At 35.3% G+C, this 72,089-nt stretch overlaps 2 protein-coding genes and 1 pseudogene across 4 annotated transcripts; 2 read left to right on the top strand and 1 right to left on the bottom strand.

Moving 5' to 3' along the window:
• The first annotated feature begins 1,988 nt into the window (after window positions 1-1,988).
• LOC149806240 (uncharacterized) lies at window positions 1,989-3,440 on the top strand (annotated as a pseudogene).
• A 10,047-nt stretch (window positions 3,441-13,487) lies between these two features.
• Window positions 13,488-13,958, top strand: LOC149806241 (uncharacterized). Its single transcript, XM_089935390.1, has one exon. It carries the CDS (start codon window positions 13,488-13,490, stop codon window positions 13,956-13,958), a length of 471 nt encoding a protein of 156 aa, XP_089791516.1.
• A 3,187-nt stretch (window positions 13,959-17,145) lies between these two features.
• LOC149806242 (uncharacterized) lies at window positions 17,146-58,168 on the bottom strand. 3 transcript variants are annotated; one of them, XM_089951188.1, is made up of 6 exons: window positions 57,990-58,107; window positions 53,035-53,185; window positions 47,522-47,744; window positions 44,723-44,785; window positions 35,402-35,584; window positions 17,146-19,488 (listed from the first exon to the last, which is right to left on the bottom strand). In XM_089951188.1, exons 2-6 carry the CDS (start codon window positions 53,164-53,166, stop codon window positions 19,472-19,474), a joined length of 618 nt encoding a protein of 205 aa, XP_089807314.1. In that variant the 5' UTR covers window positions 53,167-53,185; window positions 57,990-58,107; the 3' UTR covers window positions 17,146-19,471. The 3 variants fall into 3 exon arrangements, with proteins under 3 accessions (XP_089807314.1, XP_089807315.1, XP_089807313.1); XM_089951189.1 differs by lacking the exon at window positions 57,990-58,107 and adding an exon at window positions 54,867-54,910; XM_089951187.1 differs by having other exon boundaries at window positions 17,147-19,488; window positions 58,084-58,168.
• Between the last annotated feature and the right edge of the window lie 13,921 nt (window positions 58,169-72,089).

A 72,089-nucleotide genomic window follows, 5' to 3' on the forward strand; every position in this document is an offset into this window, starting at 1 on the left:
AAAGAATGATCATATTTTACGTGATGTTGTTAGGTATTCTTGTAACCATTTATTATTTTACTGATGCATGGACATTTTTTAATGTAAATATTCAATTTTTGATAATTACACACATATCACGACTTTTCTCCTTTGTTCAGGTCAGTTATGATTGAAACTGTTATGGTGAAGTGCCAGTTGATTCTGAAAATTGTAGTAGCCACATGATCCACTCCAGGAAAACGAAAGTTTAATATCTAGTGCTGGATATAACTATTAAGCGTGAGCTGAAAAATGGAACCATCAAATAGTGTTAAATGTGCATGGGAAGAATACACAATGCCATGTAATCGTGCGACAGACAGAAGCAGACTTTTTGCCAATAAGCAAAGCCCTGCAACCGATGTATTTTGTATGAACATGATTAATCTGTCTAAATACCGGGTCCATTCTATCAATATCTTAACAGTATATATGTGTTAAATTAGAATCCGTTTACTTACAATTAATCTTTGCTAAATCCAGAAGCATCGCTTTTATAGTATATGTTACACGAGAATGTTGATCATCTTCCAAGCCTACCTACTTATCTACAGACCTGTATGGATGCTTGGATCAAATGACAACACAACACAATGTGATGAAAGATGGAAGTTTGAAATGAATTAATATATACATTACAAATATATTCATTACAAATACAGTGATTCTTTCACGCTCTAAACATACGTTTCCTTCAGTTACTCTACCCAAACATTCACAAACAGGAAAACAAAAAATGATTCATATATTCAAATATACGACGGTAAGATTCATATAATCTCACGTAATGAAAGTGAGATTCACATAATCTCACGTAATGGAAGTGAGATTCAAATAATCTCATGTTATGAAAGTGAGATTCAAATAATCTCATGAAATGAAAATAAGATTCAAATAATCTCATGCAATCAAATGACCCTATTGCACTCAACTGAAACAACAATCAAATTGAAACAAAACATATGACTGTCATTTTGTACAGCCGTATGATTCATAAGTATTTGTAAAAACTTGCAAATATGTCAGCTGACAAACCACAAAGTTATCCCGAATTCTTGGGTTAGCTCACACTTGTATCGGCCACACACACCCTTCATGGATCCACCATGCGCACAAGTTTACAAATTAGCGGTTTCGTCTTTGTATGGCCTTGATAGCTACATCTTCGTCCATGTCCATAGACACACAGACGGACAGACACACGGCCTGATATACCCGCACACACATACGCACAGAGAGCACACAGTTCTCCTAAATTGGGTTGGCACACTTGTATTGGCCACGCCCATCCTTCATGGATCCACCATGCCCACATACATACGTATAGACATACGTACAGACAGGTACCGACGGGTACAGATAGCTAAAATAAAAACAAACTGGTCATAATAACAGGTACGGAATTAAAATCTATAGATAGATAATACTAAAATAGATACATGCTACTAAATTAAACCCCTAACATCAATTTGTAACATTTCAAAAGTTCACAACGTTTCAAATCCGCGTAGTAGTAAGGGCATCATTTTACGATACGTTAAAAACTGAATATGCTTCACATATCAAATAAAATACAAATATAACACTTACCCCTATGGCTGGAGAACAAAAATGGAGAACGTTCACTTCTTGACAAGATTCAACGACAAGTATGTCAGTTAGAAAACAAACTTGCCTTAAATCTACAGGAGAGTGAGTATTGGAAAGAGTAGACAATCCATGAAGACCGTGCTTTTAGTGGGTCTCGCCGCAAACGATCTACGCCGAGATACATGCTAGTTCAGTTGCTTACCTTAAAAAAAAAAAAAAAAAAACAATTCTACCCACACCCCACCCCCAGGTAACGTTGTACGCAGGTACGACGAAAATGATCAAATCGTTCTAAGGCGAAACGAAGTTTTTTCTTGCCTTATTCTGTGACGCACACATACATACATACATACATACATACATACATACATGCCACTAACAACCAGCTGGAGCTACTCGGAATGGCCAAAACTGGTATATTGATAGCACAATCAAAGTAGTAAAGAAGCCTTTTTATCAATTGCTATCAATACATGGATTTGTCAGATCCGGTGATGATATGAAACAGATACCGCTGTGTTTTTGCATCATGTCGGGAAAGAAGAAGAGACATTATGAAGATCTGTGTGTGTGTGTGTGTGTGTGTGTACTGAGATGAGAGAAGATTTTGAAAATTACTTTTGCAACATAAAGTGGCAAATAATTAACAGTATTTTAGCACAGAAAATAACTTTGCAATGTCTTTTGCCTAAATATATACGTCCAGATCTAAATACGGTTATGAGACAATTAGTAATTAATTAGTGTGTCTTTACCATGCGATTCTATAGCGGCAGGTATTCTTGTATTATTCATACATTATACTGGAAAACTTTGAAAACATACGAGCAAATAAAAGACACTAAATAATTATTATGTCCATGTATAGTTTTACTTTATTCCCACCATTTTCAGGTTTTTCAGTCAATCAAAGACCTATTGCCTGAAATGAATAGTCTTTTGTTGTTGACTTCGAAAGGAGTCTTTGGCAAAGGCTCAGGTCAGCTTTTGGAACACCGCAATTACATGGCTGTGCATTACATTTTGGACAGGCCCTTTGGAGAAAGGTTCAGGTATTGGGATAACAGGTATACAACTTTCAGTCCACTCCTTTGAGCTGCGATGTTAATATTCATTAGACTAGTTCCGATTTCTTTAGACTTTGAATACCTAGTTCAAAACAATTTTCGAAATGTTGAAAATCACTCCTATATCATACATTTTGGGAAGTTCAATATCTTGAGAAGTGAAATCTTAATTTCTTTAAGAAAATGTATAATTCTTTCCACTTCTAACGAGGCAAAAACGTCACCTCCGTTCATCATTAATTTTTTTAACGTTCATCACAAATAATTGTATTTTCTTTTCCAGTTTAGGGGGTCTATCAGAAACACAACAGTATGTATAAACTGCTGCGAAAGGTTTTCGCGCTCCCCTATTACAAGCAGGCGACATAACAAAGTCATTTGCAGAATTACAAAGAAGAGTTGATCCAGAGTCAGTGAGTGTACTGTCAAACCTAAGATATGTGAAAACAACTGGTTTCACAATGACATCTGGACTGTTGACTCCTGGTCAGTTTATGGGAGAAGCATCCGAACCAGTAATGATGTGGATGGGTGGCATAATCGTCTGAACTGGAGAGCGAGAAAAGGAAATTTGCCTTTTTATCTCCTCATAACTTTACTTTATAAGGAAGCCAGAGAAACTGGATCTTTAGTTCGTCTGTTGCAAGAAGGGAAGATAAGACGACATCAAAAGAAACAGACAACAAAAGTTCAGGATCCCTTTTCAAGTTATGTGAAAAGTATGGAAACCACCAAATCAGCACGAAAAACTTGCTTAAATGATGTGCCAGATTGTATGTCCCATGTTAGACATAGTGACAGTAAAGCCGGACTGCTTTCCAAGCTGGACATTTTTTTTTTATATCTTCACATACCTAGTATGTTTTCCATTAATGAGTATAGATATATCCGTCTTAGCACCAAGTGCATGCCATTTGTTTAAATAAACGATTATGCCTTTGAACTCTAGGACTCATTTTAAACAATAATTTCAGAACTGTAAATCAGACAAAACAGAAAACATGAACTCCTTTATTTCAAATGACCATCACCGAAATGTAAAATTACCAAGTTGCAAAAATTGTACTGCAGTAGATAATATCTATATTTGTATTTCATATTCGTATAGTGTAATTAATGTTTTACTTCAATAAATCTTGTGATTAGGATTATGTGTGATTAGGAATTTTAATGTAGCTTTTAACAATTTTTCAGTCATATCGCTACGATGTCTGGAGTGTGGCAGTTTATAGTGATGTGTAGCACTGGGGTATCATGCCGCAGGCATGTAGCATGATGTCCCACCAGTAACACCAGGTCGACCAGTCCTAACACTAACCTTTTAATGCTGAGCGCCAAGTGAGGCAGCTGTTAGCACCATTTTTGTAAGTCTTTGGTATGACTCGGCCGGTGTTTGAACCCACGACCTCCCTCTTCCGTAGTGGACGCTCTAACCACTAGGCCACCGGAGCGGTCAATCAATACATCTTGAAAATTTTAAATCGACTAGGGAACATATTCAGGTAAAAGAAATGCAATCCAAAAGATGCTTATGTGTTTAGCATGCAGACTTATCTTTAGTATTTTTTGCAGGCTTGTATGCTTCTTAGAGGTAAATGAATTTTTAAAAAATAAGAAAATCATAGATAGTTAATGTTTAGAAGTGTACTGTTGCACATCATAATTTGACAGTTCTACTCTGTCATGAGATATAATTTTGATTAGTGATGTGTGTTGATTTAAACATGCAAATACATGCTTAAATATTTCGAAAATAAATATCTGAAACCAGTTTTTATATCTATTTATTGTAAATTACAATTTTACATTCATCGCCCCTCATTCAGCTCGATGAGTGAAAGAAAAGTCACTCGAGCGTGTAAAAGATTGAGACGATGAACACTACATTGGGCATAACTAACATTAAAGTGTACATTTTCAAACTTGAAAATAATGCAATCTGGGGTTAAGTGTTTCCTATAGAGCAAAATTGTATACCTATATTCTGGTCACATTCATTTATTATTTTTTTTCAATTTTCCTTTCTTTTCCTTCAAATAATCGACACGGCATGCTTGTCGCATACTTTTGTGCAAAGAAACACGTGGTAATTGCCATCAATTATGTCCGTGTTTAGCTGATGTGCACAAGTGTTTAATCATTCCAATTTTATAGGTTTCGGGAAAGGAATAAATCTAACTATATACGATCTTGATATTGACTGTTAGAATTACAAAGCCCCCTTTTAACGCCATTTTACCATTATCGATCAAACAACTTTCACCATTATCGATCAATACATCGACAAAATATGACACAGTTTGTAAATATTGACAATAACCAATTTATTATCGCGACAATCAGCTTGTCGGATGAAAATGGCCGACATTAGCGATGTACGGAAGTGTCTAATTTACGCTCGCTGGTTGGGTAAACGAACAGCGTGATTGATATGTGGCGATAGGTCAGTTTCCTATAAAAGGTAAAAAATGGTTTTCATCAGTTTGAGTAAAAGCGTAAATTAAAGTACTGTAGCATAGAAAATAATGATGACTGTAAACGATGGATTAATTTTCTGATCAGTCTTATTACATAAATGAAAAAAAGGAGAAAATATTGTCTGATATAACGGCACGCTGAATGTGAATGTAAATGAAATGAAGGAGAGAGAGAGAGAGAGAGAGAGAGATGGTCTCATGGATATGAAATGAAATCTTAATGGTAAAGTAAAGTAAAATGAGGACAATGGTGTAATGCTGATGAATTTATATAAAAGTCCGATAGTTCTATTGATGTGGGGCGAAATGTCCTGGGCCAAAACGTCCATGTACTAGGTGGGGCGAAATGTCCTTTGAAGTGAGGAGAAATGTTCTGGGCCGAAACGTCCATTTTACAACGACAAATATATAAGAATCCGTGGTGACTCTAACAACGTCATTGAGAAATCTGTTGATCATCGATAATATCTTTGTTGATGAGTAGGAGAGCATTGATCTTAAATGAGTAAATTGAGGAGCATTGCCGTCGCAGTAGCTAATTATAGTGCCAATAATTATTCCACTTAGTGTTGTTGCATTTCTCCGTGACACCAATTTACCTTTCGCCGCTGTGTCCTTGATGACAAAATCTAATTCTGCTGTATGCATAATTAATCTTGTATAACGACGTGATAAACACTGAGTAAACGTACCAATAACTTTTCTGCATATTTCTTTGTCACCTTGATGTAACCAAACTTGTTTTTTGTTGTTTGTACGAAATTATCGCAGAGGTTGCCTTTAACGACGTTAAAATCTTGCTTGGTGTCTAACATATATCGTAATAACACTATTGGAGCCCAACCACGTTGATTTTTTGGGCAACAGTCGTTGAGATTGACATTGGTATCAAGTTTATTAAAAAATCTACCAAACCGAATTGATATAACTAATAAATACTCGCTGAAAACTTGAATCATTCAATCTCCGCAAATCCAGTAAGATCGATACTTGGTAATGGCCTGTTTATTGCAACTCGTGTCATTTCATGTGTTGGGTGCCCGAATCGCTAGAAATAACGATGACACTCGCCAAGTCCAAGAAAAGCCGTTGGATAAGCAGCGGCATTGTCGACATAAATCATACTGAATGTGTTATTTTTGTGTTTCAAAGACCGCCATGACCAAATTCGACACAAGAGTGTGATACATCATTGAGAAATTCTTTTGGAGTTGCACGCCATTTTTTAAAAAAAATTTTATGGGCTATAGGAGCAACATATGAAATAGTAAAACGGTTAACGAGTAAATCATCGTTGTCGCCGTCATATTTTACCTCAATCTGTTTCATAGCACGTTGGAGCGATTCCCTCCTATGAAGAACTGCAGATGGCAAAAGAAACTGATCAAATGATTCGTCGTCGAAGCTGTTTTTGCAAGTGTTTTCGACGCCGCCACTGTAAATATAACCAGACTGATATAGATTCGTTTTTACTTATGTTGTGAATTTTTGTCACAGTGTCCACGCAGGACAATTATGGTCTATAATGGTTATTGGAGCACCTCGGCTACGATAATTACCAGAGTCGTATAAAGTCTCATTGGTTGTTGTTTCTACAATTATTGGAATCTACAGTGTTTTTTTTTTTCTAAAATAACCAGATCATCTATCTTAGCTCCGTTCATAAGACAGTTTTCCCATTGTGATATTTTTTACATTCTTTATTCTGAAAGTCTATTTCCGCGTTTTGAGTTTACAAAATGTTCTCTGACAAGTTGACCTACACAATTTAGTAAGCATGATTTTTTTGGTACAAGAGCAACTATGCTTAGTTCACTTAAACAATAAATTGCGTAGACAACGCCTTTAGCAGGGTAAGCATTCTTGTAGTAGGTGTTGCCTATCCGGAATAATGTTCCTAGTTTGATAGTTTTGTCCAGGATGACTATTGGTGCTGATGTTGATTGCTTTACTGGATCCAGTTTATCACGTATGATCCATTGTAATCCTTCTGGTGTTTGTTGCTCAGCTATAGATTTTATCCTGAAAAAATACTTTTTGTTATCTGTTAGATTTTGTACTATTTTACGAGCAAAATTTTGATTCATTGTTGAATCTATAAATATTCCATCACCATCTATTTTAAACGTCGAGCAAACACAAACAGCACCATCGTTGTAAAACTCATTATTTGCTGTTTTTATTATTTCATGTAACTGTAGCTCAAGTGGTACATATTTGTTTTTTATCATCTTCCATTTGCTCAAAATCAAATCTTGATGTTGACGGCTCAAGCGCAGACAACCTTATAAACTCATCTTCTCTTGCTTCTAGTGATCTGATGTATTTTTTTTAATGAGATTTAAATCTGTTTTCAATTCTGGTAATGTGATTTCGTTCAAAGTGAGATCTTGTTATTGTTGCTGTAGTAATCTAGCTTCATCCCAACGTGGCATGCTATATGATAAGATTCCTTTAAATGAACTTTTTTAAAATTTAAACAATATAAATTATGTATAAATGTCTCAAAGAAAAAACTCTTATAACTGGTTGATGGCTGGATCATTAAAAAAATGTGAAAAGCCCTGCCATGGTGAGTCATGTGAAATTCATGCATGTTGTGTTCAATAAGGAAGTACAAGTCCCCAACCTTGTCTGGTATGTAGAATCCGAGTCAAGGGCAAAACTCAAATATGTGTAGCGTGTGGAGGAAACCATATTACTCATTGAAAAGATATTCCGAAATAACAAATGCTTCAGATGATGTAAAAATGAACAAAACAACAAGATTACATTGACCATTATATTAAAAACAGTAATATTGATCAAATTAGTGAGAAATCTGTTGAAGAAGTTAGTGATTAAGTTAACCATGACAGTGACAAATCCTTTGAACAAGACAGTGATTCAGTTCACCAAGACAGTGACTCAGTTGATCAAGGCAGTGACAAGTTTATTAAAAGAAAACTAAATAAAACAAACTATTTAGCACACAGGTTCCTATATGAGTGTTTCAATGATGTCATCAAGGACGGTCTGGTGATTGATCATATCAATTCTATCAGAACAGACAACCATATTGAAAATCTAGAAGCTGTCACGCAAAGCAAAAATAATAAACATGGAAAAACTGGAAAACATAAAAATCTACCAAGACAAGTTAAATTAATTAACCTAGATACAGGTGATATAATAAAATTTAATTTGATGTACTCAGCAAGAAAGTATTTTGATATTAATTTGAGATCAATTCAAAATGTTGCAGACAGTAAATATAACTCAGCTACATCAAAACGACTTATTCAAAAAATAAAAATATTGTTTATTATTTAGTGCACACATAACAATGCTAATTAAGCTGACAACACAAATTGTTTGTCACTCATATTGATGTCGTATTAACAAAAATATTCATAAAATTTATAACACATAAAAAAACATCATGATGCATCACATATAGTTTATGTTACTCTTTGTTGGCCATTCCAACAGTTCCATTTATCTTTTTAACATTATTTTTTTCACCCATGTCTGGTGCCCCTGAGGTCGGTTGACCCCCTCCTTTTGCTATTTGTTTTTAGGTAAGATTACAGTATGGTGGATCTGTCTTGTATAAATTTAGGTCATTCACAAAACAATTTTTGTTGTCTCTTGTTCATAAAAGCATCCGATTCCACAATGGAGGTTTTATTGATGGATAAAAAAAATTTGTTGGCCACCATTTTTGGGGGGTTGGTCTGCCCCTGGTGCTGCTCTGTATAACAATGGTATGTGTAATACAATTGCAATAAATAAGAATAAATGCTTTTATTAGGTCTTAAGATTTAACTATACTGCTATTCTTGCAGATAATTAAAGGATTCTCAGAAAACTATGAATTCTGTATATACTGCAGAGAACAGAGATTATAGGTGAATGTTAAAAAAGAAAAACCTGACAAACATAATGTTTGAGATCAAGGCAGTCTAGCTGTATCTCTTTCAACACATCACTGGGAATAGTGATTATTTTGTATATTTATGGTAATTTCTCAACACAGTGGTCCATTTTATTAGGCAGAAATGGGAATCGTTGAGCAAGCTAAAAAGAAAACATGACAGTATATACTGTACATTCCTTGAAGATTTATATGAAAATTAGGGCTGTTAAATTGTCTGAGGTAGACTTATTCCTAAGAAAGTGAATGAATAATTTATGGTTATTTATCATTCCTTTCTACTGACTGGCAGAAAGTAGATACACCGTAAATACAAATTTGACATTCTAGTGTTTCTAATGCCTCTAAAAACAGAACTGATCGGATATTTTAAAACAATCACTCATTTTGAGCCATTTATAACACGTATGCCACAGACGTATAGAATAATTTTAATAAAATTCGATACACAGTATATTTATAGGTTTCCAGTTTGAAATGATAATAAATAAAAAATTATGAATAAATTCTTAAATAATACACATATTGCCATTAGTGTCAATTGACATTTTATCCCATTTTGTCAGAATATCACTCGATCCTTCCCTTATCTATCAGCTATACAATTAATAATTTATAATTTTTTACTTAATCTGTAATGTCTAATTTTAGAATGGAGTTGGTAGTAAAGTTCAGTTCTGTTCATTCTGTTATAAGTGCTCTATTGTTCTGTATTTCAACTGCGTAAATGATTTAAGATTGTAAAGGATGCTATATTGTCAAGAGTTCAGTTTTACATGAGAGTGAGAGAAGAGAGACTAATCCATTGTACATTAAAGCTACTTGTGTGCTCATTCTTCTGTATTTTCACTCAGTATATTTGTATGTCAACATTGTATTTTAATACTATTAATTAGACTTGATAGTAAAAGTGCTTGTTCTATTTTCTCAGTATGTATCAGTTCTATAAGGCATGAATTGTATTTTCCACAAACATTTCTCTAAACATTTGCAATTTAACATATCTTAAAACTATAAGAAATGACCGGTTATGTTTGCTGATTCAGTATCGATATACTGTCTTGATGTTTTCTCTGAAACTGTCTTTCAAAGTTTATACCCCACCCCAACCACAAAGTTTATACTTTCATATATCTATTAATTTTGTCCGATGAACAAGAAGTAATTAGTACTGTCTTTAAGCTTCTCCCTGGACACCAGATTATTAGGGAATCAAATAAATTAACCAATAATAATATTTCTGTAGTGATTATTAATTAAGACTACAACAAAGTAGTCATTATAAATTCTCTTTCTCCTTTGTATGCATCAAGTTTATTAACAATCACAAACTTTATATCCTCAAGTGCGGAGGAATCTGGTTATAATACTTCACAAGAAAAAGGTTTCGTTTTGCAGAACTCTGTAAACTATTTGCATGGGTGCCAGCACATCGGGGCACTGGGGTGGGACACACACACACACAGAAAGAACACCCGTTATCAAATGCAAAATCAAAACTACCTGTAGTCAGTATGTTGTGGTTAATTATAGACTGGAGCCACCATCATTTAGTATCCAAAGTAATTTTATATGGAATCAAATGCCTTATTTCACCCATTTTGATCTTTTGAAATGTTTATTTAAAAAAAAAAAAAGGTTTACTGAGCTTTGGTACACTGAAACAATTACATTACTAAACTATTATAATTATGGCTTTATATTCTTGTGGATTCCTGAGTAAAACTTCAATATTTTTCGGGGAAAAAAGATGCATATTTTTTTCTCATGTTGTAAATTTAATCATTATAAATGTAATCTAATTGCACTTATAATGCATAGTCAAGGGTGAAAAATAATATAACTAAAATAAACTTTCATATGCTAACCTTGCGCATCAAGGAAGTGGTATTTAAATTTTGACCCCTTTGACAAGCATGAATGATACAAAACTTGTCCATTGTTAATCACTGTATTCTATTTTTTATGTCAAATTTCAGAGAAAGTCTGTATCTTTTTAGATTGTCATAAATTCTGCCTATAATAAAAGTTCATCCTTCTAAAACGAATTTTGAAAAATATTTTTGGATAACTGTTTTATTTGCAAACTATTTAATTGAAATATATGTAATACAACAACTCACATTTATTAAGAAGGCACCAGTAATCAATTATATTTTGTCATTCACAATGATTACTCAGCAAATGCTTTGCCAAAAATATTTTATAAAAGAAGTTAGGTAGTTTCATGCAGAACTGACCTTCTTGTAACTTATTAATGAGAGTTGATCTACTTATTTTCTCAGTAATGTTATTTCGCATAAACTTGTTAAACATTTTTCAATACTTTTTAGAACCCTTGATTTTATTTAGAACAATAATTTTCCATATATATTATTAAATTTTAGTGATTCCATTTTTCTAAAAAAAATTGTATTGCCCGTAATTTGTTTTGAAAATTCATTTCCACAATCTCCTCTGTATTCAGGGATATCTTAACTCCTAATAATGAGAAATTAGAAACCCAATCAAATCCTAAATTTGTACTTATCTTTATCTGGCAATTCTTTAATGACCCTATTTTTATTACTTTTGTTGACATTCACGTTTAATAATTTGAAACTTGACAGCTTGTCATGGTTATTACACAGAGAAAGCTAATACAGTATTGTACATCTTTTTATGCTGCTGCAATTCCAACTTCTGTTCGTGAAAGACAACCATAGAAGACAAATATTATTGCACATGTCTAGCATCAAACAAACTTAGGATCATGTGCCAATGCAGTAATAAAACTCTCAGATGAGTTTTTGTTGGCCAAACATTAGGACAAAACAGTAAAGAAGCAGCAAATACTGATTAACCTCTAAACCTTAAATGAAGCACACAAATAAAAGTTAGCTTTGAGCTTCTTAACTTCAGTGGCTCTTGAACCAGTCTGTAATTCAACATGAGCAGCTACATTACTCTCTGCTGTGTCAAGAGCATTAGTCTAATGCCACAAACACTAACTTAACACACATAGGCTCCAGCACATGTAGTCTAGAAGAAACATCACTTCTGATCAACACAGTGCCATTCTTTTTCAGTCTGTTACATGTTGCTCGTCAAATAGAATCACAGATGATTTGCTGGTTTTCACAAGGTCCTTTGGAACTATAACGGCCACTGATTTTATGGTAATATACAAGGATGAAGTTTCCTAATCACCTCTGCAAAAGTTACATCGTTCTCTAAATCATCATTCTTGTGCATGCTTCAAGTTGTATGACTGAGAATGCAAATAGCTTTCCAATTCCTTAGAGTCACAGTATGGCTACTATCAACCCCAAGTCAGCTGCAAAGAAAGATGCTGTCAGCAGAGTCAGCCTAACTGTGCAGAAGAAACTGCGCGAGATGCAGGACACATGGCTGATCCAAAAGGCTGAGGATATCCAGTCCTTTGCCGACAGACACGACATGAAGAATTTCTATAGTGCTCTTCGTGATGTCTATGGACCAGTAACATCAGGCACAGCCCCATTCTTGAGCTCTGATGGCAGCACTCTCATAACCGAGAAGATATTGGATCACTGGGCAAACACTTTGATGGTATCCTCAGCAGACCCTCTTCCATCAACGATGAAGCGATCAACCGTCTACCCCAGGTGGAGATGAGCAGACTCCATCCCAGCTGAGATCTACAAGTCTGGTGGGCCTAAGCTAGTGGAAAGACTAACAGAGATGTTCTGTAGGATGTGGAAGATGAAACGCATACCCCAGAAATTCAAAGATGCATCCAACATCTACATTTATAAATGCAAAGGCAATCGCCAATCCTGCAACAACCATGGAGGAATCTCTCTACTCTGCATTGCTGGCAAGGTCCTTCCCAGGCTACTGCTGAACAGACTCACAGAACACCTTGATCATGGCCTACTGACAAAAAGTCAGTGAGGCTTCAGAAAGGAGAGAGGCACCATCAACATGATCTTTGCTGCCAGGCAGTTGCAAGCAAAGTGTCTTGAACAAAATGTCCAGCTATACACCACCTTTGTGGACCTGACTAAGGTATTCAACACTGTCATCCGGGAAGGTGTTTGGAACATCATGGCCAAATCTGGATGTCCAGAAGTCTTCATTGAAATAGTGAGGCAGTTTCATGATGACATGCTTGCCAGAGTCCAGGACCAGAGTAACTAATCCGTACCCTTTGCAGTTACAAATGGTGTGATACAAGGATGTGTCTTAGCCCTCACTCTCTTCAGTCTCATGTTCTCCGCAATGTTGATGGATGCTTTTAAGGACAGCGATATGGGAGTAGGTCTCTGATACCGTCTGGATGGAAAGTCGTTCAACCTGAGGAGGCTTCAAGCCAAAATAAAAATCCAAGTTGAGAACATTCACAACCTCCTGTTTGTGGATGACTGTGCCCTCAACTCCAGCATGGAGGCAGGCATGCAACAGAGCATGGACCTTTTTTCCACAGCATGCAACCACTTCAGACTCACCATCTCTACCAGCAAGACTGAGGTTCTGCATCAGGCAGCTCCTGGAGAAGATTACCTGGAACCATCCATCGCTGTAAATGGCCAAAAGCTCAGAAATGTAGACAGGTTCACATACCTCAGCAGCATCCTCTCACAAGCAGTCCAGGTAGAAGATGAGGTCAACACCAGGATTACCAAAGCCAGTGTAGTATTTGGCAGACTCTGCTCTAATATCTGGGATAGGAGAGGCATCAAGCTTGCCACCAAACTCAAAGTCTATGCAGCGGATGTTCTCCCTACCCTCCTCTATGCTTGCAAGACCTGGACTGTGTATAGCTGCCATGTCAAAAAACTGCACCACTTCCATATGAGCTCTCTGAGAAAACTAGTGAAAATCAGATGGCAGGACAAGGTACTGAACACAGAGGTGATCACTTAGGCCAGAATGACAAGTATCTACACCATGCTGTGCAAGGCACAAGTCCAATGGGCTGGCCATGTTGTCCGCATGCCTGTAGAATGCCTACCAAAGAAGGTCTTCCATGGAGAGCTAGAGCAAGGCAAGAGATCTGACGGTGGTCAAAAAGAGGTACATGGACACCCTCAAGGCCTTGCTGAAGAACTTAGGCATTGATCCTGACAGCTAGGAGAGTGTTGCTGCTAATCAATCTGCTTGGCACAGTCAAGTCAATGCCAGTGCGGCAGCCATTGAGCAGAAAAGACTAGTGGATGCAGCTGAGAAACGTGGTATGCACAAATCCAGGAACAGCATTTCCGCAACTCCAAGGCAGCAACCTGTACATCCATGTCCCTACTGTAACAGACTTTTCTGGGCCTTGATCGGACTGATCAGCTATCTCTGGACCCACCCCCACCCCAGTGAATCGATGACATTAAACGGTTCTCATTGGCACCGATGGACAAACATCATCCATAGACATATGTAAATTCATTTTATCTCTCATTTTGTATAAATGATTCTCCTGTACCCGTTTTTAATCAACCTCATCTATTTTCACTGTGGAAAATACCATCTCCTCTGTAGATTAAATATCATCATAAATGAATGTCTATAAAGAGTTTAATTCCAACATTATATGCCATTTTACTGATTTTCTTTTGAATAAAGCACAGTAGTTTATTCACTGTTGCGTTGTTACCAAAAGTATCCTCACTAGAGGAGGATCCACTGACTGGGTTTACACTCCCACTGATATCATACTGTTAGGGCCAGCCATGACAACATTATGCTCCAAGTACAAGAACACAGGAATCTCTTTTATTTCTTCATATTTTTCACACAAAAATGTATGACCTCAAAAACATTTCACCCTCTTATTAGTTCCACAACTCTCACATCCCATTTTACTGCATAAAACTCCATAAGATGAAATGAAAATACTGAAGAAAAAAAAATCCTCTTAGCAAAGAAATACAGCGAATGGAGACTATCTTTGATCTTTTCATAATTCTGTAAACAAATATACCAATTTTGACATATAAAGTTTGAGATATAATATCTTTCATAGAAACCATTTGGATCCACATCATGAATGATTACCCCCCCCATCAATAAGTTTCACGTGTTTTCATCAGTACAAATGCTGTTTTTTTGTTGTTGTTGTAGTGAGGTTTAACGATATTTTTCAGCACACAATAGGCTATGCATGGCGGCCAGTATTAATGGTGGAGGAATAACCAAGGAAAACCCAGGAAAGAACCACCGACCCACGAAAAGCTACTGGCAAGCTTTCTCACATACCCACATTGGCTGAATGCGAGACTCAAACCAGCGCAAACAGAGGTGAGATGGCAGTGATCCGTAACGGAGAGCGCTTTAGACCACTCGGCCACTCGGGGCCCCCAGTACAAATGCACTGCACAGCCAGGGACCAGGAATGAGACCAGACTCAGTAGGAAAACACCTGGTCAGTGTGACATGGTGTCATAAATATCTCCATTTTGTAGAGTTTCCAGACCTTATTTCCACAAACAAATCATATAAAATAACATCAGCAGTTGGTTTACATCAAAAGCGGTGTAAATCTCTTACATAGTGATCTAGTATGTATGTATGTATGTATGTATGTATGTATGTATGTATGTATGTATGCATGCATGCATGCATGTAGGCATGTATTTATGTATGTATGTATTTATGTATGTATGCATGTATGTATGTATGTGTGTATGTATGTATGTATGCATGCATGCATGTATGTATGTATGTATGTATGTATGTATGTATGTATGTATGTATGTATGTACAGCGTATAATGGCACAACAGCAAATTCCTAAATGTTATGTTTACAAAATGCAATGGTAAAAATTGCAGATACCCAACTAAATGTAATTATGTAGTCCTACAAGATGAAAGATAAAGCTACTTTTGCCAGTGGTGAGTATTGCTCACCAAGATGAACCCACCCATTAAGTTGTCTGACTAAATACAAGTGTCAGAAAAACAACATAGTTATTGCAGCATGATAGGATGGTCAGTGACCTAGTTTTGCCAGACATGAGTAGTACTCTTGAAGATGAATACACCTGTAATGTTCGTGACTGTACATACCAAAAAATAAATAATGTGCCAGGTGTTCTGCTACAGAACAACTTTACAGAGGCATTTGTAGTTTGCAGATGATTCTAAATATGTGGTAACCACTGAACTGAGTAGTAGACTACAATCATGTCTAAAGAACAGAAAGATAGAAAGAAAGAAGTAAGAAAATATTAGTCTGTATAGTGTTTGATAAAACATCAAAACAATCATGACTATATTATATAATAATAAGTAATGAGTTTAGGTATTCCCAAAAAGGCATAATAGAAATGGCAAGGAAAGGTAAAATCATTAAATACAGGGTTAAATTCTTAATATAAACCACAATTTTTTAAAAAGTTTAAGACCTTTTAAGCTGGAACATCATCATAGGCTGCATCCAAGGACAAAATGGTTGCCTCCATTAGTCACCTCTCATGACATGCAAGAAATTCTACCTGGCCTGTTCTACACTGCCAAGCTCTTAGATGGGTAAGGAGAACTGATATGAACAGAATATTGAGAACAGGATTAATAGACGCTTCCCACAGGGACTCTGCCACTACTACTTTGAAACTAACTCAAAGCACCCTGAGAAAGTGATCAGCTAAGAGCAATAAGAAAGCAAAACAAATTACCTAATAATTATGAATGGAATTTGCCACATACCACTAAAGTGACTGTTTGTCACCTAACAGTCTGAAGCTCACTCCACAGGAAAAGACAGAGAGATTAGTGGAGAAAATGTATGGAAATAAAAATTAAGGGAGACTTTAAGAAAATAACAGAAATAAAAGTGTAAGCTTTGCTCTGCTAACCACTCAGCATTAATCATGGAAAAGGATGAGAACAAGAGGGAGGTTAAATGAGAAAAGTACAAGAAAGAAGAATGAAAAAGGGAATTAAATGATCGGGTAATAGATGACACAACATGATTTTTCAATGGTGTGACACTAAGTGAGAAATTCCTACACTATGAAGGGTTTTTAATCAACATAGAAACAAGTAAAAATAAATGTGTATTAAAATTAAATTTGAATGATATGAATTTACAAAGAATTAAAAATTTTTTAAAGAAAAACAATTTTATTTTGGTGTTTGAAATTCCATACTCTCTAGCCACAAAACAAGCATATCTTTCATTTAAAATTATCTGCATTTCTCTTATTTTGTGTCAATCATTTTCTATAAGGCCAACATGGTATAAAGTAATGGTGAGGGAGGGTAGGTATGATGTCTGTAAAACAAGCACTGGCCAAAAAAAGAGCTTGAAATTTAGTAATGGCAAATACTATCATGTACATAAACTGTCATTCATCAAATTTTTGTTATCTCTCTCAGTTAAGGCAATGCACAGATCACTATGAAAATTAGTCAGTATTAATAATCCACATGTTTCAATAGATGGACAAGTTTACAAACAGAAATAAGAATAGCAGAAAAGTTGAGCATTTACCTGAATTTCCATTTTTTTAAAAAACCAACACTAAAAAGATATATTTGATATTTAAAGTTGTAAAATTGCTGTATACACATACTGATTTTGTTTTTAATCAACAGTAACTAAACACTGGAGGTTCAAATTGGAACAAGGTGCAAAAGACAAATGCCCCAATAACTGGCTTTTTCTAAACTGACTTGACCGACTTAAATGGGTGAAATGTGATGTAAACTGACAGTGGCATAAAACTTAGCATTCCAATTTACTGCAGGAATCAAAAGATATGACAGTAGTAATCACAATCATATGTCACTAAAACTTCTTTCCAACAGTATGACAATTTTGAAAAGTTCATAGGTAATGAAAAAAAAAAAACATTCATACCAGCCAATCAATGCAATAATTTTAATTTTATGACAATTCCATTTGTACTGAAATAAGACCTGGATTATCACAGGCTGAATTGAGTTCACCATTACATACAAACTTAATGTTACGATATACAAATGGGTAATTTCAATAAAACAATATTTGATCATATACTCCTACTTTTTCATAACAAATATGTAAATTTATTTAAAAGTGCCAAACAAATTATTTTCAGCTACTAAAACAAACAATTCATGTGTTTTCTACATGTCCAATACAATAATTTTGTAAAATGTGAAGTTTCTGGATGTTATCAACGACTTTTGTGAATGTCTTGTTGTTGGACTGAAGCATGTTCTACAAATGAAACTGACAAATACTGATGTAAAGAAAAACCTTTGATTCATGTCACATCATATAGTGTGCATGTTCATGTAACTAGCATAAAGTAGATACATCAATTAGATATATCATGCATCAATATTCTGGTAAGCAACGAAGCAAATAGACTGCAAAGATATAAATACTAACACGATCTAAATAAAATATAAATAAAATATAAAATACCAACAAGACGAAACTGCATAAGTTACAAGTCACATGTTTACCACAAAGTGAGGCAAGTTAGACAAACAGTGTACCATGATATATTAATGGGTTAGGTGCTCTACCAATTAATGCAAAATTTCTTGGTAAAGAACTTTCTCATAGCAGCTTTTAAAAATTAAGATAATCTTTCTGTATTTCAATAGTGCACAACAAATTTTGTCCCTTGATAAAATTGGTATGAAATAATATTTGAAAATACCTGTTAGTGCAATACCTTAACATGACAGGCCTATTTGAAAAGAAAAGTGCTAAATACAGTTAAGCTACTCAAACACAATGGGTAAAGCAGTACATGCATTGAGAACTGAGTTATTTCATGTACTGGATAGACAGAACCTGATTACTTACTCAGCTGCTTTTGTATTATTCTAAAGCTTTAGAAATAACAGTTACATTAAATTATGCACTCACAATTGCACAACCAACCAAATAGTGTTATACATTAGTAAGAAAACAGATATCATTGTGATTAACATTACCTCAATGCAAACTTATATCTAGAACTTGATAATACACTTGCATACAGTGGATAAATAGAAAGAAAAAAAGATGCATTCCACCAACATAATTATTGCATGCTTTGAAATTTCAAAGACGGGCAATAAATGGAAAGTGTACAAATGTTAAATTCTGAATAAATACATCAGCTAAATAAACAAGCAAAGATACTCAAAATAACAAAATTAAAATTACTTTCAAATTGGGAAGTAATAATAGTCTTTACAACAGAAATACAGACTTGTAGAATTCCAAAATCTATTAAATTTGCACAAGTATTAGTAATATTTTATAATGTACTTTTTCATTAAAACAAGGTAAAGGTTAATTTGAACATCTGTATGCAATAAAATGTAAACTTAATAATAATGCTAACTTCCTACAGGTATCACAACTGGGAGGACAAGTCAAAGAAAACATTGGCAGTTGCCCTCATGTCTCCAACACTGCTGACCATGGGACTGCATATTTAGTGTAGTACACAATCATCATTCAATGTGGATGATAGTCTGCAAATAGATAGCACAAAACTGTGTGTTATTCTGACAGCAGAACACAATAAAGTGTCAAATAAAATTATCTTATCACATGGTTTCTAAATGTGCCTGAATCATATTTTCATGCCATCAGAAAGTCTTAGATTCTAAGCTGATTCATTAGTTTTCAGCTAAAGTTATCACACTTTGATGAATATACTTTATACACATATACTGTACATAACAGAAGGTCTCAAGGAAGATTGCCAGTAGTTTCTGTAAACTGAGTTACTTTCTCTAAATAAAGTTATTGTCTTTCTTGTTCTAATTATTATTACCAGAACCATCACACTGAAATACTTTTTTTTTTTTTTTTTTTTTTTTTTTTATTAACCCCGTAATAGGTTGACCAATGGGTCGGGGAACCATCCCAGGGTCACCTTACAATCAAACATTTCTGGTTATCAGATAATCTAGGGATAATAAATATAATCTACAGAGAAAGTAAAAAAGAAAAACACACACACACACACGCATATACACATGCATATGGCACAAAATCTAGGTGACATGGCTTTTGTGATATTACAGTATTTTGTTCCTGTTTACCCTCAAGTCAGAGACAAGTTAAATGTTCATTGTTGAGGTCCAATTTTGAAGAAATCGGTCCTCTTTTTTATTTACCTTAGCAGTGTAATTTTCAATGTTCTTATGCATTGTAACTATTTGCTTAAAAGCAAAAATAGAAGGATTTTTCATATTGAATCTGCAAGTATAAATATAATATTTTGCCAAAATAAGCAGAAAATTACCCAAACTGTCCAGTTGTTCACTTCCTAAAAATGTTTCTTTTTTGGACAGATGTACAATATTTGGGCAAAAAGGTGCAAAAACTTCAATAAAACAGTACCAAAACTGTGAAGTAATACTGCAGTCATAAAAGAGATGCTCAATACTTTCAGTTTCACTCTTACAGAAAGTACATTTGTTGTCATCAAATATGTTAATTCTTTTAAGAAAATCATTAGTAGCGATTATTCTATGGATTAATTTAAAGTTAAAAGTGATCAACTTGGTATCCTTGGTACAGCATTTTGCCCGGCTATATATATCAGACCATTCCTCACTACTTATATTTTTATTAAATACTTGCATCCAAGTTTCTTGCTTCGCAGTGTGTTGCCTTTTAGCTTCCTGTAAAAGATCTTTGTAAACAAACTTGAGTGAATCTTGTTTTCGCAAGTTCGTTATTTTATCCTCCTGCTTATCAAAATTATTATGTACTAGGTGGTTTTTTATGGCATCTTTCCATGCTTTAGGAATTCTGGATATTAAGGAGAAGTATTTCAAGAAATCATCGCTTCCAGTTTTTTGTTTTATTATCTCAAAAGGTATTAAATTACCGTGAACATCTACTAGATCATTCAGAATTTCAAAACCAGCTTCTGTCCAGGATTTGTATTGATAGATCATTTTAGGGGGGACAAAATTTAAAATACTCATGGATAGATACTCGTTAGGACTTTGCGGTTCTTCTTTCCATTTAGATACTGCCAAAATTACATCTCTCCAAAAACTGTTTTTAATGAACTTACAAAATTCTTCTAATTTCCTTCTCCCTAAATTCCAAATATCCTTTTTATTTCTGAGTATAGTTGTATTGACTAAGTTCTGCCATGTTCCATTTTCCTTTTCCAGCAATCTTTTAACCCATCTTATCTTAATATACCTAATGAATGAAAATATGTGTATCATATTTAGTCCTCCCTCGTTTTCTGGGGAAACTAGTATATCACATTTTATTCTCTCTACTTTTCCACCCCATACAAATTTAAATAACATGCGATTTAGTTCTGCTTCAGCTTTTGCTGATGGGTTAGGAAGTGCTGAAAAAAGATGTATGAATATGGGCAGCACACTGAAATGCTTTGTTCACACTTTTAAAACTATCAAAAAGTAACGCATATAAATTGACTCATGGCTTTTATTGATTTTTCATGCAAATCAAATTTTCTTTTAATTTAAATATTAAAATGTACTTGACTGCTATCACTGAATGTTTATCTTGTGAGTAAAATATCCAAACAGTAAACCAGGTTATTTTATTTTCATTCTAGCATTTGAAAATTTAGCAAATATTCATAAACATACATATTTCATTTAAAGCACATATTAAATCCATTAAATCTACATTTTTGAAGAGGTATTTTTTTTACATTAACACATATATAATATAATATAATATAATATAATATAATATAATATAATATAATATAATAATACTCCCATGTAACAGCTGATTACAAAGTTATTTAAAGTCACCATTACATTTTGTGTTCTTGAATGGTAAATTCAGTAAACTGGACAAAGGACAACAAAAGTGTCTTAATTATAGCTGCAATGATCAGAAAGGTTTTGCAAATTTATTGTCAGGTGATCTCATTATCATTCTGTGCAATTAATGTAAGTGAGTACTGATTAAACAAAGCATTAAACAGACAGTGATAATATGTTTAACTATAGTGGCATGAATCAATTCAGTGTTAGTACTTTGCAGGAACAAAAAAGTCATTCAATACTTTGATAGAAAACATTTATCTTTTCAAGCACAGAGAGAGACACAGAATTTTATTATGACTCTTTATTGTCATCCTCAAAATAGTCATAGCAAAATTTATTATCACAGGTTCATTGAATACCTAATAATCCTAGGTCCAGAGCAAAGTTTTGGGACATTATTAATATACTGGTACTGACTGATGTATGGAGAAAATTCATAAATGTTAAACATGGCCAATCATTTATTTTGATTTAAATGTATATAATATTAAGAATGTTGAGATCATTTTTTGTGTATGTGTGTGTATTTGTTGACAATGAAAATGTTCTTGTCTTAGACAACAAAGCAAGGACTTTCAGATTCTGTCTAGTTATTCATATCATCAAAACATAACAGTAATATTCAAATATATTATATAAAGGTGTATAGCATTCATGTACTCTGGGAGTGCAACAGTAATTCTGTTGGTAGAGCATCTGCCAAGCAATCAAAGGCAAAGGGTTGTAGGCTTGGTACCTGTCCAGACCAGCTCTGGATGACTGCCTTGGTATGTTCAGGGGAGAAGGAACTTAGCTCTCACTTCTTTGGGATGATAAAGCTAGTAAATCATTAAAAGTGTTGTCACCCACCCACTGACCCCAAACAAGAAAAACAAAAGATCATTAAAAAAATCATGTATACAGGTTTAGGATCTCTCTTGCTTTCTTTTACATGTATTAAACAATGAATTCTCACTAATATAGTATCCTTTAGAAAAAACTTAAATCAGTAGCATTATTAAAATACCAAAACAACAGAGCACTTATAACAGGGTAGAACTGCATTTTATTGCCAAATCAGGTCTAATAAGAGATATATGATTAAATACAAAGACAAATTATTAAAGCTGATGGTAACTACTGTACTACCCCTAGCATGATATTCCACACAAACAAAAGCATATACATATGTACACCTTCAAAGCACCTAACTCCAGTCTTATGCAATAAAGTTATCTTTGCAGTTTTCAAATACTGTCAAAATTTATTAGACCTAGCACTGTGATTGCAATTAAAAGATCCACTCTTTACTATCTCAGGTGCAGCCAGAGCTGGCCTAAAGCTGACTGGATCAATTTGGCCCAACTGGGCCATGTGCTCATAGGGGCTTCGTGCATTACTACTTTTTACAAATATATCTATAGAGAGAAAGCAATTTTAAAGTGATGAAAGAAAATTTAAATTCAATATCATATCAAACTTGTTTAAAAGTTTATTTCCAAATGCCATGCTCACAGGGACCCCGTGAGTAAACAGAAGCGGGGCCCAACAAAATGATCCAAATCAAGCATTGCATTTGCTAAGGCTGTTACTAGGTGCAGCTGTCTTTAGCAGCCTTAGTCCAATCATATCAAGTTCTGTGGCTTTGCAATAATTTTTTTTTACAAATACTTCAACACAAATTCAGACTTCAGGAATCTCAAACTTTATGCCATTGGAAAGTTCTTCATATTTACTGACTTAGGTAAAATGTGTCTTAAAAGTTTATTTCTAAGCATTTTTATGATAGAATTGTTACAACTCTATGGTCTTAAGCCAGGTAACAGAAAAGAATGAAAACCAACAATTGAATAACTGTACACAACAAAATGGCACCACTAAGACTGATGTTTAAGATAGGAATGGCTAATTCTTAGGTAAACATCACTTATATAAAAAGAAAAAATCAGAAAATAGATCACCTGTTTTTCTGAGGGGGGAACCCAAGACCTGAACTCAAATTCCACCAAATTCATCAACAAGATTTCTTCTACACTTCCAAGGTGAAAAGGCCACAATAGGAGTTTACTCCCATTAACAGTACACCACACTATCTTGAAGCTATGTGTTTAAAAATTACTCTTACAACCTATAATCATAAAAATTAACACACATAATATAGATAAATATAACAATATCATGAAATGGGGTGATTGTATGCTTCAGTTAGTTGCAAGTTCATTTCTGGATCTAATGGTTATTATGCAATCAAATCAATAAACTATTAATAATAAGTGAGAATAATAACACTGTTTAGATAAATTCTGTGTCTTTCTGTTTAAATGTCTGAAAATTATTAACACACACAGACTTTCTATCCTTATGTGTGGAGGTATCTGGTGTCAATACTGATGGAGGAAAATGCTTATATTAGCATAACTGTAATATGTTTGACAAGGTGATGATAACCAATGCAACCTGCTCAGTTTGAGCATAATGAAGTGCCTTAATCATAGAACTGCTAGAAGATAAGTGCTATTGAGATTAACCATAATTAAATGTCAGTTTCATTTAACTTTGATAAGAAACTATAATGGGAAACATACAAACTGCAGAAATATTAACATTAATTAGTGAGAACCTTAAAGATTTGAGAAAATAATCATGCCTTTAATAATGAACATAAATGTACAAGGAAGAGTTGTCAGTGACTGACTAATTACATTCAACTAAGTTCTTGTAGATGATAATCACCATGGCTATTAAGTTATTTTGTAGGTTTTTATATGGAGATTGTAAATTAGGAAGCATTTCTGTATCATGTGTGTAATTTATTCATAGTGGTTTCATGGTAAGTGTCAAAGTATTAGTTCTGTTGAACTTGTTGAATGGTCTTCTCTGGAACTGCATAACATCCGTTTTGTGTCATTTCATAAGTGATGACAAAGCATACTTTGACAACCTGATGAACATGTATCATTTGCAGCAGGCAAGCACTAAAAAACACAATATTTTTGATCTTCATCCAATAGTTACTGACTTATATCAATTTTTGAATTCTTGAAAAAACATTGTTCCACATCGCAATGTTTTTCACTCCTTATAGATTTTGTGGAGTTGAAAGTCCCATCTTATAAATTATTCCAGATCCCAAATATATGTGTTCAAGATGTTATATATATTTTAGATCATCAGCAAAGAATTATCGAACTGCATCACTTTTACCAACCTTATCGATAATTCAACTATAACTGGAATTATTACAAGAATAGACTATCCATCATCTCATTTATTATTTTAATTTACAGTGGTTGCCTGCTAATTAGGTAACAGGCTGATTAGGTAATAGGATGATTAAGACCTTAATCATTCAGCCAAAATGACAGTCTGATTCGGCCCATGTGAAATATTCTTAAGTTTCATCAGGGATTAAAATGTGACATTTATATTTGCATAAATTGATATTTCTCATTATTTCCAAGGTATGTTGAGCAGATCAAATATGCATTTGTAAGGAAAGCCCAATTATACGGGTGATAATGGTGTTGTTTACATAGTGAAATGAAATAATGTAAGACTGTTTATCAGCAATTTAGAAGTGAAATATTTTCAAAGCAGCTCATTCACCTTTGTACAAAATTTAAAGTTTATTTCATAGAGAAACAATAAAAGTACTAACACTTACAATAATCCAGGGCTCATGCAATACATTTTTTGTGTGTGCCTATACCTATTGGTCTGAGTATGTTAATACTTCTGTTAGATTTATTTGAATTAATATCTATCTTGTACGTACTATAAACTATGCCTGATAAATAATCAACATATACTAAAAATTAAACAGGAGTCCTGTCAAATTTAAGATTTAATTTAAGACAAAAGCATAAATTTATATTCTGATAATCTTCTGGACCTTGTAGTAATTAAAATAAATGAAATGATAATGTAACAAAAAAGGTAGTGTTATCTCTGTTAAAAGATTAAATATATTTTACTAATCTTTCTTTGAAGCACAGTATATGCATGTATGTATGTATGTGTGTGTGTGTGTGTGTGTTTGTGTGTGTGGTAATGTTTTTGTTACATTGATTTTTCTACGCATACTGTTCTGGGTATGTCGATGCCATTATCAGATATATGTACAATTTATCACTATACTGTATACTGTACTATATACTAATTGTCCTAAATAAATGTTCTATACTAAAACCTAACCAGAGGTGTCCTGTAAAATTTATGATTAACTTATATGCAATGTCACACATCAATATCATACTTCTTTATTCTCTTAATTTTGTTGACCTTGCAAATCAAAATATATTTTAATAATCTTTGTTTCATGCACCATATGTTAACTTTTATCTCTGAATTCATTATGCATTGTTTAATGTTCTACAAATAATAAATAACAATAAAAAAATCAATGTCGTTAATTTGACTTAGTCTATATATATATACACAGTGTGTATATATATATATATATATATATATATATATATATATATATATATATATATATATATATATATATATATATATATATATTATATATATATGTCTTTTGTATGCTTATGTTTTGGTTACTTTTCTTTTGTTGATATATATTGGTCTGAGTGTGTTAATGTCTTTTAACAAAATAGATTTATGAAGAATATTTCTTTATACTAAATTATCCCTATGTACAATAACAATGAGCAACATAAGTGATTTTTATGGGCTGAATTTATAATGTATTATTTAATGTATGTATAATATTATTGAAAATGGATACTATACAAGAACAAAGATATAAAAAATAGCATATTATTACTTAAAATAATTTTATTTACATACTATAGGAATGGAGAAACCAATATAGTCCATAAATGTTGGTACATAACATGGTAGACTGGTGGAGGTCGATTTCTCAGCCTGGGACTTCCTCAGTGCCAACAATCACCCCCAGTACCCTTGTCTATTTACGTTGGTATCTCTTGAGTTTACACTCAGATACCATCTTATTTAAATTATCACAGTTTGCTTATTACTTTTTTAATCATTGCATCCTAACTTAATTTAACTACAAACACTAATAGTGGGATCATCTGATCATAAATTGGCAAAACTTGTTTCACCAATGCCATTACAATGAAAGCACTTTTTGTGTCATTGCCAATTTACTGAATTTAATACCTTTCTAGAACACACCTCACTTGAAATAACTTTGCGAGCATTAGTTACATAGAAGTATTATTATATTATATATTTGTATTAATATACAAAAATATATATACAAAAATAAATATTTAATGGATTTAAAATGTGCTTTAAATTATATATTTTTTTCTAAGGTTAAAATTAAAATAATTTGGTTTACTGGTTGAAGACTTTCCTCAAAAGACAACAATTCAATGATAACAGTAGATTGAAAATGTAATGATAACAGTGAAGTATGTTATACTGCTGTTTTACTCAGCAACATCTCTTTATAATTTTGTTTGGCAAATATAATGCAAAGAAAGCCTGATTTGCATGAGAAATCAATACATTGAATCAATTGATATGCTTTACTGAGTGTTAAAACTGGCCTGATTTATGAAAAGGTAACATTATATTTTCTTTATTGATATAATGGAAAGTTAGTTTCGTTATTAAACTTTACATTCTGTTACTATGCCTATGAAAACAGTAATAACTACTAAAATAAATTAGGTGTTCCATTGTTTTTATTTTTATATTTCACATGGTCCAAATCAGCCTGGCATCTGGGCTGAATCAGCCCATTATTTGAGCTTAACCAGCCACTATTCTCTAATTACTGAGAAAAGTATCCTAATGCTTGTTTTACCATGAATTAATGCAATTTATTTTCTTTGAAGGAAGTTGCAAATATTTATACATTAAATGTTTTTTAGATTAGAATAAAGACAACCATTTAGAAGAAATTATTATAAAATCAAAAACATGTAATTTAATCAAATCAATGTAAATGCATTAATTTATAAAAAAATTGCATGAAAACTATGGATATTATCTGCGATGAAGTTCCAGTGATACATATTTGGAGTAATAATTCAAAGGAATCAATTAATGAGCTTAAATTTATGCTGCCTAAGCATTTAAAGAAGAAGAGGGGGTAGAAGAAGAGGCAGACAGAAAAAGAGGTGGGAAGACAATATTAAGGAGAGGCATGGGATTTGGAGATTCCCAAAGGGTAGTAGAGAACAGGGAAAGATGGAGAGAATTGGTTGTAAAGTCAACTGTGGTGCCTCAGTGAACTATTGGGTTAAGGGATTGATGATGATGATGATGGTGATGATGCATTTAAATCATACATAAGCAGGACTAATAATTAAAATAGCAACAAAACATTTAAAAAGCATTTAGTTTCAAATGACATATGGGTCTCCTATTATATATTATTCTTACTATATATATATATAATGGTAAAATTCTACAAAGTTTTAATTCATTTGTATGTGCCATTAAGGGATTCTACAGTAACTATTCTTTGGACAAACAAAATTAATGAACTAATGAACCACAAACTCAAATCAGCAGTTAATTGGAAGCCATCTAAATTCCCAGAAATAATCAAAACTTTAGAGAAAATTATGAAAAATCAAGATATACACCTGCATTGTACCTTTTATGGAAATGGTTATATTAAATTGCATAGTACTATGATGTCACACCGTTCATGCATTGGCCTGGCGTGATATGTCACAGATGGACATGGAAAAACAAATGACAAAGTTCTTAGCAACAAAACCTGTAGAACCAAATAAACACTCAAAATTTATTGAAGATGAGAATGTTGAAAATGAGAATGTTCAGTTCAAATGTGTATAAACAGCAGACAATGTGGTGAATAAACCTGGTTCATGGTTGAGAGAACAAAAATAGTCAGGTAAATATTCAAAGCATTAATTCTGGATATGCATCACAGATGTGCATATTTCATTTGTGTGATAAACATATTAGTGAGATTTTTTTTTCTTTCATACTGATGACTATACAAGATGATCTGTGTGTGCTCTAATTTCCTGTTTCCTGGACACTTCAAGTGCTTATTAGCTTTGTGTATTATTGCAACTCTGTGGTCTGAAATAATTTATAGAAAAGTGTGAGAAGCAACATGCTTTACAAAATTCAACAAATAAGTTATTCCCCTAGACTACAAAGTGAAAAATGTAAAGAGAACTTACAGTCTTGTGAAATAAATCCCAAATAATCCAAGAATTTCAAACAGAAGTCCTAATGATTATAGTTCTGAATAAACTTTAGCAGAATTCAAGAGAATAATCCAATTCTGAAGTTTTAATCTGCCTGTGGTGGCATATGTTGTGGTGATGTGCCAACAGTCTTTTGTTGGGTCACAATAATACAATCCAAGAATATATCCTTATTTGAAATTTCACTATAAATCCATGTCTCTATTTCCAAGAGTGTTACTTCTGAGCTCTTTGTATTTACAGAGAAGAATAACCAGAATTAAATAATCTGAATAAATAAATTCCAGCGCAAATTACATACTGGACAAAACAATACTACAATTGATTCTGCTCAGATCTTAAAGCAAGAATGAATAATCTTTAGATATATAGTCCTCTACTTTACCTCAGGTCACAAATATCATTTTGTAAAAAAAATTTAAAAAATAGTTTCTAATGGAAAATTTCATTTTGGAAGGTTCCAAATGTTTATAAAATAAAATCTTAGTTATAATCAAAAAGTCTGCTACTAAAATTTTAATATAAAATGTGGTAAACAATTGGCAGACTTGGCAGACCTGGCAGTTCATGGGGAATTTCCAGTGTTCTAGACTCAAATTGAAATAAACATGTTTATAAAACCCAAATCAATGATGCAGGTCAGGTAGAAAATGAACTTGATTTTGGACAAGTTCAAGTAGAAAATACAATTATTCACAGCATATAATGATAAAAAACTAACAATGTAAATTAAATAAATATAACAGTATATTTAGTATTCATTTTTCTTAGGGAAGAGTCTACAAGATCTGTTTATGTCTGGTCTAATTCCTTTTTCTAGTCACTGCAAGTCGCTATAATCCTTGTGTGAATTAAAAGCTCATTACACTTAGTGAAGTTTATCCGAGAAGATCTTTATTGTGTTCTAATTTCTTGTTTAGTATTCATCTCAAATGATTAGGCTGTGTGTAACTTTTATTATAAATGCACATTATACATGTATATTCCTGGGATCTATGGTATTTTAATTTATAAGGTATAGTTTTCATTTTCTTTTAGTTCTACTGGTCATAGACCTCAAGAGCTTATGGGATGGGCTGATGACTATTGTCTATCTGTTGTCAGTTAGAACAAGTTTGTAACTGGTACTCCTCCTGAATGGATGGACAAACCAACACCATGTTTTCACTTCTCATCATGTCTAGCTGGCCCTAGATGAAAATGGTGCCATTCTTGTTTCCAATATGGCCATCACTGTAGCTATCTTACAGTCATGTCATTGCCACCATTCATCCTGAATGGATGGTGATATGAACATAGGTCACAGAGTTTTCAGTGAAAAAGTTCTCATGTCTTGTTGGCACTAAATAAAAATGGCACCAATCTGATGTCCACATGGATAACATCTTGAAAATTTAATCCTCCAGAATGGATGCACATGCCAACCCTTGAGAGGTATGAGTGTAATTATTATTAATACAAGTGGCCAAAATGCATAAAGTGTAACCTATATATTACAAGCCATAATTACTGGGAACTATATGAAAATGTACATTTATTTTTACTGCAAATTCTGTAATGACCACTATACTGAGCTTAATGTGAGCAAAGTATTACATTACTCTCATATTATTCTTTCTAAATTTGTAAAGCACCAACATGTTTTGAAGTTTGAAAAGATCCCTGTCCTCTAATATTTTTCAGTCCTATAATATTCATCAGTCACATCGATATAGCCTGCTTGGCTTAACATCTGGTGCCCTTTATTTTTTAAAAGTATAAACTGGTCTGTTAACTAAATACAGTCTCAAAAATTATTTTAACCCAGTACAGCATCAATCCCTTTGAGGGACTCTCGTTTCATGTAGATTTTCTGCTGATTAGATATGTTGAACATGTTCTTACTTATTGATCTTAATTTCCTCTTTTTAATCAATAAACTAAATGAAAAACAACCGCAAGATCAATGACACACAATACATTTTATGACTATGACTAAAAAAGAATCATACTTGTTGAACATCTTTACAGTTTGAAATTGCTTGTATTTATTATTTTCAGTACATAAATCCTTATTTCAATTTGTATATGTATTATGATCACATCTTTGGGGATCTATGCTTGGTTAGTTTCTTTTATAGATTGTTTTCATTTGTTCGATAATATAATCTACAATATGTTAAGGGGCCCCGAGTAGTCGAGTGATCTAAAGCGCTCTCTGTTACGGATCAATGCCATCTCACCTCTGTCTGCATGGGTTCGAGTCTCAGATTCAGCCAATGTGGTTATGTGAGAAAGCTTGCCAGTAGCTTCTTGTGGGTCGGTGGTTCTCTCTGGGGTTTTCCTGGGTTCTTCCTCTACCATTAATACTGGCCGCCATGTATAGCCTATCGTGTGCTGAAAAATGGCGTTAAACCCTACAACAAAAACAACAACAACAGTCAGTCAGTCTTTCCAAATTAAATCCATCAGAGGGAAATCATTACACTCTACATGTTATTTTATATTGATCTACATACACCTGCTTTAAGTATCCTTAAGGGAGGAACATTCATTTAGCATTTGAGGATGCACCCATCCATCAGGTAATAAATGTGGTAATTCAAAATTAAATTTAATTATCTCTATCATTGAAAATGATACTTTTCGAAAAGAGACCAAAAACAGACTTTTGATTTTTATTATTTTGGCTTCTCCAATAAATAAATGGAAAGACTGGCAAAAATGTTTGTGTTTAATAGGTTAAACATAAAAACAAGCTCAAGTTGTACCCTCACATTCTACCAGCCAGAAACAACATCCATACATGTTGACTAACATGACGGAGCAATTCTGTGTATTTGGTTAATCTAAGAAAAACTCATAACTCCATTTTTATTTAGAAAACTAACTTTTCTGATGTTTTCATCAAATACATGGTACTCACAGAACATATACTGTGTATCTAACACAATTTGGGTATATTTTGCACATACAGATTCACAGAAATATCCCTTAAATACCTGTTATAGACACAATCAACAAGGTAATTGTTATTTGGGTATCATACAACAGTGAAGAAGAACAGATATTGTAAATATTGAAAAATGAGAAATAACTTTAGTGAGATCTGGTACAAATCTGTAATACACATGAGCATTTAAAAAAATAAGACAAAAACAACTTTGCTATAAGCTATGTTATGCCAAGAAAATCTTTTTCTGATATTTTTGTGTGATTTACTAAAAGAACATATTCTTTGTATATCATGCTACTATTAAGGGTACATCTGGATTTAGTGTAGATTTGGGTGGATTTTAGTACATTTTGGGTAGATCTTGATAGACTCTGGTGTTTTTGTTGTATACCTGTTTTATTTGCCCTGTGGTCCTCAGCTTTATGTTATTTCTTCTCTGTCAGAATGATATGAATGGTACCATTATTTTTCACTTTTTTTGCACTAGTCAATACAAACTACAAACACTACCAGGTCAAACCCAACTTCCTTATCTTTAGCACCACCTCCAGGTACCAAATGAAAGTTGTGACAACCAGAGTCCTTACTGCAGTATAACACCAGTTCCATGGAACCATCATGACAAGTAGTAGCAATTGCAATTTGGGACATGGTTAGCAATTTTCTGTGTGGTGCATTTGCCTGAATTTCTGGCAGGGACGTCCACTGGCACATTCAGATTGTGAAATTCTCTTGTCAATAATGGAAGACATTATGAACTTGAAAGTGTATGTGTAGTTAAAGACGAATCTGAAAAGTGCTGAATTAATAACACGAAGGTAATGAAAACTAACAAAAAGCTCTTACCTATTGATCACATACTTAATTCAACGATAGTACCAACTCAGAAAATCTAAAGTAATATTGGTGAATTTGACAAAAATGAAAGAATGATGAAAGCTATTAACTCTATCACAGGATATGAAAATTCCTCTTCACTCCAAAAGCATTCTATCAAAGGAGATCATACAATTGCTTCTAGTGAGATAAACTCTGGTTCCTAAAATGTTGTTAATCATCAGAAACATTATTCTAATAATAGCTGTAAACTCTTGACTCTTCCAATAGCAAGAGTTATGATTCTATGTTTTGAACAATGTAACAGAAAGAAGTGAAACCAAAAAGTTATGTAAAAATCAGCAGATAATTTATTTCTATAAGTTACAAAGTAAAAAATTTAAGAGACACAGTATTATGAAGTAAATCCCAAATAATTCTAAATGTCCTTTCACAAGTTTAAAAGTATATAATGTTCCAAATGAATTCCAACAGTCTTGAATGTCCTAATGTACCACAATGATACAATCCAGAATTTATTATGAGCTCTAAATAATCCCAAAGTAGCAATTTTAGTCCAAAATGTCCAATTAGCACATTGTAATTGCTGTGAACAATTTAAATAATTCCTCTCAAATTATATCTGAACACAACTGTAAATGATTCCACAGACTGACCTTAAAACAGGAATCAATAATTGTTTACCAAACCTCTATTTATACGTATTTGACATGACGTATGTTGTGATAGAATGGTCTGGAAAACTAATAATTTCCATGCAAAATTCTACTTACCACTGAAATCAAATTCTTGTAAATATCTTGTTTACCACTTATTATAGTGACAAATGTAAGACATGCAAAATTCGATCCATCAACCTCAATCACAATCATGATAAAACTCAGGTATGCCAAAATTCTATCCACAACCCTCAATCACAGACAAAACTTAAGCACACCATATAGATATACATAAGACAGGGATTCCAATTACAAAAGAAAATCTGGCCACTCAAAACATCCAAAAAATATCCAAAAAACAAGCACTACTTGTTTGTGATTTAACATGTCAGTGAAAGAGGTCATAAACTTGGGGTCAAAGTGAAGTCATTATCTGGTTGGAACTGATCATATTTTTAATATAATCATCATCAGTGATGGACTAAATGATGTTAACACAATAACCCCTGGAGGTTTTTGTTGTTTTCACCTGAAATTCTAGTAGGAAACACATTTTGAAAGCCATTTCTAAATCCATCCTAATATATCAACTTCCAGGTGATTTTCCAATATCCTAATGCCTAGTTGTGTTAGAAACATTGTTTTTCATTGGCTTTTTTGCTATTTTGCTCTCACATGAGCAGAAGGGTAAAAGTTGGATTTTTCTTTTTTGCTTAAGGGACCCATCATTTTCGTATCAAGATCACTCTTTATTCCAAATACCCAATGTATCCTACTTTTTGCAAAGGTTCATCTGTCTGTTTGTAGTTCACACTGGTCTGCCTTAGATCTGAGATCAAAAAGTCTAAAATCCAGACACAAAATCAGATTCTGACCATGGGTGAATTTTGGGTGGAAACAAATTGGGTCTAAAAAAATGATGTTTTTCCCTCTGTATTTTGTAGTGCAACTAGAACTTCCAGATTATTTTTTTATCATTGTAGAGCTACATCTGTCTACCTTTCTATAATACCACCCACTTTAGTGTATCTTACATGACCTTAATGCTACAAAGCTCGGCAGTAGGCTACTATCTCCTGCCCTGTAAACTCTTTGCCAGGAGTTAATGAGTTAACAACAAGACATACATCATAAAGTATATTATATTTGCTATCTAACCAAAGGATGTCCTGTATTTGAAGAAACACTTCTGGCAAGAATATTTGCAAATTATTCTGCTTGGGAAAAAGAGCTTGCAGACTCATCCTAGATAATGCTGAAAACAACCCAAATGCATGAATGATATTAAAATGTTAACAGTATTGTTTTTGAGAGGCTAAACTTACGCAGAAAGTTTCAAACAAAATGACCCCATTATATATCGAGGAACTATTTCATGCTAGAAAATATGCCAATTTAAAATCAATTTTAGCTAAGTATCTTTCGAAACCTAAACCCCCCAAAGGACACTTTAAAAGAGCTTAATATTCAGGGCCACTAATTTAAAACAAAGGAAGTACAGAAAGTGCAAATGTAAATAAATTTAATTATAATCTAATTAAATGGATAGAAAGTGGAACCTATTTGATCTGACAAACACATTAAAATTTCAAACCTTTTACATTATTCTCTCATTACTGTTGCACTGTAAGTACACAATGCACCTAGTTGGAATAAGTTCTTATGTAATTTTCTGCTTATTATATCCATACATAAATTTAGCTTATGTATTTTTCTCCAGTATGCAGTGTATTTATCTTGTGTTTTGGAGGAGGGGGGTGGATGTATATGGAAAGGATTAAGAGTTGTACGTGCATTTCTTTATTGTGTGTTCAACTATACTATATATGAATATAGAAGGAGGATTAGTTCCATGCAACTGTCACCCTCTTTAAGTAAAGATTTTATTATTATTATTATTATAGATTTGCAGCTATTGAAATAACAAAAACTATAAGCACAGCAGAATGAGTCAAAACCAATGCATGATTGTTTTAAAATCATAAAAATCTTTGCCTCTCTACCTGGACGAAACCCTGCTGGTGGTGGTGAATGTTGCCCAGGATACATCACTGGTGATGGTGATAGCTGTTGTCCTGGATATGAACCATGTGATGGTGGTGGTGGTAATGGTGGTGATTGTTGCCCTGGATTAAACCCTGCTGCTGATGATGAATGCAGCCCTGGATACGAAACTGTATAACTATCTGAAAGAGGCAAGATATCCTACTAAATTTAATAATGAAATAATTTGAGAAACCTTAATGAGCTCTTACCAGGTTATTTGTATGATAATGTGCTTGCAATGTGAAGTTTAATTTTGTTTTCATCACAGGGTCAATTAAAATTAGCACTGACTTTTATATACTAATGCACAAGCACTCAGACTGGATCCTACCATGCATATATTGTCAGTTTGAAATTCAAACAAAAACAATGCAAAAGGAACCAGACTGAGTTTGGAGGCTCAAATGCTTTTCTTGTGAATCTTGCTCTACAACGCTGCAAGTAGAAAATTACTTTTCTTTTCTTGTACATATTAGGAAAAATCTTCACATTCTGTATGAAGCTGCTGTAGAGAAATGATTGCAGCAAATGCAATCTAAATTGAGTGTGTTGCTGTTATTAAAGCATACAGTTTTCAACAGGTGGCATTTTATAATAATTTTGACAGTGGTTTTATGAAACCAAGGGAGCTAACCCACTTTGAAGATTAAGCATTTTCATTGCTATATGCAAATGGTACAATTTAAATGTTATCATTGAACACAAATGCCTCTTTAAAGAGACCTAAACACAAAACTTTATATATATATATATATATATATATATATATATATATATATATATATATATATAGACACACACACACACACACACACACACGAACAGTCAAGGGTATCATCATAGGAACCTTCAACATTCACAGTGGAATGTGGTTTAAGTTGAAGATGTTTAATGATTTAATGTTATTCCATGCATAAGCAGCATTATCACTATATTCCTGTACTCAAATCTATCAATCTGGACATAATGAAGTTTGAGAAAGAACACCATTTGAGGAAGCCCATGCATCCAAGTCAGGAATAAAAAAATTACCCCACTTCTGATAAGCTTCTTGCATTTTCATCATTATTTTTTTAATGTGTCAAAATGAAGACCAAGAAAAAGACTATACCCAGTTAGGAGGAAAATATGATGGTCAGTGTGAGGTAATGTCATTAATTACTATTTTGTTTTGCATTTCTTGGCCTTGTGTTCATATAAGAATCATATGAAATAACATCAATTGGGGCTGTTTAATTCAAAAGTAGTGCAAATCCATTGCATAGTAAGTTGGTGATCTGGCATGGAGTGACACTCGTTCAGTACAAGAATTTCACAGCATAATTAATAAACCTCACAAACTAGCTGGTGCAAGATAAGGTCATTTATGGCCTACTTGTGCCCATGGTGAGAAATTTATACTCCAAAATAAACACACACATCAAGTTTCATGGCTATACATACAACAGTTTATTAGAAAATCAGCAAATTGCAAAACCTTAATACAATCGCAGAAGCATTAAAAGTAGGTCCCTGTGGCCTACATCAGCCCATTCAAAGTAAGTAGTATCATCAAGGATAAACACACATATCAAGTATCTTTAATAGGTTTCACATACTATGATCAAAGTGCTACATACAGAGCCCATGCTCAACCTCTATATTAGCACTCACATATGACAGTAAAGCTGAGGAAATAGTGTTGGATGATATTTACATTGACTAGATGCCACTGATGACAACGACTTATGATGAAGGAGGATTTCAGAACTATATCAGACAACTGGATGAATTCTAGGACTTTGTACCAGATAACATTTATAGGATACTGTGAATCACAACCATAGTGACTTAACTTTCATTGTTTATTTGTAAGATGTGTGGAATTAATATTTTACATTATATTGTGAACTGGATCATTCTGAACTAACTGTACACCAGTCATAATGTGACCTATAACTGAACGATGGATTTATCATATATTGGATTCAAAATGTTAAAATTGTGGATTTTAACTGATTTGATTTAAACAAACTCTAATTTGTTAATTTATTTGTGACACATTCTACTCAATACAATAATTATTTTTTTACACTGGTTTCATCATTATTTTTCTTGTCAATCTATCAAAATATCTGTCTGTCTGTCTATCTACCTATCTATCTATACAGTTTGGCTTATTTAGTTTGTAAAAGTGCAGCTTTGATTCACTGACTACGAGTCACCATTCAGTTGGACCTGACATGCAAAATACATCCCAACTCAAAGTAGAGTCAAAGAAAAATTGGCTTTTTTGTAGCCCTAAATGGGGGCAGGGGCAACTTAAAGTTGATGAATGACCTATAAGGGACTATACACTGTCATACAATCTAAGACAGTATCATTTTGCCATGATGTAAATGGAAATGTTGAGTTTATCTGTCCTCTAAATGAAATGCATTGGGAAAGTAAAGTCTGCACAAAGAATGACTGGTAACATAAAAATATGCCTCTTTGATTAGTAAATGGAGGCAAACAAGCAATCTTGTTTTTGTGGGTTGTTTTGGTTTCATTTGCTTGATTGCAGAATGTGTAGTTTCCATGTTAAAATGACTTTTACATATTAATGCAGGTGTTTGCAGTTAAGGATTGATCTGTGTGCTGAGCTGAAGAGCTTCCATTTTGTCTGCTTCTCTTTCAACCATGGGGTTTTTATTTATTTTTAAATGGTAGATTTGATTGTCGAAACATGAACTGGACTGAGTGCATCATATAAAAAAATAAAACTTGAACAAATTAAACTGCTGTTAAGATGGCAAGATATGTCACCTGCCAAAGCACTCCATTAGGACACCTCTAGAAGCTTGTTAATCTCCTTATTTGTAAGGGAAAATGTCCATTAGGGGATCGGAGGGGAATGAAGGTATTGATAATACACACCTGAATGTTTTGCACTTGGATGCCAGTACTCTAAATGTGTGTGTGTGATTTAGATTTTAACATAAAAAATATTCAGCCATATTGCTAAGATGTCTGCAGTGTGACAGTTTATAGTGATGTTTAGTACTGGGGCATCATGCTGCAGACATGTAGCATGATGTCCTACCCAGTCACATTACCCTGACAGCAGGCCGACCAGTTCTAACACTAACCTCTTAATGCTAAGCGCCAAGCAAGGCAGCTGTTAGTACCATTTTTATAAGTCTTTGGTATGATTCGGCCAGGGTTCAAACCTCCAACCTCCCGTATTCGAGGTGGTTGCCAGTACTGTGAAATTCTTATATTTCACTGGCAGCATGAACAGTGCATGGCAAAATTCACAATATCCAATTTGTTGGAAACAGCAGGCCCTGTGCAATCCCAAGTTAGAACTGTGACAACCTGGCTACAAAATGCACAGAAGAACATTTGTTATGTTTTCCAGAATAGGTCTCTAATTTTGTCCCCTAGTGTTGCAAAAGTGAGGGAATCATCATCATTGTTGAGAGGGAGGGAGTTCTTATCATTATCAACTTGATATGTTTAAAATATCTGTTTATGAGTGTGCTTTTTTAGAGGAATTTTGCAGCCAACATTCAGCTTTGAAGTGATGCCACATTACTAGAGAGGTTTAGTAGGCAATCAGCTTGTTGCTGCCACAACTGTTCTTTGATGTGCACTGGGTTTATTTTACCCCATTCATAACTGACCATGTTTGTGTCACATGACTTTCATGATGTCACTCAGGCAAAGTTAGCCCTGCTAACTAAAATGACTGCTCTGCAACCCCATAATCTCCAAGAACACTTTCAAGCTCAGTTTCATGAACCATTCTGCTACTAGATATAGTTGGAATGGGTTTCCTACAAGAGCAAAACCCTTTGTTGATCTGTCATGATGTCATTTGAGGTGAGGATGACAAAACAAGCCCTGCTAATCAAAACAACTGATCTACAGTGCCATGAACTCCAATAATAATCTCAATCATGGCATTATGAACCATAGTTTCTTGCAAAAATCCATGTGCAATGGAAGTCTGGGTTTTAGTTTTGCAGGCAGTGCGTCACCCAACATTATGGACGGAGTGCTGATGGGTAGACTGAATAATTGCTATAGGAAGGAATCTCTGTAAGCTTTGTACAGTATAAAGGAAACAGCACAAATCCAAGTCAATTGTCTTTCACAGGAGTCTTGAATATGTAAGTGAACACTCTGTATTAATGAAAAAACCACAAAAACGTGATGAGTAGCTAAATCCATAAACTGACCATAACTTTAGACTTGCACAATGACCAGTCACTGGAGTTATGCATCATCCTGTGGGGTCCATTAGGTTATGAAAGGATCAATCAAATAAGTGTTTTTTCTTAATTTGCATGTTGTTGTTTTAAAGTCTTGAGCACCAATATTATTATTCCTGCAAAATATTTCCATGATTTTCTTCCCCCCCCCCAAACCCCCCAAGCATCATCCGACAAAGCAATATATGGTACATTTATGTGCACATTTGTATATGTATGTGTACGTGTATATATTGTTACAAATCTATGCTCTTAAAATAAGTAATAGAAAAGAGTGTAACACAACAAGCTTTGTAAAATGTAACAAATAATTTATTTCCCTAGAATACAAAGTGAAAAAGAGAAAAAAGAACTTACGGTATTGCAAATTAAATCCCAAAATAATCAGAGAATTACAGACACAAGTCATAGTAATTTAAAGTTCTGAATAAAACACAGTGCAAGTCCCAAAGAAATCCAAAAATGGAAGGTGATGACAATTGTCTATTATGACTTATAGAGTGCTGATGTGTCAACAGTCTTTTGTTGAATCACAGCAATATAATTCTGGTTTGAATTCAGTATAAATGCCAGTGAATGCATCTATCTAAGAATTTTATCAGAGCACTTTTATATTTCCTGAGAATATAATCACTTGAATTCAATAATTTGAAAAAGTTCCAGCCCCCACCAAAACACTGGACACAACATACAACTTAACTAAGGTAAAACTTAAATTACGCATGACTAAGTCATCACAATTGCAAGATTATATAGTTCTCAGCTTTACCTCAGGTCACAATTAGGGCACATAAAAAATCCACAAATTTTGGCATAGGTCACATTATAAAATTACTGTAGCAGTCATATTCCATTAGGAAATATATACAATGTAAACATACATATATAAACAAAATGGTGGTACATGTACTCATTTCATGAAATATGTATATGCATTGTCACCAACAGCACATGGCTGTTTTGTTGTTATTTACATGCCACATATACTTAAACTGACCTAGATTTTGGGCTTACTGAGACAACACATGTACCCTTTTTAATGAGGCAACCAAAGGGAAAGAAGCTACGTCATACATCAAACGAAAATGAAATTTAATTAAAATTTAAATTAATTAAAATTAAATGGCTTTTAGCAAAATGAGCAGAGATGGGGGATAACGATAGTTCTGAATTTTATGCTAACTTCTTCTGTTTTAGCCTTGACAGTTGTTATGTCAAGATATTGTTAATTTAATTTGCATTTTATACTGCCGTTGGTAGCCATCATAAGCATAAACATAAGACACTTTTTTTTCCATGCACAAAAACACAACAAACTTGCATGACACAATAAATATGTTCCAATCAATGACAGCTTTTGAAAATGGAACAAGTTTGGTGATGACTTCTTTTAAAGAGTGCATTGTTCTTTATAAAAAGATTGTTGCTGGCTTGTTTTGATGAAGGTGCACATTTACTCAGGTCACAAAGAAAACCAATTTCTGAGGACCGTTGGCATATGCCCATTTGTTATAAAGTCTGGCGGTTAAACATCAAAGAGTTTGGAACTGGCAGCTTGTCAAGATAAACATTGATAAGAAAAGAAAGAATTTGTTTAAGCTGGGACCATGGGTTTATGTTGACCTCAACATAAGGATGACAAATTTGGTAGTACTAATAGACCATGAGACTGGAACTTTTTTCCATTGACATAGGTGGATTGTCAACACAAGTTATGTTGTTATAAGTGGGTATGACTCTGTGTGTGTGTGTGTGTGTGTATATATGTATATATATAAAAATAATGACTTTATTTAAGGAAAACGCTCATTTAGTCAACTGACCAATTTTCCATTAGGCCTTCTACAATGACATTTGTGTATATATATATATATATATATATATATATATATATATATATGATGCACACTTTTTACAAGATGAGGTGTCTTTAGACAACAAATGCTGCTAAAAACTCTACAACTGATCTACTGCTATAATAAAATATGTACAAGGATCCAAGGATGAGTACATACAAGATTCATACATATAGTATTGGAACATGTGTAAAACATTATAGGTGAGTACATGATAACAATGTTGTAAAAAGTAGTAGTACTGAATTAAACAAAATCATACAAATAATTGTTTCTGTAGATACTGACTAAGAAACTTCTTAAAAGCTTGGCATGTGTCACCTGACTTTATATAAGGTGGTGTCAATGGAATTCCATAATCTGGCTCCAGAAAAAGCAAAACTCTTCTTATAAAGTTCTGAATTTGGTTTAGGTAAATATAACTTGTTTGAGATGGATCTTAGTTCATACATATGTATATTTGTAACAAATTTAAAATTACATTTAAGATATTTTCAGGAGCCAAATCAAGTAAGGATTTATAGACTAGTCAACCCTACTGCAACTGAGTTCTCCGCTGAAATGGAAGCCACTTTAGGGTTTTAAAAAGATTTGTTAATTGTGTATCTAATTTGGCATCAAGAATAACTCTAGCTGCTCTTTTTAGAAGTTTCTGTAATCTTTCTTGATTTTCTGTACCACTATTACACCAGATAGAAATTCTAGGTATGGCACAATATATGCATTGTATATCTTTCTCTGTTCTTGAGGGAGATAAGATTTTATTCATTTCAAGAGATAAATCAGTGAGTTAACTTAATGACCTTATCTACTGGTATTTTCCAGCACAAGATATTGTCTATCATCCTGCCAAGTAGTTTTTCATTTTCAGACTGTTGTATATCCATTCTCTTTATCATTACTGTGAAATCATTTTTCTCAACTTTACTCTTGCTCACCTACCAGTGATCATGGCTTCTGATTGGCTGTATTTATCTTCATACCATTGTGTTCGCACCAGTTATTTATTTTTATCAAATCTTTATTTAATTTAGTGCAAATCTCATGGCCTGCTGATCCAATGTTATATAATGTTGTGTCATATGTGAACATGTTGGTGGTGGATAGCTCAGTGTGATATGGTAAATCACTGATGTACAGCAGAAAGAGTAATGGTCCAAGAACTGATCCATGTGGAACACCCGACTTTGTCAGTTTTCTTATGGAATAGAAACTTGTTGTTGTCTATTTTCAAGACTGGATTAAAACCAAGTTAAACTTTCATGGGTAACTTCATATATGTGGCAGGGTATTTTGATTTACAGGTCTAAAGCCTTTGTAAGGTCAAGAAACACTCTGCAAGGTTGCCTTGATCTACTGGTTTTAACCAATCATCCACCATTCTAGTTAGTGTACTCTGGCATAAACGTCCTTCAATTAAGCCTGATAGTCGTTGATGCAGCAAATTAAATGATTCCAGGTAGTTTCTAAATCATTACAAACATGTCTTTCTAATCGTTGAAGTGATGATAAAACTGATATAGATCTATAATTATTCATAGCAGAAAGATCTGGCTTCTTATGTATTGGAGTTACTTTTGCTAGTTTGAGTCCATTTGGAAAAATACCTCTGGAAATACTTAGATTGAAGATATACATAAGTGAAGGTACAATCAAATGAGATGAGTGTTTTATGAATTTAGGACTTATATTATCTGCTGCTGATCTGACATCAAGTCTAATTCACTTAAAAATAATGCAAGGCTTATTTTAGGTATTGTGAAGCATTCTTCTTTGCTATGTTTTGAACAAATAAATATGTTCATTTAGTTCATCAATGGAGAATATTTTAGGAGCTGTGAAATCCACAAGTTTTTCATTTATATTCACAAAGAAATCATTGAGTGCATTTGCAATTTAAAGAGGTTCTTGCTTAAAATTTTCATTACTAATACATGTAAGTGGCAGGTTATTGACAGATATGCCCCTCAAACCATTAAAGGTTTTCCAGAGATTTCTAACATTTTTTTTATAATACTATTTGATATTTCAGTGGAATAATAAGTTTTCTTTGCCTTTTGAATCATTGACTTGACTCTGTTTCTCCATAATCTGTAATTGTCAGTATTTTTTAATTTGTGAAATCTATCCCTTATGTGTGATTTGGATTTTTTTAAAAATGTAGCTCTAACAATTTTTCAGTAATATTGTTACGTTGTCTGCAGTGTGGCAGTTTATAGTGAGGTCTAGCTCAGGGGCATTGTGCTGCAGACATGTAGCATGATGTCCCACCCAGTCACATTATCCTGCCACCTGAGGCCGACCAGTCCTAACACTAACCAGCTCTTAATGCTGAGCACCAAGCATTAGGCAGCTGTTAATACCATTTTTGTAAGTCTTTGGTATGACTTGGCTAGGGATCAAACCCTTGACTGCCACTTCCCAGGCAGATGCTCTAACCACTAAGTCACTGGAGCAGTCACACCTTATGTGTGTGTGTGTGTGTGTCTATATATACATATATATATATATATATATATATATATATATATATATATATATATATAAAGTGAGAGAGAGTGAAAGAGAAAGAATTTCAAATATACACCAAACAACTGAAAGTGCTAACCCCCAAATCAACAGGTATTTTTTTTCTCACTTGTGTCAAATGCATACCATCAACAAAGTTTAGACAAAGTATGCGGGACAGAACTTAAGAAGTTTAGTGGAATTCATTTTTCCTTCTTTACGTCCCCTGACCATGACCTTTTGCCTTTAGACTGCCAAACTCTTCCTTATCTAAAATGCAATTGATCTACAAAGTCTGCTCTAAAAAGGTTTTTAAGAAGCAGAAACCTTTCTTTGGGTGAAGTCAGTTTGAGCTTGAACTTTAACACCAAACTCAGTAGCAATATTTTTAAATATAAATCTCAAAAGCAGACCATATACAAAATTTAATCAATGCACCTGGTATATAAAGCAAGTTATTGTGTAGACAGATTTCGTTTAGTCCCTGTGAGTTTGACTTTTTATTTCTTGAGTTAGAAATTGATAGGTTTTCTTCCTTGCTCAAACTGTGTACAACTTACTAAGTTTAGCAATTCCAGAATAAGGAGAACTTGAGTTTTTGTACAGAATCAACATAAAAAAAAGATGGCATGACAGTATCATAATATGATACCCTCTGCTTTAAGGTAATACTTACTGCAGGGATAACCAGGTGGTGCAACTGGCTGCCCAGGAAAACCACCCACTGGAAAAGACATACCTGGTGAGAAAGAAAATTTGATCATAAGAAATGTTAAAAAACTAATATGGAACAGGAATGAAAAAGTGGTCTAGCTAGAAGCTTAACAATGTATTTTCCATTGATGTGCCTGTTGTTTTAAATTAATCCAGGGAAAGGAATTATGGTGTTCTGCAAAAATTGGTTGTTCACAGTTTTTATATATTGAAACTGGTACAATTTCTTTTACTATTCAAATATTATTCATGCATCTTCTCACATCTTCAAAATTAAATTAGAGGAATGGTGAGCAATTTTCTCAAGTAAATATACTGCCAACACACTACACTTGACCTATGATGGTAATGAATCTATTGTAAAACATAAGCCCATAACTCTGCTGAAAACAGTGTGAGTACATAACCAGTCAATATACATATCTTCTGGTAATAACCATATGTACTAAGTTTCAATCCACTTGAAGAAATTGCATTCAAAAGAGTATGTCATGCACTGAATCCAGCTGTAAAACAAAACCTCTTAAAAAAGTCACAGGAAAACTAAAATTGGCAAAACCGAGAATCTTTAGATCATGAATATCAAATTTCAAATAAATCCATTAAACACTGCAAGACAAACTGCTTGACTAACTGCACTAACTAAATTGTATATTAAGCTAAAAGGCAAACAGGACAATAATTGTTTTTGTTTTAAAATGAAGGAGCAAAGTGATTTGTCAAAATGCAAATTCAGTCATATTATAATGTTTCATCACATTCCTTCAAAAACTTGTGATAAAGACATTGTGTCACACAATGCATTAACTGAGAAACAAAAGTGCAATAACTTTATATACAAAACTTATGGAAGCACAAAATTATTCACTAATTGTGCATCTTTTGATTCACAACAATCCATAAAAATATTCATGATGCTCAACTGGCCAAAAAGATTTTATTGTATAGATATATCTGCATTTAATGATACCACATAGTGCAATAATGCTATATTATGCCACCCAAAGTTAAAGCTCTAAAAATCAAGAATTGCAGAAAAACGTATGGAAGACAAAACTTTAAATTAAGTGTAAAACATGAATGTTACAGGATAAACTTTAAAGGGTATGGATCTTAAAATTCTGTAAAACTTAAGTAGAATAAAATACGAACATAAAATAATTATAATTGTTGAAAAATATGTTCAATATGTTTTTGAATATATAAAACGCATTCACAGGATAAGATCATTTCTCTTTTTAACTGCTGCTTATTGAAACCATTGATAATATTCTTCAGTGAAAACAATATTTTCAAGATGGACTACATGGTTACGGTTACAATAGTGGTTGCAAGATCATGTAGGACCAGCCTGACATTATAGGAAGCCTTTAGGAAAAACTCCATGTTAATAAAACTATTCACTCAGAAGGAGCAGTGATCATAATATGGCCGCCATTGTGGCCATATTCAAAACAAATTAAACTACAAGACTAAAATTGTAAAAGCTCCAACAAAAATTGATAACCAAAATATTTACCAAGTTTCATGGCAATCCCTCAAAAGTTGAGACCAAGATGTGCTGACATTAGATTGTGGGAACAAAGTGATTGTTGATATGTGTATCCTCAACTGAGGACCATACTATTTAGCAAGTTTCATGGCAGTCTATCATAAAATTGCAAGATTAGTTGTGCTCAAAAGACACTGTATTAAATAAGAAGAAAAAAGTGCAATAACTCAAACAAAAATTAATGGTGGAAAGTAATTTGTCTGTATGTGTTTCTTAAAGTGATGATCATAACATGTTATGGCAATCCAACAAAAAATGTCAAACCAGTTACATTAAAATGATTGTGTCAAACACTACATTAACCTTTGCAACAAAAGGGGCAATAACTCTAAAAACAAATGTAGGAACAAAGTGATATGTCACTATGCACATCTTCAGCTGATGACCATATTATTTCATGGCAATCCACCAAAAAGTGTGCTGTGAAGAGCATACTATACACCTGCCTCTAGTTTAATAGTCCTTTAGGTAGTCACTAGTTGGGCACACTGACTTAGAAGATTATGACGAATGGGTCTCATTTACCTTGATCTTTATTGCATGCAATATTGAATTAAACTTCATGTTCAAGAATTGTTATTGACCTAATGTGAATGTGACCACTGACCTTGAGTCTAAAGTGCAAGCCATTGAAAAATTTTGGTCAAAGAACTCTGTGCCAGATATTGCAAACCCATTTTCCTCTGAGCCAATGTCCTTGACCTTTGTAAAATCAACAGGCTTCTTCTATACCTTAAGTGCAAGACAGTCTCAAAGTTTGGCTCAGTTTTAAAATGTAGAACTAATGTTACTCTGGAAACCATTTTTTTGATCAGTCAGTGACCTTGACCATTTACCTTTTTATTGCAAAACTGATGTGGTCTTCATTAATTCAAGTGCAATCCAGTCACAAAGTTTGTTAACTATAAATGATGGACAAGTAGAATTATTGTGCTAAATAAAACTTGCAACAGCTGGATGTTCAGACATATAATAACAATATGCTCCACCTTATAAACACTTATTACTTGTGATAATGAGTGTTATATGGAAGGACACACAAGCAGAAGGCCAGACTTGAGGAGTATTTACCCCACCTCTATAAAGCTATGAGTATAAAAGTTCAAAATTTAAGAACTCAACATTTTAAACTTTACATGCACTTGTGTAATATTTGTTCTTAGCAATATCCATTTTTTTTGTAAGGAAATAAAATAAAGCTCTTCTTACCCCCTGGGTATGCTCCAGCAGGGTATACAAGCTGGTTTGGTGGTGGGTACGGACCCATTGGTTGTCTAGGGTACATCTCTCTGGGTGGTGGAGATTGAAAGCTTGGTGGGTGAGGAACTAGGATGGCAGGCTGGGTAGGGGGCACAATACCTGTAGGGTACCCTCCTAAAGGATAATTTCCATGTTGTCCAGGGTGGTTAGTATGCCCACTTGGATACAGATCCTGTCAAGAAATAACACTAGATGTTAGGAAACCTTACTCTTTGATGAAAATGTAGCAAGAAATTTAGAGAATTTCAATCATTTCAAACATTTTAAAGATTCATTTCAAGAAGCTTTATTGGTCCAGATTTCATGACCATACATAATGAAAAAGTGTATCTTCCAGATATGAATGACACATCAAATCAATATAAATATTTATTTTTTAGACATTTCATTTACAATAAAAAATATCTGAAAATATTAGGGTAATTTCGGGCCCAGAAATTTCTCTAGTTTTTATGAGCTTTATCCTTTGTACACTGTATACATTATTATAGCTCCAAATTCAAGAGAATGTGCTGAAAAAGAAATTAAGCAACCAAATGTTGTCTGACAGAAATGAAAAGCCAATGTTTTGCTACAAAACTTAAATACAATTATGAACTTTTAAATGATGTTTTAAAAATAAAATGCAAGTCAAATTCAGGAAGTAGGAAAAGCATTTGGTACTCATATCATATTTGATCTGCAGAAAATAAATATCAGAAAGGTAGGAACTGTGATATCCCTCTTATAAGGTCACCCCTTCCATAGCAGGAAAGTGGCTTTATAAGAATGGTAGCCTTTCTAGAGGGGGATCATAAAGAGACGAGTAATAACTACATATAAGGTATGAAAGGCATAACTAAGTTGTCACATATTTATTTATCAGGTTAAGGAATCTATGTGATAAAACTTATAGCAATGTTATTTAAGATAATTATGAACCAACATCAGTTGTGCTGCAAAATTGCTTTGTGAATTAAATCTAAGCACAAACATCCCACTATAACTATCCCTGCCCATCAATTCCATTTTCCCATTCACTGCAGTAGAATACATTGTTTATAATTACTCATGAGATTTCTATCTGTAAGCACACAATAAAGATATATATACATAGAGTATATTGATGTTTGTTTGAATCTTTCTGACATCGAAATTTCTCAGTAATAGTTAGAAGACTCTCCCTCCTTTGGTTTATTCAAATTATTTTCACTTTTCATTCTAAATTGATAATATCTACCACTTGAATGTTTGAACAAAAATTTCCTTCAAAAGCAATTTGTAGTTGTTACACAGGATGCTCAATGTTTACGAAGGAAGTAAGTTTGTTGGTTGATTTCTTTGTGTCTGATGCCCTTTAAGTATGGTGCATTTCATTACTAATGTGAGAGAAACCACAATGACTAACATAAGATTTTATTTTCTGGTTACTTGATGTCAAACTGACTTAAGCTAAACAATACTGTGCTTCTCAGTGCTTACTTTCATCAGTAGTAATAATAACCAATAATTATCAAAGTAACAAAACTATAACATCTAAGCATAGGTAACTGGATTTCTTACCTGTTTGTATGGATTAAAGTTATTTTATTGGCATCTTGGAACAAATATCAATGTGTTGAGAGAAATCAACAAATATTCTGAGATTTCTGTCTGTAAGTGCCATTATGTGATCACTTGTAAGGAATAAATATGAAGCTTTTTACTAATATGTCAGCACTTGGTGTGTTAGATGGGTGGCTGTCCTGGACAGATACTTTAGAAAACAAACTCATCATTGCCATGGGATTATGGTCATATAAAGCAGGTGGCTACTGGTCAAGGGGAACATGTGTATAGTGAAAATCCCCTTCACTGGCCGCTCTATAATCTACCTACCTCCATAGCTTGGTCACCTCTATAATTTGGCTTCCGCTATAACCTGAACCTTTTTTAACCTGGGTACCTCTAAAGTTGGCCCACAATTGCATCACAATAAGGGTGTTGAGGTAACCTCTGAGAAAGGAGTTAAAAATGTTGGTCCCTACCATCATTGCTATAGTGACTTATGGAAAATGCAGCCACAGCTATAGATTTTTCCATAATGTTCCCTTTATTTATTTTCTCACATTAATGCTGGAACCGGCAGATAATTTCCAGCTTTCACAATTTTATAATCAATTACACTATTTCTTGGTGCTAATAATAATAATAATAACAACACATCTAATAATATTAACTTTATTTAAAGAGGACAATAACAGTAGCTGAAGAACTCATTTACCTTGAGGCCCTCATATTAGGGAACTTTTATATATATACAAACACATATATGCATGTATATATACAACATTGTATTCACACATTCTTTCCTTTCTCTCCCCCAAATGGATATCCATCCATACATAATGAACCCACATGGTCAATTTGCATGCAATATGCATTAAATGCCCATTAGATGGGTAGTATATTTAATGATACCCAGAGGCTGAATGTTCCTCTTGTCTCAAATGTGGTGGAGACTGAGAGTGATCCCTTCAGAAGCTGTCGATCAAAAAAGGTTCCAGACTTCCACACAAAGAGAAGTGGCGTAAGTGCCTCTTTGGCATCTGAAGTACACTATGACTGATATGTCCATGACATGACGGTGTCTTAAGAGACTGATGCACTATGCATTTCTAGACTGTTCATATGAAGAGAAGAATTATGCCTCCACCATAAACCCTGAAGGACTAACCCCATTAGCTCTAGGTAAGCACCATAACCCAAATATGAGGTATTGATATGATGAACAAGTGAGGTTCTGGAGCTTGTATTAAAACTCCAGCCATGATTTATTCACCACCTATATTGGTAATGAAATTTGGATCCCGACGGAATCCAAAGTAAAAAGTGGTCCCTTTGATGTCTCCAATTTGCTAGCAGTAGAAAATGCAGAGGGTCCGATAAAAAATTTCCATGGGAACTAATATTTATTTCATTTGGGTCTCCAGGAGTGTGAGGTAGAGATGAGCAGACAATGAAATCCTCTTGAAAACTTGCTGTGATGTTCAGCACAGTATCTGTGTGAACCTGTTGGTAGGTGAATATGAATAGTCCCTTGATTTGTGAAGAAATTTATACTGAAAAGGAATCAAATTGGTGATCAAGTCTAGCTGAATCACTATCTTCAACAGAGTCAGAGGTTTCAGAGCATGATATGTGTGACAAAGTTGTGTATCAACCAACCATCAAAAATACGGGGCACCTCTAATGATCTCAATTGTTATTACTCCCATCACCTTGGTAAAGATTCCTTGTGAGGAGCTAAGAAAAAACTTAAAATTGGAAAACCTGCTTGCCCATACAGAACAGCTGGAATTTCCTGTGGGATGGAAAGATGGGGATGTGTATGTAACCATCCTGGAGGTATATGGAGACTACCCAGCCTTTGGCATTCCTGACTGGAGCTGATGTCTCCATCTTGAAGTGTTCTTTATAATAAACTTGTTTAATGGGGAAAGCATGTCATTAAAAATATCCAGTGTGGTATGCATATAATGATGTGCAGCTCTGCCAACAGTGAATGTGAATGTTTCATTGTCTTGGGTATCTTCTTCGGAAGCTTCTGTAGGACAGCAGCAAAGACTTCTCCTTTAAAATGTTGAAGTCTGCTGACAAAAAGGCTGGCATGTGAAGTTATGGTAACTGTGGCAGGATGCACACCTTAAGGTCAATAGCTTCAAGTGTCTTGGCTGGGATACAGGTTCAGGCTCCCATTGAACAGATGTGAACCCTGCAACTAACTGCTGGAACCAGTGGTCATTAGGTCAAACAGGAGAATGACCTACCCCTCTGCTGTCTGGCTGCATACTGGCCTTGTGCCAGCTTTTGTGCTATACCCCTTCCCATGGTCAAGAGAGAAGCAGCACAAGACTGACATTTCTGAGTCTCATATAGGATCTCCATACTGGAGAGAACTCTCATGTTTGATGACCCTGAAGGCTTCTGTCACAGTTCATGAGGCAGAATGAATTTATCAAAGGAAATATATCAAAGAATTCAATGTACACCTCTCAATTACTCATGAGCAATGGGGTCCATAAACGCTGACCACAACAAAATTGAGGGTGTGAGATAGCAAGGGATCTAAAATGTGGTTGATATTGATAGAGAGAAGGACGGTACCAGCAAATTTTAGTGATCAGTGGGAATTAAAATCTTTGCCCTACACAGATATTTGGATTTTAATATTAACAATGCTAGATCTTATAAAGTCACAGTTAATAAAATGATGATAGGCTTTTAATATAAATCCAGTTGACCTGCAGTACTCACAAATTCATGCATCAGTAAAATTGAAGTTGCTCACCCTCTCATTATTAAACCTTGTATATCCATCTTAAGGAAACACTAATGAACAAAGGCCTCATAGCTCATCAACTACTGGATAAAAGCACATTAATATCATTGCAATAATTAATTCCTCCTAATGGCAGTTTTAAATGTCACTGCTCATTTGTCAATTGCTCATGAAAATGACTGAATATAACTCCATGTTTTTTGCACTAAAAACAGAAGCAGTAGACTGATAGCATATGAAATGATTTAATACAAATCCTTGAAGCTTATACTAATAAACACAAGTGGTATTTTGTACTATCTCAAAAAACAACAGATCAATTTAAAAAAAATATGTTGTTCAAAAAGAAAGAAAACAAAAATCAGATATATGAATGTTTTATTACAACTTGCAAGTTGTTTTCAGGGGTATCACTTCAAAGTTTAAACAATAATCAAAGAATTGGCCAAAGGCAAAAACTGGGAGTTGTGTTTCATTTTAGCAAAAAAGTATGCTGATCTAGTCTCCTGGGTTGTTGCTATGATATTGGAACCTTTCATATGCAGTAATTGACAGGAGACAATTACTGATATTTAGGTAGTATTAGCATGTCAATGGACAATTAAGTTCTCAACAGTAGTCAAAGTAAAGCCAACTTAGCCACTGAGTATGCACTTAATTAGACTCTCATAGAAATTCTTGTAGGCATCCATGTGACAGTTGGCTGACGTTGTTCTTATTAAAAATATGAAGATTTACTGAGTCTGTTCTAGAATTGAAAATTTAGTGGGGAAACCATGTGAAAAAAGGGTGGAATTTTCTGAATATAGGAGATATTTAAAGAAGAAACTCAAAGATGTTACTATGTCAATTCGAATGCTATGCAGTTTTATCACTAAGGTAGATGGTCAGAGCAATTAAGAAGTGCCAGTGTGACAAAAATAGTTTGATATTTTCATATATCTGCCTGTGATTTAAAGATATCTCTGAAGCAATGGTTAATTTATGTGAAGAGATCAGAGTTACATCAGAATCAGGCGTCATTCAATGTTTGAGCTATTTCGACCAAAGGCATTACAATTTTCAAGATATAGATTATTAATGTAATTAAATTATGCACAACAAAAAGCCAATATCACAAGTCCACAGTTGTACAGAAAACATTTTCTGTCTACTTGTTAACCTTTGTCATCTGTTTATTGAGCATCTTCAACCTTCTGCGTTCATGTCTGGGGAGGTGCTTGAACTCATCATTTGAGCTAGAGGATGAGGAGCTGGAACTGGAGTTGCTCCGCTTGTGGTGGTGCTTTGGCATCACAACACTACACCTGAATCTGAAATAAACACCCTCACAATGAATAGTGTATCATATGTGTAGTGCTCTTAATTTTCTGCATTCTGTTAAAATTTACATTTCTTTTGCACTACTGACATTTATATAGTTTAACTTGTTTGTGGTGCTTCAGAGTTATGAAAGCACTGTTCTTAAATCTGAAATACTGGTACATTACATTGTATTAACAAACTTTAAGTTGATTAACTGTATGTAATGCTTGTGAGGCTTTCAGGTTAATTTGAAGTCTGAAACAACAAATCAGCTACAGTTGCAATAGTTAGTAAAGCTCCATTGAAAAACACTAAAACAAAAAATATTGTAAGTACTTATTCTCATGATGAATAATAAAATAAAAGAACACACATACTACAGAAGAAACCTTGTGGCAAAGACAATGTATCAGTTCCAATGATGACCAAATAAATTTGGGTTGGAAATGCTCAATCCAGTCATACCTGATCTAATGATGTAAACATTTTCAAACTTTTGAATTGTGTTGAGACCAAGAGTTACTAAATGTAACAAAATCATTTTATTCCTTTTCACCTCAAACGGATAAACATGGGTGCATGTTCTTTAAGTCTAACCTTTTCAACCTCTCCACAACTTCCCTTATTAGAAACCACTAGACCCTCTTGATGGTCTGATGGACCCAAGCATCTATATTTAAGCAAATGGGGAGAATTCAAACCTCAGAGATGACAAGTTGTTTCAAGTACCATTAAGCAAGGTACTTTGTATCAGCTCATCTTCTTTGATCAAACTTTTGTTCCACTAAAATCCTCAAATTTTATTACAAATAAAATTTAACATTATACAGCTCATGAAATTTCAGACAATATCAATATTTTTGTCACAGATATACATATTGGAAAAGATGCAAGATCATTTTTAGTTTTAAAATGTAACATGTATGGAAACCTTTTTAATCTTGAAAAAAAACTGAGCTCTGGAAATCCCGAAATTTGAGAAAATCTTCAAAATTTCCCTCCAAGATAAAATAAGTATTCTGTCAGGGAAAATTCAAGATTTATGACTGAATTTTATTCCTCGGTGCCTGCTACCATACAGTAAGAAAGAGTTCAAAACTTTCAATTTGTGGAAGAAATTTGGAGTTAAGTAAACCTGGGGCCTGTTTTTTGTTGCAAAATATTTACTGATAACAGCTAACATTACTTCATGAAATAAAAGCCTGTTAAATAAAGGTTATCATTATTATTATTAATACTGCAAAATCATTGCTTTAAATTTGTTCATGGCACACCAATAAACCAGTAAAATATCTGAAATGACCTAAATGAAAAGCTTAATTAAGGTGTCATGGAAGACAGATGGACAGACAAGGGTAATGCTACATGTCCCTACTGCTGTCATGGTGGAGCATAGAAATAAATTGGAAATTGGAAAAACTTTCCAACCATTTGCAAAATGTAGGCACTTGCAAGCAAGTGGTTTTTTAAATGTTACCTTTGGTACAATGTAACCAATACCATGTTTAAATTGGTAATATAAGGAATGCATTAAAAAAAACAAAAGAGAATGTTACTTTGGTTGAAAAACTTAGAGACCATATTCTAAACGGAGGTAAATTTCAAGTTAGGTCAGCCCAAACTTAGTTGACTAAATGTCAGTTGTTCTTTGTCAGGAAATAATTGGTTGTCTTAAATCATGCATACTACCTGACCCTGTGAATGACAGGTGAAGACAGGCATCTTATCAGTCAGGATCTGAAAAATCTGAAAACAGTTTATTGCCCAGAATTAAGAATTTTGTATACATGAACACAAATCTTAATTTTTCATTTATATTACCAATACAAATTTTGGCCATGTGACAGAAAATTTGACTTGCCTGGCAAAATGTTTAAATTGTCCAGGGATGCCAGACAATGGATTTCTCCATCTATTAATTATTAATTACCCATGTAGAAAGCAACTTGCACCATATAGCCATTATTGTGCTGATATGCCATTATAAATACATACATACATACATACATACATACATACATACATACATGCATGCATAGGCATACTCAATTACATCTACAGATCTCAATGGAGATGATACAACAATATCAGGCATCCAAAATACAAAACATGAACTGGAAATTTCTATACAGGATGAAGCTAAACAAACTGAACAACTAGTTCACATCTAATGGCATGGTAGTTAATACTGGTAAAACTAAAGTATATTTCATAACATGGCAAAAAAGAACAAATCTTGATCAAGATGAACTATGTCTAACATGGAAGGATATATATTTGCAAATGGTCTGTTATATATATATATATATATATATATATATATATATAGATATATATAGAGAGAGAGAGATATTAACCCATCATGTCACGCATGGACTGGACATATAAAATATATAGGTAAAACAGTTAAATAAACTTTATGGCTTCTCAGTAGGATAAAATAGTTTTTCCGAGAAAGGTACAAAAAACTATTTTACAACAGTTACATATAACCCTAATTAGATTACTGTAATACATTAGGGGGATAATTTAAATGATAAAAACAGCAAAGCTTGCACGTCTTCAAAAAAGCGCATATAGACTAATATCAATCCAAACAGAAAGCAGGAAAAACCTAGCTGTTAAGTTAAAAATATTGCCTATTAGAGACCAACTCCAGCTGATAAAAGCAGTTAATGTACAAGATATCCAATAACAGTGCTTCTGCATATTTTCAGTCACTGGCTACCTGGTAAAACTCCCTACTTGAGAGCCATGTCTAACAAACAGTATAAAATTCCTAAACCAAGTAAGGAATTATTGAACGAAAAAGTTTCCAGTACTCTGGAACTTTGCTCTGGAACAGTATTCCAGTTGAGATTAGAAATGCCCACTCTATTTCCTTCATCCAAACCCAATATACCAATATATCCAGTGGCTTTTGAAATGCAGTTAAAAAGAGAATGAAAACAACTGTATTTTTATTCATGAATGCCTCTGGGCATCATTAAATCTACTACCCATCTATCTGTTACTAATTGCATATTACATGTATATCGACTCTGGTGTCAGTATGTATGGATGAGGATCCATCTGGCGATAGAAAAGATAGAAAGTAAATATAATGTTGTTTTTACTGATTTTGTCTAAAGTACCATCAGCAGGCCTGGGTGGCTGAGTGGTCTAAGGTACCATCAGTAGGCCTGGGTGGCCGAGTGATCTAAAGTACCATCAGTAGGCCTGGGTGGCCAAGTGGTCTAAGGTGCTTGCCTTAATAGATCACTCACATCTCACCTTTGTTTGTGTGGGTTCAAGTCTTGGCTTGTCTGTTGATATCTGAGAAAGCTTGTCAGTAGCTGCCTGTGGGTTGGTGATTTCTTCTGGATTCTTCCTCTACCAAATATATTAGCCACCATGTGTAGCCTATTATGTGCTAAAAAGTGTGTTAAACCCACAAAACCAAACCAAACCTAAAGTATCATAAGCAAGAGAAATTGAATTAAACCTGTGTGATCCATCTCATTTACTACATATCCAACAGCAGACTCAGCTCTATCACTGTATAATGAATAGTATCAATCTGCTGGTGCTTTATTGGTCATCAGATCTGTGACTACCCTATTCACAGATTGGTCATCAGATCTGTGACTACCCTATTCACAGATTGGTCATCAGATCTGTGACTACCCCATTCACAGATTGAGCGGGACCCCCGAGTGGCTGAGTGGTCTAAAACACTCTCTGTTACGGATCACTGCCATCTCACCTTTGTCTGCGTGGGTTCGAGTCTCAGATTTGGCTAATGTGGGTATGTGAGAAAGCTTGCCAGTAGCTTCTCATAGCTTGGTGGTTCTTTCCAGGGTTTTCTCGGGTTCTTCCTCCACCATTAATACTGGCTGCCATGTATAGCCTATTGTGTGCTGAAAAATGGCATTAAATCCTACAACAACAACATCACCGATTGATCATCAGATCTGTGACTATTCACAGATTGGTCATCAGATCTGTGACTACCCCATTCACAGATGCAAAAGTAAGATAAACAGTAAACTCCATATGTAATAAAATCTTATGTAATGAAATATTAGATATTACAGACACATTATGAGGTTCCTTTCTGTTTGTTAGAAAACATTTTAACTTGGATATAACAAAAAGAGTCCATCAGTGGGACTGATGCTCCATGTCTCAAAAATATGTTGGAATCCTTATAAACAGATCAATGAAATAACTTAAGTGTTGTCCATTTGTATACACTGGATGGCTTTTGTTTTTAAAATTGGTAGAGGGGTACAAACAAACGTGAGGGTGTGCAAACACTCATATAGAACTGACGTTATTAGAGGTATCGCAATGAAATCAGTATATTTCTGACATGGTGAAAGTAAGTGTTCAAGTGTATTAAAACAGAGTGCTCTAGGTCTATGATATATGGACAACAGCCCAGACGAAAAAGATTGTACAATTAAAATTTTTAAGTCATCTCAATCGCCTGCTATATAATTACTCAGTAGTTATGCTGGTTATTAAAAGTCTTAAGGCAAGCAGCTTTACATTTTATTTCAAATCGTGGTACCCTTTGGGGAAATGAGTCTATCACTATCTCGAATATAGTAACTCAGGGAGATCGACCATTTATAATTTTCGGGAGGGGGACGTACAACGCAAACATATACCTTCAAAATTTCTTGCTCTAGTTTAAGAAAAGAAGACACTAATTATATCCATAATATTAATTTAAACAAAATAATATCATGCAATTAAAGAAAAACATATCCATCTTCCCAGTCCACTCCCGCCCATGCTGTTTTTTAATTTTAAAAACTTAATTACGTTTCTATAGTATCTCCAGTTTGAACAAAAGCCCTTATCTAACAACTTTATCGCATGCTCCAGTAATAGAACACTGGGGTACTAAAAGCAATACATCTATGAGTCTTTATCCTCTTCTCAATGGTTGATCGAACTAGCAGACGATTCCTGGAACGCGCGCCACTAACATACATTGTAATTCAATCGGAATATCGTCGGTCTTTTCCATCGCATTGTTTAAACTTATGCGTCTCGTATCGGAAAGAAAATTACAATTACGGTAAGGAAACGAACGTTACATACAGTTCGCGGCGGTATGAAACATTGCAAAAGAGATTATTTTAGAAAAATATGTTCTGAATACTTAGAAAAGGATGAAAAGCTTTGTAGGCGTATAAGATTTAGTTCTTTAAATTGTATCACAAACCTGCATTAGTATACAGGGGCTCATAACGGTACTTTCAATTTGCGATTTATTTTTATATACTAGTAGAGCATTTTGTGATTTACAGGTAAATTTTTATCAATGTTTCGAGCCTCTGTGATTGGTATATCTCAGAAATCCTCAATCAGGGTTTCTTATTAATAAAATGGTAAAGAAAGTCAACATATGATCAGTGGTGTCCTGTCTGGAACAATAAACAATTACTCGAGGGCCATACAAAATTCAAATCAATAAGGCATTAGTTAAATTCTGCGTTATCGTTGTAATTCTTTGATTTGATTTATACAGCACTTATCACATCGCACTTCGTTGAATATGTTTTAATCAACGCTTGCTGTCTCTGTCAACAAATGATAATGACATCAGGATCTCAAGGTTTGTGAGGTCGTGGGGAAACATGGTGAATAAAGCACGGATTGGAACGAAGTTAGAATGGTTGCAAATTTCACAAATTTCGGTGGGTTTTTTTAAAAATATTTTTTATTTATTTATAGAAACCGATCATTTTTTGGGAGTGCGGACACAATTTTTTCCTTGCGGAGTTTAACTGTAGACCTCACAAAAAATATCCAGCTGGTATTAATGCTAGACCATGCATATATTTATTTATTTATTTATTTATTTATTTTGACACAGGTATTCATTTTAGCTATGAAGATTGCCGTCAGCACCCTGGTTACATCTGTGAACGAAGCACCGAAAAACATCACCAACGCTCCCAAGAAAGTGGAAAGACCAAACAATATTATATACGACGCAAAATGTTCTAATGAGTTATCACCTAGGCAAGATATGAATGTTTACCTGCATTCACATGTATTGGTTTTAAGTTAAATAGTAGTAAAGTTAGCATTCGGCTTAACCCCTCCAAAAGGTGGCGACGAGAGCCAACTCTCCTTTCCGCGTGCTCCTAGGGTAGCGCATATTCTTATGTATAAAGAATATGTCCACAACGACATAAAGCTTCGCTCAAACATGGTAGTAGTGAGTGGGGGCACTTTACGGACAATGGGAATTAGCATTACAGAGAGGGTCCAGGCACTTTACGGACAAGAATTGGGCCTGTATAAGAACAAGGGAAATTAACATGGGTGGGCCTGTATACGGACAATATGAATTGAATAGGGGTGACGTAACGGTACTGGACACTGGCAACAATGTTGCAAGTGGCTGACCTCAATCGAGCAGAACACTGTGACAAAGGGCTAACTTGAATACGCGTTACTCCAGGAACAAATAGAGACTTAGACATAGAAACGTGGTTAGAGACAGGGTTAGAGACCTAGACTTATTACATGGACATAAATATATCATACGTAAAATCGACTTAAAATATTTAGGCAAGAGATAATAGATATCTTTTCAAGCCAATGGAAGGGGCCCTGAAAAGGGCCTTTGGGTGTCTTCTTGTTCTTCTAATTTCTGTCTTTTCTTCTTTTCCACCAACACCTTATCTTTGCCACTACATTCTTTTTCTTCTTTTTGTCATCTTTGTCCTCCTTCTCTTCCTCTTTCTTCTCCTCCTCTTTTTTTCCTCTTCTCGTTTATTCTTCTTTCATTAATTTCTAATTCCATGTTCTTATCTGATCCTTTCCCTCTTTTTCCTCCTTTTCTTCTTTGTCCTCCTCTATCATTTCTCTCAATCTTTCCTTAGCCTTCTTTAAATTTTTAATCTCCATCTTTACACGGTGGGGGCTATAACACCTATCCTCCAATCTGACCAAAGTAGTGAATGGGGTCACTTTAGCGACAATGGGAATTAGCATTAAAAACCACCCTGGGTCACTATGGCGACAATGGAAATTTAACATTAACCACCCTGGGTCACTTTGGCGACAATGGAAATTTAACATGGGCAAAACACCCTGGGTAAGATTAGCGACAATGGGAATTTAACATGGGGAATAGAGTTTGGGTCTGTCTAGGGACAAGGGGAATTGAACATGGGGAATAGAGTCTGGGCTTGTCTAGGGACAAGGGGAATTGAACATGGGGAATAGAGTTTGGGTCTGTCTAGGGACAAGGGGAATTGAACAGGGGAATAGATCGTGGGACTGTCTAGGGACAAGGGGAAATTGAACATGGGAATAAATCGTGGGCCTGTCTAGCATCAAGGGGAATTTAACATATAGAAATTGAACATGGTGGGTCTGTATAGCGTCAAGGGGAATTTAACATGGTGGGATTGTCTAGGGACAATGATGGTAGAGGGTCAAACACAACAGAGACAGAGACATACATACACTAGTACAAGCGTGAGATTTATATATAAAGCATTACCAAGACCTGAAATCTTGCTGGGGTGTTCAAAAATTTGCATAATTGTAATGATGCTATAAATAGCTATAATCAAGGAAATGCTCAATGACAAAATGGATGTGACTAAAAGTAACGGTAAAATGACGAAATTGTCCCAGAATTTAAAGGAAAATAAACATATCCCCGAAAATTAAGTTACAATGGTTTAGACTAAAATGGATAAAATTAGTAACTACTTACAATATCAACTTGTGTGACGATCGTGGATAAACACCCATGTATCTATTTACAGCTATAATCAGCTAAAATTCCTATGAAATCCCACTATCTATTTATACTGCAACTTGTGGGTTATTCCTTTGGAAAATCCCACTATCTTTTTATAGCCTCAGCTTGAGTGACGTTCCTGTTTATGAACTCTAGTACATATGTATAGCTACAACCTATGGAAATCCCCAAGTCCATATTTATAGTCTCGAAATTTCCAGCGTCAGTGACGTCACTGTACTGAACACTAGGGGATAAATGTCACCAGTGTTGCAAGTGGCTGACCTGAATACACGCTACTGCAGGTAGGTAGGTAGAGTGTATCTGATAGGGATAAAGTGAGTTTTATAGGGACAAACAGAGACCAATACACACACACCCACACACACACAACGTACGCACGCAGACATACGCACACATACATACACACACACACACACAGATGGAAGAGGAAAAAACAAACCACAAATATACTATCAACACAGAAGGGAGATAATACAAACCCCAAATAAACTATCCACACAAACGTACGCGAACGCATACAAACCCCAAATATACTATCAACACAGAAGGGAGATAATACAAACCCCAAATAAACTATCCACACAAACGTACGCGAACGCATACAAACCCCAAATATACTATCCACACAACCTCGCTAACGCATACAAACCCCAAATATGCAATCCACACTCGGGAGGAAGAAGAAAAAACAACCAAATATACGATCTACACAACGTACGCGAACACACACACATACACACACACACGCAGAGGGAAGAGGAAAAAACAAACCCCAAATAAACTATCCACACAAACGTACGCGAAAGCATACAAACCCCAAATATACTATCAACACAGAGTGAAGAAGAAAACGTTTTTTGAAAGCACCTAAGCCCTCACCTGCAATGACCAACTCTGCCAAACACCTACACCCCCCACCCCCACTCCAAACACTACAAAACCCATTTAACCCGTTATTTTATGGCATCAGTGTGTGATTTAGGAAACATCAAGACACAAAATGATGGATGAATAGACTGACTATTGTTTACGGACTTGCATGCCTAAAGAACGTGCGTGAAGGAAAACATCCTTCCATTTCAATTCTAACTAAAACATGATCCAGATGGATAGAGAGAGGTGAAAGAGCACAATTTCATAAAGTGTGAGTAAAAACAAAACACGCCATCCTTATTATACAATGTCAAGACCAAGAGACACTTACGTTTTCTTTTTGGTCTATTCTCTTTTAGAAGGTAGTATGAAATTTTACATCAGGGCCAACGCATCGGCTCACATTGTCAATTTTTCCATTTCCATGTCTTTACTGGCACAAGTTCTTCATCATCTTCAATTTCTTCTTCTTCTGAATCCCTCTTCTCTGTTTCGTCTTGTTTTTGTTTCTTCTCTTTTCTCGTAGGGCACTCTGAATTCCAGTGTCCTTTCTCCTGACAACGATATTAGGTATCTTGACTTTTGTCTCTCTTTCTTAGACGAAGCAGGTATTCTGGAGACAAATACCCATTTACCTTTGCAGATATAGCAAACTTCATTAGCACTTACACACTTTCGTATGACTCTCATCAAATCAACGACCAAAAGAGTAAGTTTTGTTGCCACTTTCGCATGTGAATTATGCTTTCGTATGACTTTTAGCAAATATTGGACCAGCAGGTCGATCTGTGCTGACTCATCCATCTTCTTGATCGTTTGAGAGCGGACGCTAAGACACTCTCCTTATATACAGGGACCTGCTGCGTATGAAACCTAGTCAAATATAATTTTGCAATAAGATGAAACGATTTCATTGAGGAAATAAAAGGCAATGATGTACCGTATCGCCTCACACAAAACCTGAAGTGTTAGTTAAAATCCGTGTCAGCGATTTCGAAGACGACATAACTGGGCTTTAATCAATGCTCTCCAATTATGCCACAAAACCACGAGTCCTGATTCACGCCAAAAGAAATTTCGCTCGGTCCATAAAAAATAGTATCACATCTGAGAAACGCAAAAACGAACTTCCAGAAAACTGAGAACGACGGCTTACACCTACAACGTAAATGTATGAGTTCAAGTAGTGCGTAAAACTTAGTCAAATTAAATTTTTATAGTCAAGACGAAACGATCTCTTTTCGAACAAGAAAGCAGACACCAAGCGACAATGGCGATCCGTGTCACGCAACACTTTTCAAAATGTGTATTATCAGAGGTTTGTTCTAGCGATCTGCATGGTTAAATTAAATGTTGATATATTTTGCAATAAGACGGACACAATTTCCATGGGATCGCCCATGGTACGATTGTTCGTGCATTAGTTTTATTTTAAAAAATATTTTTTTTATATAAATCGCCTATAGGATAGACCCAGTAAAGCATGGCCATTCTCGTCACTGTCTGAATAGCTACTCAAGTCAATTCGAAGCGAACGCGGTAAGAAAATAAGTATAGCCAATGAAATGGCTTACAACTGGTGATGCATTGTTTTGTTCTAGGACTGTGTGGCATAATAATTCCTATGTTCTTGCGTTGTTACCATTACAGTGCAGACACTGAAATGTGAACTTACAAGCCTGTTTGTGTGTGTGTTGTACCATTTCCTCTTACCACATCAAAATACTGAGCGTCACAGTATTGGTTCGCGTTTTCAAGCTGACCATTTTTTTATATCTCACTTAAACATTTCGACATAAACACTCACACTCACATCGGTAGAGTCAGAACAGACGTGTTACAGTATTGAGGGGCATGTTATCTTTTTTTTTTTTCAAACTAATAAATTTGGGGTTTGTATGAAGTAAAGAACCGAAAGTACAGTGAAACTCAAGGATGATGACCCAATCTGTCTGTCTATTGATGCGTGTATTTACTTAAGAAGAAATATGACCTCTAAAACACAAAGAGACACGGCAAGCATGATTAGATTAAACACAACGATGTTTTCCTTCACGCCCGTGTAATTTAGAGTTTCAATCGTCTTTGAAGACAAATTTGGTCTCCTTTTGTAGGGCTTGAAATAATAACAAACCTGAAAAATCTTAAGCCCTTTGCTGTAGATAATTTCATCAACAGACTAAACAACATAAATACCGTTACAACAATAGAAAGCCTTAAATCTTCTATCAAAAAGAAATGCATGAAAAAAATTAAAGATTAACGATAACTAACCAATGAAACCGAATTTAACAAAGGCAATGACATGTGAAGAAATGCCTCTCACTTTGGAAAGATAGGCGAATGTACTCTGTCATGCACCATCAACTTGAAAAAAATTATAAACAGAGAGAACCTGAATTCAAAATTCAGTTGTTTTTTTTTTCTTCAAAATTATTTCGTTTCTTTTTTTCTTTTTTTTTTTGGAACAAATCTAAGCACTAATATAGAGTGGAATAGGGAAAATGCACATACAAGCTTTAATATTTCTGACAAAATGAGGGGATATTTCTAACGTTCATAACCACCTATATATGCTTGGACTTGTCTGTGACTTATCCACAAAACAAGATGTACATATTTCTGGTCAAGCTGCAAGTGTGTGCGTGTTTTTGAAAATGGTAAAACTTGGATATACAATTTTCTCGTGACACTTATAAAGTGAAGAGTCTGTGCAAGTGTCAAAAGCCAAAGTCATATAAGTTTTGTATTTTGTACGGCTTGTAAAGATTTCCACTTTAGGAAATGTGAAGTATCACAAGTTATTATCACAAACAGAAGTGGAACATAGGGGCTTGCAAGAAAGAAAATAACCCAGACAGTTGGTGTCATCAAGAGTGCTAGAGACGGTACCCGAACTTGCTTGCTTGCTTACTTGAATTAAAGTGATTTTCGCTCTAATTAAGCATGTATCACTGGTTTAATAACGCACCGCGTGATTTTTAATTACTCCTGGGGAAGGAAAGAGAGCCTCACTTAAACTCCTTCTAACTGCAGGTCCATACACAAGTACCCTCTTGAGGCATCCTTGTCTTTGTATGTAAACTCTTCTCATCCATAGAGTAGTATCTGTCCTATCAACAACAGTCCACTTGGATCAGACATACATGCGTATGTACGTCCTAAACATCATTGAAGACACAAGGGTGGATGATTTAACTGTGGTCCACATCGTGAGGCTCCGAGAACAGGTGAATCAATGCACTGAACTGCGCTTATTGATAGGGAGAGTGAGGATTGAAACGGATTGAGTTCATTGACCAATCTAAACACGCGTGACAAAATTCAATCAGCCCGCATCCAATCCGAAGAGAGCAGTCTGTGACGTCACATGGTCTATATAGATTCGCTAGCGCCTGTGTGCAGTCAATCGATGCGAGACAGTGATTCAACATGACGGAAACTCAGAAAACGATTCACTGGGGTGCACCAGCAGTGGAGACCGCCCAAGGGAACCCGGACTTACTTTCAGAAGAGGTACATTGGGATTTTGTGGATTTTCTTACCTCGCAAGAATTTGCTCCGGAACCTTCGTCTCATTCTTCATTACCGCAAGTGGAGAATTTTAGACAGAGACAGAAAGAAGAATTGGAGAAATTTATGCAACGACAAAAGGAAGCGGAACAAGCTTTTCTCCTACAGCAACAGCAACAAGAAGAGGTAAGAAAAGAAACAAGAAGAAGAAGAAGTAGCAGCAAAGAAACAAGAGGGTGAAAATCAAACGGCCACGGTACTGTTGGACATTTTAGCGGAGTTAAGAAGTCTGAAATAAATGTATCAGACTTCTTTATCACGACCGAAGAGAATACGACCTTCCCGAGCTAAACACGCCAACCCTGTGACTAAGCCTATCGTACCACCCTTAGTGATTTCAACCCAATCATCATCATCAGAAGTAGGCCTCGGCCGTGGCAAAGGCTTAAGACAGTTAAAGTTGATTGCTTAAACTCACCCCTACACCAAAAAAGGCCCTTTTCAGGGCTACCCACTTCTCTCGAAAAGAGATCGCCTTTCAATTTGCCAATAACTCAAAAATCAACAAAAAAAACCATTTTACCCTTATAGTACATGTCTGTGTATGAGTGCGTGAGTGTAGCTTCTTATTTAAAATCAAAACTCAAAGACACTTACCTTATATCATTAATATATTCTTTTCTCCATTATTACAATCCAATTCACAATTCACAATTCACAACATAACACTTTAATAAAAAGTTCATTGACTTCTTCTTTTTCCTTATTTAGTCTCTCTCTGTTTTTTAAAATTTCTTCACCGTCACACTCTTTTCCTCTTCTTCCTCCTCACTTTCTTCCCTTCTTCTTTTCTTCTCCTGTTTCTTTTTCTTCACCTGTCTGCTTTCTTCCTCTGAAAAATCCCTCTCTTCTTCTGAAGAATCCTTCTTTTCTTCTGACTCCTCTTGTTTCTTTTTTGGGCAATCTGGAGACCAATGTCCTTTTTCTTTACAATAATAACAGGTATCTTGACTTTTGTCTTTTTTAACCCCTGGTTTTGTTCTTTTTTGACGGTCTGGACACTCTGAAGACCAATGCCCTTTCTTCTGACAGATATAGCAAGTATCTTGACTTTTATCTCGAAAGGAAGGAGAGTAGTCCGTCGGCTGGTCTGAAGAGAATTTTCTAATGACCCCTCGCAAAGCTCTGATGAAACGTTCCATCTGGGTAGTCTCTTCCATCGTTGTGCTCGGTTTGAGAGTGAAATGAATAGTGAAAGGACAAGACGCACACCCTTTTTATATACGCTGGTTTGCCATGACTATAAATTAGTCTATGGTGTTTAAACTTGAGTCATTTGACGTTTTGCACTCAAGATGAAACGATCCTATTCATTCGAGAAGAAAAAAGAAGAAAGTAAGAGGCAGAAACGTGATCTATCGCCTCGTACCAGAGCTGAAGTCTTGGCACAAATTCATGCCAGTGATTTTGAAGAGGACATGAGTGAACCAGAATCCGAACCCTCTAAACAAAGTTCACCACCCTTAGTCAACCCTGAAAAGTACTATTCCATTCGAGAGACAGAAAAGCGCTCCTCTAGAAAATTTAGAACCACGGCTTACACCTACACAGTGAAGTTTAAAGATTTCAAGTCCGACGTACCATTGGAGAAAGCAGAAGGGTTTATCACCGAGATGTGGGATTCTTTGCTCACCGCACTCGAGCGACAATGTCAACCCAAAGAAGACGATCGCTTGACACTATCCATAGATCACGACAGCTTGAAATCCCCTGTTTGGATCGAGTTTAGCAGACCCGCAGAACTAACCCCTTCCAAAGTCATGGACAAGATTCAACACGTACAAGAATCTAATGACCAGTTTGACATCACCGATGGTAAAGCCACACTGAAAATGGCCCACGTCTCTCCTCCTCAAGGGACCGGACAACGCAATAAGGTGTTATTGGTGAACGACCTTCGCAACACCAAAAAGAGTCTCGTCCAAATTCACAATTCTCAAGACCAGATGTGTTTAGCCCGAGCCATCGTTGTGGGACGAACCTATGCCAACAAGAACGACACAGTAGAATGGAAAAGAACCTGGAAAACTATTCAACGATCCGACCGAGCCAAACAACGAAACGAAGCAGAACTCCTGTTACAACAAGCCGCACTGTCCAAAGACACACCCTGTGGCATTCCTGAGATGCAGAAATTGCAAGATGTCCTAGCTCCACTCTACATCTTGAAAGTGCACCCTCAAGAAATGCGCGGACCTCTGTTGTTTCGAGGGAAAGACTTTAAGGACGGAAAATACATTCATGTCTATTATCATGATGACCATTTCGATACCATTACCACTATCAATGGATTCCTGGGATACAGTTATTACTGTGAGAAATGTGACTATGGCTATAACAATCGAGAGCAACACAAACATTGCGGATGGAAATGCCCAGGATGTTTGGACTCTCCACCCTGTCTGAGCGAAGGGCAAGAAAGAGTACATTGTCCTGCTTGTCTGCGCACGTTTGTCAGCCCTGCCTGTTACCAACAACATCTGAAGACGCAAGGTTCACAGCAGAAATGTGCTTGCCAACTGCTGCGATTGTGCCCTACGTGTCGACAAGGCCTACGTACCAACAATACCAAGACACACGTATGTTCAGGGAAAAAAAAATGTCACATTTGTCACAACATCGTGGACCTGCAACACGAATGCTATGTGCAAAAATACCAGCCCCCACCAGAGAAAGAGGACGGTCACAAGAAGAAAGGCAATTTCATCTTTTTCGATTTCGAATGCATGCAAGAGACTGTCATTCACATTCCTAATTTCTGCGTGGCTCATCGAGCGTGCGAGAAATGCATTCAAGAACCTATCTTCAGTCATTGCCCTCAATGCAGCAAGATTCCCGGAGGGCGTGAAAAAATCTTTCGAGGACCGAACACGTTAGCCGATTTTGCCCAATGGGTCTTAGATCCCATCGACAAGACGTGGAGCCAAGAGGACATCGAACGTTACGGAGATTGTCATCGTCATGCCACAGTGATGGCTCACAATTTCTCCGGATACGATGGACAGTTTCTTCTCAGATACTATACGGAACAAGGCACCGAACGTCCTAAAGTCACTTTGAACGGAGCCAAAATCATTTTCATGCAAGTGGGACAAGTGCAGTTTAAAGATTCGATGAGCTATTTGGCCATGCCTTTGAGTCGAATGCCTAAAACGTTTGGAATGACAGAAATGGCTAAAGGGTACTTTCCACACTTTTTCAATACGGAAGCCAATCAACACGCCGTTCTACCCCATTTGCCTGAGGCTCACTATTACGACCCCGACAACATGCGTACCGAACAACGAGAAGCTTTCTACGCTTGGTACCAGACTCACGCCTCCGACCCTTTCGACTTTCAGGAAGAAATGCTAAAGTATTGTCGTTCCGACGTGGACATTTTACGGCGTTGCTGTGGAAAATTTCGAGAACTGTTCATGGAACACGGAGGGGTCGATCCTTTGAAAGAAGCTTGCACCATTGCCAAAGCGTGTTCCTTAGTGTATCGACAACGATTCATGCCTGAAAACACCGTGGCTGTCATCAGTCCTCAAACGACCCACTATGTCAAACGTCAATACTCGGTCAAAGCCCTACGTTGGTTACATTACTTGTGCGACAAGGAAGATAAATGGATTCAGCATGCCCGCAACGGAGGAGGCGAAAAGACCATCGGAACGTATTCGGTCGATGGCTGGGACTTAGAAAACCCCAAGATCGTGTACGAGTTTAAGGGTTGCTTATTTCACGGATGTCCCGTCTGTTACCCTGATCGTAGCACTAAAAATCAGTTTTTACAACGAACCATGGAAGACTTGTACCAGGACACTTGTCAGTGACGCCTAAAGTTAGAACAGCAAGGATACCAACTGGTGGAAATGTGGGAACACGAGTACGATCACCGTTTGAAAACCGATCCCGAGTTTAAACGTGCCGTGGAAAGTTACAAGCTGATGGACCCCCTAAACCCGAGGGATAGTTTGTACGGAGGAAGGACCAATGCCACCTGTTTGCTGTACCAAGCCGACGAAGAGAAAGGAGAAGAAATCAAATACTTGGACGTGTGTTCGCTGTATTCTTACGTGTGCAAATATTGTCGCTTTCGTGCAGGGCACCCACAATTGTTCACGGAACACATCGACCTAAAAAACATTCGACAATACGAAGGCTTGATCAAGTGTAAAGTTTTGCCTCCCACGAACCTATGCTATCCCGTCTTACCTCACCATTGCCAAGGCAAACTGATGTTTCCTTTGTGCCGTACTTGTGGCGAAACGTGCAACCAAGACCAACCTTGTCAACACACCCAGGAAGAACGGGCCTTGACGGGAACCTGGGTCAGCGTAGAATTGTTCAAAGCTCTGGACATGGGATACCAACTGTTAGAAGTGTACGAAATTTGCCACTTTCCCAAAACACAACAATACCACAAAGGTGACCCCACTCAGAAAGGCATTTTCACCGACTACGTGGATGCCTTTTTGAAACTGAAGCAAGAAGCCAGCGGCTATCCTTCCTGGTGTCACACTTCCGAAGACGAAAAGACATTCAAAGAGAAATACTATGAACAAGAAGGCATCTCTTTAGACCACATCCAGAAAACCGAAGGCAGGCGGTCGTTTGCCAAAGTGATGTTAAATTGCTTGTGGGGTAAAATGGCACAACGACCGTGTTTACCCAAGACGGAATATTTGACAGAACCTTCCCGCTACTTCCAGATGATTCACGACAAAACCAAATACATGAAACACGTGGACGTCGTTCGCGAGGATTTGATCTTGGTCAATTACGAAGGAGATCTGGACTTTGTACAAGACGACCCTTTTGGACATGTCATCATTGCGGCTTGCGTGACAGCTCATGCTCGCTTAAAATTGTACGAACCTTTAGAACTGTTAGGGGAACGTGTCCTGTACTTTGACACGGACAGTTGCATTTACATCCATCACCCGAGTCAACAGCACCCTGACATCGAAGGAGACCTTTTAGGAGCCTGGACAGACGAACATCCCTACGACAAGATTCTAAGTTTCGTCAGTGGTGGTCCCAAAACTTACGGCTACGAATACCGGGACCCACAAGGAGAATTGCACACGACGTGTAAAGTGAAAGGATTGACTCTGAATTATTGTACCAGTCGTGTGGTGAACTTTGGGGGTATTGAAAGAAGTCTTGCAATCGTGAGAGGATGGAAACTTTAAAGTGACCATCTATCAACCCAACAAGATTGTACGTTTACCCACTCACCAAATCGTCAGTCGACCCTTGGAAAAAGTCTATCAAATCGTGTACCAGAAGCGAGTGCGACTTTCCAATCATTTCACCTTACCGTATGGACACGTCGGTATTGGTCTGTATAAAAAAAGAACCCTAGGCAAGATCAATAGTTCATTGTGACTACCAAGACCGAGCGAACAAGATGAATACTTTCAGAGAAACACAAAACAAGTTTAGACAGGCACAATTCAAGTGTGGGGCTTCTGAATTGGAATGCGATTGTGAGCCTTGCGACTTTTCAACCTGTGTTAGTGACGTTGCCAGAAGAACCCGTCACCCAGGACAGGACTGTCGTGGACAGGCCTGAAAGACCCTTTCGGGAGGACACTTGTGTGACCTTCCCCCTATAGAACTGGTCAGAACATTACCCAAAACATGTTGTACAGACACTTGTGTTTATTAAACGTTGATGGTTATCATGTGCCTTTTATCCTTGTACTTAAGCCTTTGGCTTTTATGTATTTTTTTGTCTTTCGTATTCATGTTTGAAACATTCAATAAACGTGTTCTGATAAAAAGTATATAAACTCTCGTCTTGTTTGTTTTCGTGTCACAAGTGATATTCCAGACACTACGGCTACCTCTGCTGTCTCTGCTCCCTCTTCCTCCACTGTCAAAGTCATCGACGAACACTTAGATCGTGCCAGTTGGGAGGCTTTGTATCTTCGCCATCCTTTTAACATGCTCATTGCTGGACCTAGCGGTTCAGGCAAAACCGAATTTGTCAAACGTTTGATCGAACATAAACATCATTTGATCGATCGGCCACCTCAACGGATCGTGTGGTGTTACAAAGAGTGGCAATCGGCGTACAGCCTCTTGCGAGAAAGTCAAGGCGATTCCATCGTGTTTGTGGAAGGCATTCCTAAAGAAGACGACGGCATCGTCTCTGACTCCCGTCAAACCCATTTGGTCATTTTCGACGACATGTTAGGAGAAGACGAAGAAGAAATTAAACTGTGGTTCACGCGTAAAGGGCATCACCGTAATGCCAGTGTCGTTTACATCACCCAAAATTTGTTTCAACAAAGTAAAGCCCATCGCACCATCAGTCTCAATGCACATTACGTGGTCTTGTTTAAAAGCCCTCGAGATAAATCGCAAGTGCAAGTCTTAGCCAAACAGTTAGGGACACCTTGGCTGACTCAGGCGTACGACGATGCCACTCAAACTCCACACGCTTATTTACTCGTCGATTTGAAACCTACGACCCCCGAGGATTTGCGATTTCGTACCCACTTGTTTCACCACTGGTGCCAAGACGGAGGGCCTGTCCTGTACACGTCTCCGTCCTCGACTTAATTTCACTCCACAAAAAAAATCTATAAAAACATCAGACCCTTTTCGTCTGTCTCACACACATTTTGAACATGACGTCCCTTCAGTCGCATCTTCCCGTCAAATTGATTCGTGCCTTGAATGGC

This window comes from Sinohyriopsis cumingii, chromosome 2 (genome assembly GCF_028554795.1).
Source record: "Sinohyriopsis cumingii isolate HCF-2022 chromosome 2, ASM2855479v2, whole genome shotgun sequence".
Classification (NCBI taxonomy): domain Eukaryota; kingdom Metazoa; phylum Mollusca; class Bivalvia; order Unionida; family Unionidae; genus Sinohyriopsis; species Sinohyriopsis cumingii.

What these genes read in the sequence shown, in the direction of transcription:
- LOC149806241 (XM_089935390.1), top strand. Translation starts at nt 13,488, where the DNA reads ATGCAACAGAGCATGGACCTTTTTTCCACAGCATGCAACCACTTCAGA.
- LOC149806242 (XM_089951188.1), bottom strand. Translation starts at nt 53,166, where the DNA reads ATGCCAAAGCACCACCACAAGCGGAGCAACTCCAGTTCCAGCTCCTCA. An exon ending in TCAATAAACAGATGACAAAG is followed by an intron (nt 47,745 to 53,034) that starts GTTAACAAGTAG and finishes ATTTCTTGACAG; the next exon opens with GATCTGTATCCAAGTGGGCA. An exon ending in ACCACCTGGTTATCCCTGCA is followed by an intron (nt 35,585 to 44,722) that starts GTAAGTATTACC and finishes TGCCTCTTTCAG; the next exon opens with ATAGTTATACAGTTTCGTAT.